General features: G+C 38.4%; 1 long non-coding RNA gene and 1 pseudogene across 2 annotated transcripts; both read left to right on the forward strand.

The window, feature by feature from the left end:
- The first annotated feature begins 15,319 nt into the window (after positions 1-15,319).
- Positions 15,320-15,851, forward strand: LOC148126050 (small ribosomal subunit protein uS8-like; annotated as a pseudogene).
- Positions 15,852-31,413: 15,562 nt separating this feature from the next.
- LOC148126051 (uncharacterized) lies at positions 31,414-45,582 on the forward strand. Of its 2 annotated transcripts, XR_015742555.1 has the most exons (6): positions 31,414-31,615; positions 40,025-40,106; positions 41,058-41,132; positions 42,143-42,244; positions 43,542-43,620; positions 45,023-45,582. It is a non-coding gene; the product is annotated as an uncharacterized LOC148126051 (long non-coding RNA). The 2 variants fall into 2 exon arrangements; XR_015742554.1 differs by lacking the exon at positions 41,058-41,132.
- Positions 45,583-72,089: the final 26,507 nt, after the last annotated feature.

The following is a 72,089-nucleotide window of genomic DNA, read 5'->3' on the forward strand; positions in this document are numbered from 1 at the left end:
CTTTTATGGTAATGGATATGATTTAACTCACATGTTGCCCAAAGTCGGGCAACCTTATAAACTTAATTGATAAAAAACTATAAATAATAGTCTGTGTCAACTGGTTTCCAAAGCATCAGGTACTGCTTCAAGACTTTGAAAAGGCCAGAGGCCTGAATCCGAGGACTCACGCTTTGCCACCAAGTTACTGACTTGCTTATTTCTGAACATAACTTGTTTTGGTTGGTGGTGTGTTTTTTAAAAAAAACATAATAAAATCAACACTCCAGGCAAGAAAAAAAACAAGATACATTAAAAGCTGATTCACACACACAGTGATGCAGGAGCACAACCAGCTGGCTGTGATGGAACTAAGTCCTCTACAGCTTTCAAACAATGTTCATGTCTGCCGTGCTACCAGTTTTTGTGAGAATGAGTCAATAATGCAGATCAATGTAACATCATATCTCCTTTTATGCAATGTTCTTTCTTTCATATGCCAAGAATTGGCTCTACATTTTTTTAAAGTCCTGTATTAAAAAAGCACCTGCTTTTAGGAGCAGAAACATTCCAAGGGAGATATACGAGTAATGTACATATGGCTTTCAAGTGGCTAACTTTCTGTTTAAGTTACATGCTATCCTAAGTCAAAAGTTGTTTATTTGGAGGTCAGGTTATAAAACGCAAGAGTATGGAATTTAACTTCAGCAGGCGCTGGATGTTTCAAAGAAGCAAGCTCTAATTTCTTATAAGCACCAGGTGCCAATACTTAATTTTGGGCAATACTGTATATAATGCTAGCTTTCATTTATTTTATTTTAATTTTGGAGCAAACCTTCCTCTGTAAAAAACAATAATGTCTTCTAGAAAGGTGGTTAGAAAAAATGAGTAGAGTATTGGATCCAGGAGTTAGACTCCTCTTTGAAGAAGCTGCACCATGTCAGGTTTTACTTTTCTGAAAATTCATATGTCATCAATGTATATAATTCAGTCAACAGAACAGAAACTAGGAACATAAGCATTGATAAAAATGGATAGCATGTTCAAGAGCCAAAGCAAGGAGGAAAGGAAGAAGTTGCAGGAGATTTTAGAAATCAAGAAATTTCACTAGAGCAAGTTCAATTTCCTGTCTCAGCAAGAAGAGGGTTTTCCCCCCAAAGTGAAACTTCATAATAAAGCAGACTTAATGAATGTTAGTCATGTAAATCCCATGGAATTGCATATTGAAAATCTGCATTCATATACAAGAAGCCCATCAAGATGGGTATTGTTAGCATGAATGCAAAAGAATTGTGAAAATGAATTGTTATGTTGTTATCAAATGCTACCAATTTTCTCCATCCTGCCACCTGTGCAATTTGGAAGATGTGGAAAAGCTGAAGCCTTAACTTGGAACATTAGAAATCATTAGATATCAGCATGCAACTTACTGCTTGTACACTTTGGAAAGCCCTATTAAAGGAGAGGATTTTATAACTTTTTTTTTCATTCATTCATTTATTTGTATAGCTGTCCAACTCACATATATGAGTGAGTTAGCTGTCCAACTCACTCACAAAATTATTTTGGGCAGTTTACAAGTTTAAAACAAAAACAATACCAAGAAACCAAAAATAATGTTAATGTCTCCCCACAACTTATCCAAAATGTTTAAATTTGTGTGATTCAAACTTCCAATTTATTTTTTTCTTAACATTATGATTTATGCTCCCATTTGATTTTACAATGTCATTTCAGGTATAAATTTTCTTACAATATCTGTGCCCCAGTTCTCTCTTTCCTGCAAAACTTTAAAACTATTCATATAATTCACAACATAGTTCATTTGAGCAGCAAGCTAGCTAATTTACAAAGGGATTTGTTACAGAACTTTCCATCTAAGAAAGTGAAGGCAAGCTGAACAGGTGGCAAAGATTTCAGACAATAGAGTCTGGTTCCATAAGATTTCCATAACACCATTGCCTGCCTGCTTGCCTGCCTGCCTTCCTTCCTTCCTTCCTTCCTTCCTTCCTTCCTTCCTTCCTTCCTTCCTTCCTTCCTTCCTTCCTTCCTTCCTAGAATTTTTCTGGCAGTGTGAACAATTAATCAGAGTTGTGGGTGCTCCGTCACTATAGGTTTTCAAAAATAGACAGGACAGAATGGACAATCATTTGACCAGGATAGTATAAGATGTTCTGCCTTGAACCTCTGAGTTCTCTTCCAGCCATATGTTCCATGTTCCATCTATTTTATTTTTTCTTTTCTCTTTCTTACACATACCACTCTATGTAGCTATTTTTGGTTATAATTGATATAACAATGCCATAATGGTCTTAATCCCAACAAACCCAGGTTGGGATTCATCAAGTATTAAATATAAACTAGTGTAACTTTATATTGTCATAATGTTTTATAAATTCTAGTATTATTTACAGTCTTTAATTGTATCTTCCCCTGTTATATTTAGTTTATTAATTGAAAATTTTTAATCTTGTAGGATTATTTTAATTTTAAAGTGTTTTAATACCTCTACTCTTTAATTTCACCTTAATAATTTTATCTTTACCTTATTTTATTTCTATCAATAGGACTTTTGATTTTCATATCTATTTTAGCATAATTTTGTGTAATTATTTCTATGCCAGTCTGTGACTGAATTAAAATGGATTGATTAAGTTCTTATGATTTGGTCCACAAACAGCAGAATTGTAAAAGAGCTACTGGTCATATGTTAAGTCTAAGAAACTTTAAAAACTTAATGTCTTAGCCTCCCAAAAGAAAAGGAATAGGAATTGTTGGTTTTCTGTCAGACTTATACATAAACTACAGTAAATGGCTTGCAAGCAGAGATTCAGATTTTGTTAAAGATGATTCTTTTACACATACCAGAAGAAAACCAGTAACTAACTATGGTAAGGTCTCTATGGTCTCTATGTGTTGTGCATGCATGTGCAGACATGTACACGCACATCATCTCAGTAATTATCTAGATACCAACTTCTCTAGATAGATTTAGACATCAGTACTTCAAATTCGGCATTAAAATGTTACATTTCTTTTCTCCATCCCCGCATCCTAATGAACTGAAGGTCACTTTTTTGGGGGGGAGGGCGGCAAGAAGGCTAGATAACTGGTTCACATCAATTCAGTATTATTGCAATGATCTTTGGTCCTTTGTTTCTTATCTTATCCAATATGGCCCCCACATTTGCGATTAGACAAGTTAGTATTTGATGACTGGACAGGTCCATGACAGCTAACTTGTCATTGTGCAAGGCCCCTATTCCAAATTGACTCCATCAATTCTCACCAAAACTTTTAAGTTCATTCTTTTTCTCTCTGTCTATCCCCAAAATGTGGTTGGCATGGTTGTTCAAAAATGGATTAACATGTCATAGGTGGCCATTATATTTCTTCCTCAGTCTCTTTCATCTCCTTTTTAGGCCTCTAATATCTGATTTAGCTCTTTAGCCTTTAGGATTACTACAGAATACTAAAGAAGCTATCTTCTATCTTGTTACAGTCTAACAAATTACTCACTTCATTCCAATCCAGAAAGCACTGCTGAGGGCCATATGCATGTATATTTATTAATTGAATAATAGTAGGATTGCTCTCCTCCCCCAAATCCTTTTTTTTTTTTTAAGAACTAAGGACATCCTGGAAAAGCAAATAGGCCCACTCACTCCAAGCAACAGTGAGATGAACCGTTACAGAACCAGCTTATATCCCATTATCTGCATGAGCACAAATGTCCAATGGAAAATAAAACCCATAACAATATGGCCTCAAGAGAACAGCTACTCCTCAACTCAAAGTAACTCGGGCTTCTGGAATCTGCTGCACAAAACTTTCCGGCTGTTGGAAAGGGCTTTATAATAGGCCTGATTTATTGTTGTCAGCATGGGACCTGATTCGAAAGCTCAATCACCGTGACTCCCCATGGTGGGGTTTGCATCCTGGAACAAGCCTTGGAATTGGAGGGGAATTTACCTCCTGCTGCAGAACATTACATAACAATCAACCGAAAACAAGCGGAGAGCAGTGGGTGGTCCTGTCATTAGCCCGCACAATCATGTTAATGGAAATGACATGCACACTCATCTATCTGTACTTAATATCAAGATTGCCAGCCTGAAAGATGCTGCAGAAACAAGAAGATGGTAGGCAGAGGAAACATACATTTCAATAGATTTCAAATTAAAGAATAACAGTTGGGAGTCCCTTAAAAGATTTCCAGGCTAGCTGGCAATTCCGGGAATTACAATCCCTAACATATGTGGAATGGGTCAATTGGACCAAGCTGCTCCATAACATATTTATGGGCTCCATAATGTATCTATTAATCTTCCCAGTGCCAAGTTCATCTCCAAATTATTTATCATCTTTTGAGATATACTTGACACATTCCTATCTAAAGATATATCCAGATCCTATACAATTTGTATTATATTTTCAGTTATCAAGAAAGTAAATGACATAACACATCAAAAATCACTTAAGTTTAATGGCCTCTATCTAGCAACAACTTTCTTCCTTTTTCTAAGAATCTCTTCTGGTTTCTATCTGCAAATAAAGTAGTTAATGGCTATGTCCTTGAAGTACATCTTGGTGGAACTCTCTGTATATGTCCTTGATGTGGGTTGATTTCCAACATATTGATCTGTAGAATAGGCATGTGCAAGTTATCTATTGACTGACCTAAAAATTAATTAAGCTTTCTGATCAGCATGGCTTTGTGGAGCTTATGAGATGACCATTTATCTTCTACTATAGCAGGAATTCTCAACTCTGTCCCCATCACCTGTTCCTATCACCTAGGCTATAGCTCACTTCAAGCCATGTACAAGCATCCTGTTGCATAAATTAGAACTCTTCTCACTATTTCCCAGTAGAGCTGCCACTACAGAATACATCCACTTGAGAAATGGCTGGCAAGTTCTCATTTTATCTTCACAAAGTCATAGCAACTTTTCAGTGCCACTGAAGAGTGGCAGTATGGCAGCCATGAAGGCCCTGGGGATTTTAGTGATTTTGTTTACAATTGTCCTTCTTTGCATGTATGTAATGGAAATGAGTGTCTGTTTTGTTATTTCAAAATCAAGTGGTAGCCAGGGAATGAAGCACTGATGGAATGACATTTTTTTGCATTTCTCTGTTGGTCAACTGATGGGAGCACTAATGGCCTCATCATGTTCTGTGCCTTTTAAGATTGGCAGAAGTGAAAGCAAACACAAGTTGATTTCAAATCATTTTCTTGGGTTTGGGAGAGGGAGCTCTTATGCAAAAATGGTGCAGCCATTTTCTCTTACAGGAACTAAAGCAAACATTTTCTACACCTGCAAGTGTGTGGAATGTTAAATGGGCCAAGACATTGAGATTGTGCAAGCTGATTTAATATGAATAAAGTTTACCCATTTCCTTTCGATCTAACATTACCTAGATCCATAGCATTTCTTTAATGGCCCCAATAACCATTTCTTTTAATGCTTTTTAATATTCTCTCTGTTGATTGCAAATTCATTGGCCCATTTCATATTATATTTCTTTTTAATCCTAATTAAAAGTGACAGTGTTAAACAATCATGATTTCATAATCAAACTGGCTGGCATATCATTAGTTTTTGGGCTGCTACTTGTGTTTGCTGATAAATGCTAGGGTTTTCCATTAGGAACAATGACTTTCTCTTGCACCCCATAAGTGACTAGCACATTAACCTAGCTCAAATGGACTATTTTTATCCCTGGGCAAGTGATTAATCAGAGAAAAACCTTGTTAGAAATTTCCTCCTTTGCCTATTCTAGATTCTCTTCATCTTAATTTCATGCACACCTTCCCCCAGGTGTCAAGAAATATTTGCAAACTAATGACTATTTCATACTGAAACTGTATATTTGACAATAAATGATTCTCCTGAACAAGGAACTGAAATATGGTCATTGCAAAGACATGACTAGTAAGAAAAGGTCAGCCAGTAAGTAACCTCCAAATCCTCCTTGTCAGATTTCTCCTCTATCAAAAATGTTTTCAGAGCTGATCATTGTTCAGACGTCATGATTCCGCTACAGTTTCAGAACAGATAATATATTTAAAGATTTAATTTTTAAATGTTTAAATAATATAGTTCTTTCATTTATAGTTCACCATCAAGGAGAAAAATTAAATTAAATTAAATTCCTGGCATTGGAAATTAAGGAACAAATGTAAAAATCCAGGATTTTGATATATATGTAACTTGGATGCAAGTATGAATGTCAAGTGCTCAATTATAAGAAAATGAAATTAGAGAAACCATTCACACCAAAAGTTATCATAAAGTGTACATATTTGTACACAAGGTTGTCTCATCCTTCCATCTTTCCAAGGAGGGTAAAATGAAGACCCAGATTGTTGGGGGCAATATGCTGATTCTGTAAACTGCTTACAGAAGGCTGTAAAAGCTCTGTGAAGCAGTATATAAGTCTAAGTGCTATTGCTATTTAAGTAAGCATATTTCCCATTGAGGTTAGTGAGATTTAGTCCTCATAAACATGCTAAGGGAAGTCAAACCACACTGATTTTTTTATTTAAAAAAATGTTCTTCAATTTGTCTTATTATCACATGGTGTTTTCAGCCTCTTAGCATTAGGATATAATTGCAAAAAAAGTATATCTTAGCACTTTTTCTGCCTCATCATTTGGTCAAATTTCAGAGTATTGTCTTGGATTCTGAGAGAGATTACTTCAATGTATTTGACAAAGCAGACCATAGCCTATTTCTTGGTAAGATAGAAAAATGTGGGATAGACAGAATCACCATCAGATGGATTCACAATTGACTGACCAATCACACTCAATGGGTAGCCTCAATGAAACTACACCTACAGGGAAGCATGAAGTGGGGAATCTCAAGGTTCTGTGTTAGGCCCAGTGCTCTTCAATATCTTCATAAAAGATTTAGACCAGGGGATTGAAGGGAAAGTCATCAAATATGTAGATGATACCAAGCTGCCAGGAATTTCCAACATTTTGGAAGATAGATTCAAGATTCAGAAAGATTTTCACAGACTTCAGCATTGGGCCCTATCCAACAAGATGCAGTTCAGTGGTAAGAAATGTAAGGTCCTACACCTAGATAGGAAAAATCAAATGCACAGGTAAAAAATATGGGATATCTGGACCAACAGTAGTAACTGTGAAGGGGGTCTAGTTATCCTAGTAGACCATCAATTAAGTATGAGCCAGTGGTGTGCTGCAGCTGTCAAAAAAAGGCAATGCAGTTCTAGGATGCATCCACACAGGCATAGCATCAAGATCATGAGAAGTGATAGTACTGATCTAGTGAAACTACACTTGGAATAATAGATTCAGTTCTGGCCAGCACAACACAAAAAAGATGCTGACACCCTAAAAAAAGTACAGAGAAAAACAAAAAAATGATAAGGAATCTGGAGGCTAAACCATATGAACAGTTAATGGAAATATGTATGTCTAGCCTATCACAAAAGTATTTTAGGAGTGATATGATAGCTATATTCCAGTATTTGAGGAGCTGGGTGAACTTATTCTCCAAAGCACTTGCAGACAGGACAAAAAGTAATAGATGAAAGATCATTAAAGAGAGATCCAACCTAGAATTAAGGAGAAATTTCCCTGACAATGAAAACAATCAATCAGTGGAATGGCTTGCCTCTAGAAGTTGTGGGTGCTCCAACACTAGAGATTTTCAAGAAGAGGTTGGACAACCATTTGTCTGGAATGGTATAGGGTCTCCTGCTCAAGCAGAGGTTGGACTAGAATACCTCCAAGGTCTCTTGCCACCATATGTTCCATGTTCTTACATGAAGCTGGATCATAAAGGGAATTATAATGGTTAATTTGGTTCAGCAAATCAGCCATTCTGTTATTACAATGATCTTACTCACAATGATACAATTGTAGGGATGTGCAAGCATTGAAAGAGATGCTCAGCAACTTGCACTAGATGAACAAAGTGTCCTGCTTCAAACATGAAAACAGCCTTGTCGTTTATAAGATTCATAAGTGATTTGAAAGTTGCTCCCATCTATTTCTACATACATGTGCAAATACAGTCATTCTTTTGCCAGCAGTTGTAGTGGAAATATTGTCTGTGCATGGAAATGCATACATAGAAAACCAGGAGAACTTTTGAAGTGAAAGATCCATGTACCTTAACAGCTCAAAGAGGAGTCTTTTGTTTTCAGACTAATGCATTTCACAATATCTTTCTTGAAGACTATATAGAGCCATATTACACATAATATGTTTTAAATTCCCTAATGATTACACATAGCTGCTAAGTAACCATTTGTGACAAGATGATATCCCAGACTACAGTTGCCAAGGACCCAAGTCTGCTTTTCCAAAGGCAATCTCTGAGCTAAGCTTGCAGATAGAAATAGAACTACAGAAGTGTTACATGTTCTAATCTATACCATATAGGTAGATTTCTGTGCCTTTTTTTTCTTTTCTGTACATAATTTCTTGTAGCAAAGGCAGAAAACTGACTGCCACACTAGTCTTACAGAGCTTTGAAGTTCTCCCAAGACAAAGCTTCATGCCAAACAAAATTGTCCTAGTAGCATTTTCATGCTGGGCGGTTATTTCCTACCTTCTTGATAGGCTATTCTTGCCTGTTCCGGTACATTGACTTGAAGGACAATAACCTCTAGCTTGTTTAACAACTTGCACAGCAGGGGCAATTACACTCCTTTTAATTGGCTTGTGGGGTTTAATCATCCCCTGGGATACTACTTCCAGCGTTTCTCATTAATTGTCAGCTTGCAGAGTTATTCTAAGGAAGATGAGATCTACTCAAGAATGACAAACTAAGGGCAGCTTGGAGTCTCAGGATTCAAAAATAATAATGATTCCTACCAGCATGATGATATATAATGCTCTTCAGCAAGTACCAGCCAAATAATTAACAATTGCCTTGTACGATTCCATTATTTCAACAATTCCCTGTTTCACATTAAAATGAACAATTTGTTAGAGAGAACTACGTATCAATCCTGGTCAACAGAACTTAAAGTAGATCCTTCTTTATAGCTGTTGGCAAACAAAATATCCATCAAGTTATAACTTGACAAATTTCATGTGTCTATTTGAGAAACCTTAGATTTCATCTATTTGCATGTTGCTAAGATTCTTTACTGCTTAGAATTGAACATTTGTAGATGTTTATCTAGCTATCTAGAAAATAAATCCTTGTTTTATTTATTAATACCAGAATACAATGCTCTTAATAGCTTATGAGTTTATCTTTGTAAATTATCAGCTGAATCATTATAAAGCATCCCAAAGCCACTTAACTGGGTTGCAGAGGCAAAGAAACAAGCAGTCCTCCAGAGCAGGACTCTCCAACCTTGGCAACTTTAAGACTTGTGGACTTCAACTCCCAGAATTCCTCAGCCAGTCTTAAAGTTGCCAAGGTTGTAGTACCCTATTCCATAGCATATTACAAGCCTAGATTTGGTTAGACAGGATAGAACCGATCAGTCTTAAAGGTCAGACCATTTGGAGGCAGCTAATAAGAGATAGCTCATGGGGAAAACTACAGAATAGACCATGAGAGATTGAAAGAACTGCCATTGGCAAGACAAACTCTAATCAGGGCTACGTTAAACTGAGTCAGTTGTTACAGCAGTCAATCTAATCCTATTGTGCCAAATGTACGGTATACAAGCCAGAGGCCAGGTCCATAAACACAGCCAGGAATTTCCTTCACGAACATTGCAATGACTTGTGCCGCAGATCTCTGTCTTCCAAAAATCACAATGGGCTATATATTTATTCCTCCTCATGTCATGTTCAATAAAACTACTCATCAGAAACAATTGGCACAATTCCTATGAAAATGAACAATATTTTAAGCATGTACAAAAAGACAAAGTTCAAAAGCATGCTAAATTATACAGGGAAGAATACAAAAGGAGAAAAAAATGTGTTCATGCTAACATTTTACAAGGTCATTTGGGGAATCGAAGGACAAAGGCTAGTCTGAGCTGAACAAACTAGCAAGGATGTGGTTTTGACCCTAAAGCTGTGGGGCCAGGGAATGGGGCCACAGTAACAAACTGGACTGTGCTTTAAGATATGAGGTTAGTTATAACATTGGAGATCTAGATTGTACTGTATCACACAGATCAGGTTCCTTATCTGAACCTTCTTTCCTTTATCTGAACTTTTCTTTCTTTCTTCTTAAGTTATATGTATAGAAAACCAATTTACATCAAAAACTGATATGAAACATAATGCAATGTTAGAGTTGTTAACCTAAAATGTACTCATTTTGTAAACAGTCCACACATAGGGTATAATAGGCCTAGGAATATGGCCCAAATTGAAAAAAAAGGGAATAATCTTTGTCTTCCAGCTTGTTTGTTTCTATCTCAAATCAAGCACAAGCGTATATACTCCTCAGTATAATGAGGACTATCTGGTAATGAAAATATTCCCATTTCAAGTTCTCTGCCATCAGCCACAGCACTGTATCTCTGAGGTTCACAATGCCAAACATATCAGTCATATTTATGAAGTCATTCTCTGCCTGGCCCAACTTCAACTTACCTTAAGAAGGGAGTACTTTGAAGTGGCCCATGAGCAGTTAACATTAGATAAATGTTTCTCAATATCAACAACTTTAAAATGTGTTGACTCACAGAATTCCACAGCTGAAATCTATAGACCTTAAAGTCATCCCATAGATGCTTTTTCAAGAGGCAACTGGACTTCCTGGTTTTTCTTTGAAGACATTTCACTTCTCATCCAAGAAGCTTCTTCAGCTCTACACAACTGAGGGAGCTTCTTGGATGAAAAGCAAAATATCTTTTAGAAACAACAACCAAAAAGTCCAGTTGCCTCTTGAAAAAGCGCCTTTGGAACAGCCATGACCTGGATGACTGAGAATCTCCATAGACATAGACTTTAGAGTCACTAAGATTGAGAAATACCACTTTAGATCATAGACTGAGAAGGATATAGACTTTACATCTTCTTCCTTGTTCTGATGATGTCTACTATATTTCTATTTGAAGACAGAGTTATTTCAAAATATCTGTCTAGGCATACAAATAAATACTGTATATGCAAATGGTTTGCAAAGTGATGTCCCTTGTTACTCATCCTTTTTGGTGGTGCATAAGAAGAATCCTAAATAGAGATGTACATTTTATGAGACAAGTTGAAAAAAGAAGAAAATCTCACGAAAGCTATGTCATTGCTGTTTATTGCAGGAGGTCCAGAGGGTCTTGAGAGCCAGGGAACTTTCTACCATCCTTTGGCTATACTCTGTAGGTTTGATTTTTCCACCAGGGCTCTTGTAGTTATTACCTCTTTTTATCACAGGGGGAAGCTGTGGGAAAGAGGATTTAGGAGCAAGAATCTGTCAATTTCCTATAGTGCTGGATGGCTTGCCAAAATCCTATTTTAAAAAATCAGATTTAGGAAAACTACCCTGAACATGTCAAGGCTGTTGGAACAAATGGCACAATAGAGGAATTTCTTCTTCTTTTTGTCCTGTTATAGGCAAGTTTTTTTTTTATTTATTTATATCAACACCTTTTCTTTTGCTGCAACACACTGTTTCCCCCAAAGAGCTACAAGGGTTCAAAGAGACTCAAAGGGCTGATAAATTATGGCTATATAAATGTCTGCTCATAAGGCTTGATGCTTATTTACCTAGAGCTTTTTCTGCCAATGTTCAGGCTGAATTCAAAAGACGGAGATTTATCTCCTAAGAGTTGCCCCCAATTCACAGAGCACACATCTCTCCAATTACATCACTTCAGATCCTTGAAGCCAAAATGGGAGCCACATTCCACCATTTGTTTGATAGTAGACCAGATACAATGCTTATTAATACTGCTGCTGTTACTAGTGCTGCTATTTCTTCTGTTGGTACTGGCACTTTAAAAACAGGATCAGATCAATTGCAGAAAGGGTAACAATGAAAATATGGCTGAATAACACCTTTTAAAAGGCCCTAAAACAATGAAAATATGGCTGAATAACACCTTTTAAAAGGCCCTAAAATCACTTTCAATTCACATTATCAATTCTTGCCATAGTTTGGTCTTCTTTTTAAAAAAATCCTGTATTTCAGATATAGTGAATCACTCAGAGCCTACTGAATACCAAATAAATAGATGATAAGGTGCTATCAAATTTTTAAAAGAAATTGCCATTTTTAAAAGGGGGGGAAAGGGCTCACATCACTATATATGTTTTGAATAATTAAATAGCCTATTTTCTAAAACAAAATATTAGTACCACCCAAATGGTCATTTATAAAGTTATGAGCATACCTAAGAGATACTACCATGCTCTTAGTAGTAAGCCAACTGAAGCATCATTCTTAATTTTTGTCCACAGCAGCATTTTAGACATAAGTAGCCATGGTACAAAACCAGGGGTGTCTACAGAGTATGGTAAAAAATGTCAAGATGTCCAGGAAAAGAACCTTTTCTGCTGTGTTTTCCAGTTTTTCATGCCCCTCATGTGATGTGTTTAAAAACACAGGTAGACCATGAACAACATTGCTGTGGCTCTCATCCTGTCTTTATTCACCAAACCCTGCAGACACCTGCAGAAACCCCTACTATATAAGGTAAGAAAAAAATGAGTAAAGTGATGCCCCTTCTGAAATGATCCCAAAGATCAATTTCAAATTGTATATATATATGGATCTTTGGTTGTTCGGGTTTTCTCCCGCGTAAGATTCGAAGTATCTAGGCAACGTTTCGATGAAGTCTCATTCATCATCTTCAGGCTTCTGTCTTCGGCTCTTGCTTCTCAGAGTGATGTGAGATTGCAGCTGCTTCTTCCTTTTAACTGCTAGTGGGGGTGGGACTTGATTGGGTGGGGGCTTGGCTGTGTTCTGATTGGGTGGGGGTGTGTGGCCACACGGGAAAGAAAAACTGAACAACTTCCTCACACACCTCAACAGCCTACACCCCAAAATACAATTCACCATGGAAACAGAAGCCAACAATCAACTTCCCTTCCTAGATGTCTTGGTATACAAAAGATCCAATGGCTCCCTAGGACACACCATCTACCAGAAGAAAACACATACAAACCGCTATCTACATGCACTCTCACACCACCACCCAGCACAGATCAATTCCGTAGCCAAGACACTCATCTCCAGAACAAAATGCTTAGCCGATGAACAACACCAAAAAACCGAACTACACACTCTCACCAACGTACTTACAGCCAATGGATTCCAAAGAAAGAAGATTACCCACCTAATCCAAAAAGAAACCCCAACCAAAATCCAAGACAGAGAACAAGAAAACGGCAAAGCCCTCCTCCCATATATAAAAGGCACTACAGACAAAATCAGCAAGATCCTCCAAAAACACAACATTAAAACAGCATTCTGCACAAACAGAAAAATATCCACCATCCTAAGAAACCCCAAAGACAAAATCGAATTAGAAAACCAAGGAGTATACGAAATCCCCTGCACTGCCTGCCCTACCACATACATTGGACAAACTAACAGAAGAATAAGTGCACGCATTGAAGAACATAAGAACTCAATCAAAAAAGAAGAAACGACCTCTTCCCTGGTCCAACACCTCAAAGCCACAGGACATGAAATTGACTTTAAAAATACCAGAACTATCGCCAAAACCGAACACTTCAACAGCAGAATAATCAGAGAAGCCATAGAGATAGAAAAACGCCCACACAGCATGAACAAACGAGTTGACACCTCCCGCCTTCCAGCCATTTGGAAACCCGCCCTCATGAACAGACGAGTACCTAACATGAAGAATGACACCAGACCTACACCCATGAGAGCCACACAAGATGCCACCACCACACTTCCATGTAGAAAACAGACTCACACCCACTCAGAAGATGAGACACGACCATGGACCAGAAGCCGCACTGCAGCTGCATCACTACCCACTTCAAACCCCTCTGAGCCATACATGAAGCAAACCGACACCCACTATGAAGATGCAACACGACCACGAACTCGAAGCCAAACAGCAAGATCACAGCTCACCAACTCGAATCCCCCAGCAACTAAGACTAACCTGAGCACAACCAAGCCCCCACCTGAACAGAACACGCCTCCAACCAATCAGAACACGGCCAACCCCCCCAACCAATCAGAACACAGCCAAACCCCCTACCAATGAGAACACACCCCCACCCAATCAGAACACAGCCAAGCCCCCACCCAATCAAGTCACACCCCCACTGGCAGTTAAAAGGAAGAAGCAGCTGCAATCTCACATCACTCTGAGAAGCAAGAGCCGAAGACAGAAGCCTGAAGATGATGAATGAGACTTCATCGAAACGTTGCCTAGATACTTGAATCTTACGCGGAGAAAACCCGAACAACCAAAGATCCACATACAAATACCCGAGAACCTCAGAAAAAATATATATATATATATATATATATATATATATATATATATATATATATATATATATATATATACATACATACATATACATGCATACATACATACATACATACACACACACACACACACACACACACACCCATATACCCATATATATATACATATTTTTTTCTTAAGTTTTCATGGGTACTTACATGTATGGTATTCAGCTTTGTTTGGGTATTTTCCCACGTCATTATAGTTGTCCTTTTAAAGTTGTAGCAACGTTTCAGCAGAATCTCATCTGCCATCATCAGGCTTCTGTATTGTGTTCATCTGTGAGTCAGACTTTTGTCTGTCTGACTCACAGATGAACACAATACAGTCAGCTTTGTTTGGGTATTTTCCCACGTCATTATAGTTGTGCTTTTAAAGTTGTAGCAATGTTTCGGCAGAATCTCATCTGCCATATATATATAAGTTTGTGTGCGTGTGTGCGTGTGTGCATGTGTGTGTGTGTGTTCCAGCATAACTGTGGAACGCCTTGAGCAATTTCAACCAAACTTGGTACACAGATGACTTACCCTCTGGAAACAAGTACTGTGGGGTAACACTCCCTGGGGAGGAGTGCGCCTTAAAATGGCTTCTACTGTACAGCACAGTGGACTTGCCATGGTAATGGCTTCACAGTATTCCACAAAGGAGCTTCCTCTCAGCCCTCCAAGGAAACGTCAGGTGATTGGCCAAATGAAATCAAACGCTACAAAAATGAAACACCAAGCATAGCCAAAAAAAAACTCCTGAAGAGAGAAATAGAAGACTTGCGACACTGCAAGACTTTGAGATAGTACAACAGCATGAGTCCTAACTACAGGATTTTCCTGTCTAATACAGGATTAGGATAAATAAATACCAGGGCAATTCCAGGTCATTGGCTCGTATTAAAATGAAGGGCCTATTTCCACCATCCTGTTGCGTTGGCATCATGGTGCTCATGGATGTGCTGACAGACATGCTCTTGGAAGCATCAGCAATGCAGAGAAGCATGTAAAGCATCAGCTGGGCTCCAGAATAATTGTCTGGTTCTTGACTATAGCAATGAAGCATGGTTACATAGGTGAATTTGAGATCACTGATGATCACAGATCGGGCAAAACTGTTGTTAATCTCACAGACAGGCTTAACAAGGATGGTGTGATCAGTCCTAGATTCAATGTCCATCCAAAAGGCTTAGAAAAGTGGTATAACAACTTGCTGCCTTCATATCAGTTTGTGATGATCCTATCCAGAGGTGGTATTCAGCAGGTTCTGATCAATTCTGGAGAACTGGTAGTGGAACTTTTGAGAACTGTCAAATACCACCTCTGACTGGAGATTTTACATTATCCTTCCTCTGCCATGCCCACAGAACTGGTAGTAAAAAAGATTTGAAACCCACCAGTGATCCTATCATCTGGATCATGAGGAAGCAAAAAAAAAAACACACAGAGGGAAAAATTCTGGGTTTATTTTTCTAAACTAGTAAAAAAAAACCTTGTTTGCCTGTTTCCCTTTAACACACCAAACTTCAGCATCTAATTTCATAAGAGCTTTCTGGGATTGCCCTTGTATTCTTTCTTCTTTCAAGTGAGCTATAGTTGACCTGAAGAAATATAAGAGCTAAGAATCTAAGAAATAAATAAACCACATAGAAGCATTTAAGTCATAATTAATACTAGGAATTCTGCTTCCAAATCAAACTAGTAAAACTAGAACAAGTAAAAGACTAAAACTATGTTTAGGAAGAAAGGAGACATAGAGCTGGCAAAAAATAGAGCACATTCAGTTTTTGCAATGCCCCTGGTGGAGACTGACCCTGAGGGAGAGGAGAAACAGCCGACAGGGAGTGGAAGTGTGGCTCCAGAGGTTGTGGAGGGGGTTGGGGAAGGGTAGAGGCCAGTTGAGCAGTCAGAGGAGGACCCAGGCCCATCCTCTATCCATCCTAGGGCACGCAGGGAGGAGAGGATGTGGTCTACTCTGGAGGAGAGGGCCTTGATCTTCTTCATGGGCTGCAGCTGTGACAACTGAATAAGAGTATGGACCTGCATACTGGCAAACACTGGAAACAAAGCATGTAAATATCTCTGAGTTTGGCATCCTTCCCAGTGTGTGTTATCTGTGGACATCTTCCAGCCCTTATCTTGCCTGGTTTGTGTTGCTTTTTTCCTTCTTCATGTAACTGTGTGGGAGTTTTTTTGTCTTCCGTCAAAGATATTCTGAGCTTGGAAGCAAAGTGAAGGAATAAAAGGATCTTCACCTGTTTTCTGTGACTGTGTTTGTTTTGTATCCCACCCCAGGTAATCACAGTTTTTCCGGTTTACAGACAAGGTCCCTGATCAGTCTACAATTGCACTGTTCACCAGGAAAAGAAAGAATTATTGATCAGATTCATCAATCATGTTAAGCTATAATGTGATGCATGTGGCTTTGGCTTTATGATGCTGTTATGCCTTATTCCACAAACTTTGATTAAGCAAAATATAGCTTAGTACAACGTGTGCACCCAGCATTACTGGGATAACATAATAAAATCAAGACAAACAACTCCTATAATGAGTTAGCATAGTGTTATGCATACAATATGAATCCCGTCCATATCTTTCAATTTTAAGTTTGTGTAGTGCAGTTGGGGGATAAACAAAATATTTAACTTTTAATTGGTTTGAGCCTGACATAGGCTGTTTCCTGATAGAATCTCTATACATTTATTCAAAATTTTATATATATATGATTTGTCCAAAGTAAAATTTTGAATAAATGTATCGAAATTATACCATGAAATACCTATGTCTGTTTTATATCTGTTTTATGCATGATTTCATCAGGAATGACTTATCCAATGTAAAATTTTGAATATATATATATATATTCCCACGTCATTGTAGTTGTGCTTTTAAAATTGTAGCACTGTAAAAGTCTGACTCACAAACCAACACAATACAGAAGCCTGATGATGCCAGATGAGATTCTGCCAAAATGTTGCTACAACTTTAAAAGCACAACTATAATGACATGGGAAAATACCCGAACAAAGCTGAATACCATACATGTAAGTACCCACGAAAACTTAAGAAAAAATATCTATCTATCTATCTATCTATCTATCTATCTATCTATCTATCTATCTATATCTATATCTATATCTATCTATCCATCCATCCATCCATCCCTATCTCTATCTCTATCTCTATCTCTATCTCTATCTCTATCTCTATCTCTATCTCTATCTCTATCTCTATCTCTATCTCTATCCATCCCATCCATCCATCTATCTATCTATCTATCTATCTATCTATCTATCTATCTATCTATCTATCTGTGTGTGTTTTCTGAGGTTTTCGCAGGTATTTGTATGTGGATCTTTGGTTATTCGGGTTTTCTCCCACGTAAAATTGGAAGTACTTCGAATTTTATGCAGGACAAAACCCAAATAACCAAAGATCCATATATAGATAGATAGATAGATAGATAGATAGATAGATAGATAGATAGATAGATAGATATAGATATAGATATAGATATAGATATAGATATAGATATAGATATAGATATAGATGATATAGATATAGATATAGATATAGATAGATATTCGTAGATTTTCACAGGTACAGGTATGTAGGTCTAGGTGTGTTCAGGTCTTTTCCCGTGTAAGATTAAGAGTATCTTGGTGATGTTTCGGCAAATTCCCATTCGCCATCCTCAGGCTGGTGCTTTCGGCTTCGTGCCAGTGCAAGATGTGTGTGATCGGAGCTGCCGTCTCTCTATAAATACTGGTGGGGGGGGGGCTGGTGTGCTGGGCTGGTTGGCTGTGCTGCTGCCTCTTGATTGGTTGATGGAGTTGATGTTGGTATAATGGGCTGTGTGATGGCCTTGGGAGTTTTGTTGTGGAGATATCCTGGATCTTGTGCTGTAATCTCCTGGGTCGTTTGTTTTGTAGTGATCTTTTTTTCATTAGCCTCTCGTGTTTTAGCAGCTTGGGTAATGGGTTGTGTGATGGGCTTGCGAGTCCTTTTGTTGTGGTATCCTGGGTCCTGCGTTGTAATCTCCTGGGTCATTTGTGTTTTGATCTCTTTTCCATTAGCCTCCTGTATAGTAACGGCTTGGGCAGTGGGTTGTGTAATGACCTTGTGAGATTTATTGCTGTGGTATCCTTGGTCTTGTGCTGTGATATCCTGGGTCATTTGCTGTGTTGCAACTCAAGAACTCAAGAAGTTGCACTCACTTGCCTTCTTCAGGCTGGTGCTTTCGGCTTTGTGCTTGTGCAAGCAAAGCATGGTTGGAGCTGCCGACTCCCTATATATATATATATACTGGTGGGGAGGTTGGCTGTGTTGTCATTTCTTGATTGGTTGATGGAGTTGATGTTTGCAGATTGGCTGGCTTTTTCGTAAGAACATGAGGTATTGGCTGTGTGTCTATCAGCCTCTTTTGTTGTAACGACACATGAAAATCTATGAAAACATATATATTATATGTGTGTGTGTGTGTGTGTGTGTGTGTGTGTGTTTTCGTAGATTTTCACGGGTACAGGAATGCAGGACTTGGCGTGTTCAGGTCTTTTCCCATGTAAGATTGAGATTATCTTGGCGACCTTTCGATAAGGTCCCACTCACCATCTTCAGGCTGGTGTTTTTGGCTTTGTGCTTGTGCGAGCAAAGCATGATCTGAGCTGCCGTCTCTCTGTAAATACCCCCAAACCAAGCAAACGGACACATGCCATGAACATATAGCCAGGCCTCAAACTCGGAGCCAAACCAAAACCTGGAAAGTCATATCACAGACAGGATATCACATCACAGAACTCAGGAGGTTACACCACAAAACCTCAGGATGTTACAACACAGCCAACGACCCAGGAGATTACAGCACAAGACCCAGGATGTCAAAACAATAGAACTCAGAAGGTCATCACACAGCCCATTACCCAGGTCGCTACAACACAGGAGGCTGATAGACACATAGCCAATACCTCAGCCACACATGTTCTTATGAAAAAGCCAGCCAATCTTCAAACATCAACTCCATCAACCAATCAAGAAATGACAACACAGCCAACCTCCACACCAGTATTTCTAGAGAGACAGCAGCTCAGATCACACTTTGCTTGCACAAGCATGAAGTCGAAAGCACCAGCCTGAAGATGGCAAGTAGGACCTCATTGAAATGTCGCCAAAATACGTAATCTTACATGGGAAAAGACCCGAACACGCCAAGACCTGCATATATATATTTGTTTTCTTATTAAATTAAAATTAAAATATGAGATAGAAAGGGAGAAATGGTGAAAATTCCCTTGCTATTTTGTGTTCCCCTCCAATCCCAGGAGCTTGGTTGTTTTCTTATAAACATTTCAAAGTAGGTAACATCGTCAGTGCTAGTAAGGAGTGAGGTTTTCTGTCATTTTATATTCTCGTGGCTTGCCCTGTCGGTGTTGTGGGAGGCATTGACTTAAAGTGTAAAAGGTAATAGCCTAGCCATTATATAACAATCCCACCAGCATTATTGTCTGATGTCAATTATGTTTAATTATCTCTGCACATCAGGATTTTAGTAGATGTGCCAAGCCTCACACCACATGCAAAATTAAGCAGGGATGGATTGTGGATTGGATCACTACCTAGTAAATTCTAACAAAATAGAGAAATCTGATGATCTCAGCAACAGCCATACTGCTGTATATGAACAAGACAAGAACAACTCTGGATTTTCTCTTCTGTGGTCTTGAGTTGCTGAAGACAGATGTGGTGATACGGCAAATACAGAATCCAACTCCTGAAGCTTTTTCCCCCTCTGAAACCAGATAAATAGTGCAAAAATAGAATATAGCTACATTATAAAAAGAACAAGCCATAGAAGAAGTGATAGGTTGAATATATATGCACATGGAGGAATAGTAAGCCTTGTAAATTGACATCACTTCATTTCCAGTGGCTGGAGAGATCTGTTCCACAGCAGTACCTCAATACAGAAAACTGAAGTGTTCCATCTCATTCACTCACTTAAGCAAGATGGGCTGCTTTATTCTGCTAGGCTTCAATGTTGCTTCAATATTATTTTTGTGCATGCAGAAAAAACTCCTGAACACCACTTTTATCACATAGCTGCTCAAAATATCACTGAACAGAGATGGATCAAAGGGAATCTTTATTACAAGTTCAATTAAAGCAAAGTACCTTTAGGATTTCCAGATAGCCCAGGGGATAGATTCTTTGTTATCTGTTGCCATTAAAATATTTTTATGTTTTTCTCTCACATCATTCATACCTGTTATTTTAAAAAAAACTTGGTATCTCTACTCATTTGACCTATATCATATGCAAAAAGAAATTCTGTTCTTATTTGCTCAGAAATGAATTCCTTTTGTTCCCTTATTCCCTGATAAGTGTGCAAAGCAATGCAGCCTCTGCTAGTCACTTACCTAAAATAGTCAAACATTATTCTACACAAAATGCCTGCTTTGTCTTTATCATTCCTGTTTCTTAGCTCTGGTCGTCCTGGTGCTGCTAACTGTTGTTTGAGGCTTATCTCATTCTGCAAAGGGCTATGTAAATGTATGACATACAGTAATTACTTTACACTCACGACTTGGCCTTGTGAGATTTTGTTCAGCTAGGCCAAGTCATTATGTGAGATGAATAAATAAAATATTATTTGAATTTCCATTACTACAATAGTAAAGGCAGATACTGGGCAAGCCAGATTTGAAGTTAGCCAAGTAAATGCGCGTAATCTGAAATTTCAGGATTCATAATATCATACTTCAGCATTAATCTGGATGAGAACTGGTAAAGGAGAAAATAAGTGAGAAAATCAAACAAAAGCAGGATGTTTTTATTAATAAAATTAAAGAAGAAATTGCTCCATTCTCTTGTGTTTTTAAGACAAGGAGAACAATACAAAGCATGTTTATATGGGAATAAGTATCTAATGTATAATTATCTGTGGGTGTGGGACATACACGTGTAGGTTCTAACCTATTTTCTGATCAATGACAGCGAAAATCTCTTTCTAGCAAAATGGACAAATATAATTGCCATGCACACAGAGAAATGTGTGTGATTGATACAAGCAAAATGAAAGCTGGAGAGGCTGGAATTATAATGAACCATAAAGATCTGGATGGAAGAAGGGGAAAAAGGCAGGAGATCATTTTTAATATGATTAATACTGCAGTAAAAAGGGGAAGAAAGAAAGGAAATGGAATTCTTTTCCCCGTCCATGTTACATATAACACTTTTCCCCCATGCAATTCTGCTTAGCAGGAAAAGCTTTCCAGCTGAGGGCTATGAAACAGTTATCACTGTTAGGTGATTAAGTTACTAATCCTTCAGGGAGAAGACATTTAGAGGCCCATATTAAAGGAGAGTGAGGCAAAATTACATTCCGTTTCAATTTAGTTTAGCAATTCTAGTGATTTAGTTAAATGAAAAGCAATTGTTCCAATTAATAGTATTGAATGTTATTCATCAAAAGTGTCAAAACAGCTGTGTTGGTGCATTAGTAACCTATTCTCTTGTCAGAGATATGGATAATTCCCCTGGACTGAAGCAGAGAAATGGCATCACATTTCAAAAAGGCTGCAGAACAACAGCAGAAAGAGATATTTGTTGCTCTTCAATTAAATTATTTGGCATAGTCTGAAAAGAATAAAAGACAAACCACTATTGCTAAGTGGAACATGCATTTTGTAGAGATATGTATCAACCTTCTTCAGCACAGTGCGCATCAGTTACAAAACCCATCATCTGCACTCAATAAATCCATGTCCCTATTTTTTCTGTAGTGATCAGTAAGTTTCCTTTTTAAAAAAATGAAGGTAATATCCCCTTCACATTAGAAGATATGTTAATCATTTTTAATCTTTAAGATGAAAGATAACTAAATGTATATAATATCTTTAAAAGGCTTCATTTATAGAAATCTTAATATGGAACTTCTATAATTGCTCCTATGGTTTATTTGCTCTTGCGCTGGGCAATAAAGTATGTATATGTGAATTCAAAATTCACAGTTATGCACTGTATAAAATATTTAAACTAGTCAATTTAAAGTTTCAGAGAATAAACTGATCTTGGCTCTGAAATGTGATATGCTGGACAATCTTATTCAACTTTTCTCAAAAATTATATTTTGTCCAATAGAGCTATTTAGAAATGCAATCACTCTGTTATTTCACTGATCTGAAAAGAGTAGCATTTTCCTTTTCCAGGGGAAAGCAAGTCCACATATTAACTTTCCTTATCAGAATTAATTCTCTCACTGCTAAAAGGAGAAAATGAGTGGTAACTATTCATTCTTGGTCCTCAGAATATTTAATCACCATCACAGAATGGAAAAACAGTAAAAATAAATTGTGTGATGTTACTTATCTTAAGAAGGCAACTGGCATTGCCAACTGGTATGATTTTGAAGGAAATAACGGGGGGGGGGGCGTAGAAAGTGGAAACTGTACAGTTAATCCAGATTCTGTTCTAACTACCTGGAAAAAAGTGAGGTGGCTGCAGTTCTGCATAATAAAATAAGCAAAGGCCAACTTACTTATGCAATTCTTTTTGTAATACCAGAACAGGAAACAGAAATTCAACAGATTTCTTAATCTGCAAATCTGAATGACTGTGTAAACCAACCACTTGACTAAATCAGTGCACTCATTGTCAACAATTATTACTTCTTTTACAAGAAATGAGACCTAGTTAGTTTCCTGACTTTGCAAAAAGTATACACAGGCTTGATAGACCAAACTTGGCAAGAAATTTCTTCCATGAAGATTCAGCTGGCAGTTATATGACTCTTGAGTTAATGCTTTGTGCCACATTCTTTTATATACAATGGACGCCTGACTCAAGTCAGATGTTTCAGGGGCTCTTCTCAGGGAATCAAACCATCAAAACGAGTAATTAAGGAGCAAAGAGGAAAAGTTCGGAAGTAACCTCTGAATACAATGGGGTAATAAAACACAATGGCGCTGATAGCCTGGGAATATGACACATTGGCACAAGATGGAGTCTTCTATTTTGGGAAACGGAGACTGGTCTGAACATGGCTGAGGGCATCCTGGAGCTCATTAATCTGTATGGGAATGACAGAGACAGGATGGAAGGTCTGAGAAGGCTTTCCTCCAGCCTTTTCCTTCCAGAACACTGGCCCTGCAGACACCACAGTTATCTCAACTCAATAAGGCTTTATTACATTTCCTCCCTGGCCTTATAATTGCTGTCTTTGTATGGGTGATACTATCATCACCTTCTTTTCCTTTCAAATTTCCATAGCCTTTAAATGAGAGCTACAAAGCCCCTGTCTGTTCTGAACTCCATTATTGTGGATTTCCCCCTGCCCCCTGAGTCAATCAACAATGCAAAAAAAAAAAGATTTGATGAATATGAAACACCCACAAGGTGAAGGACAGGAGATGGGCTTAGAATCCAGACCAAGATCTTTAGGAATCACTGGCCACTGCTTTTGACCATCCTGTAGATAAAAATATACAAGAGATTTGAAGAACAAAATTGTACTTTTCATGACTGCCCAAGCACCTTACTAAATAGCAATTCATAATCAGCAAGCTATGGTAAGATTATAAAAACCACAGAAGCTGCCTTATAGTGAGCAGGCTAACAATCCCACAGATCTGGTCTGGTTGCCATTGACTGGCAACAGCTGACTAAGATTTTTCCAGAAAAATAGCAAAGACTAGCTTGGGGTCTTTTATTTCCCTGATAAAATCTGTACTACTATGCTATGACATCTATTCCACATGAACACCATAATAATGAACAACAAATGTCTTGGGCAGAGGATTGGACTAGAAGAATTCCTAAATCCCTTCCAGCCCCAGGATTCTATGATCCAAAAGCAAACTGGATAAATTCGACATGTTCATCACACTGCAGGGGATTGACTATATGGAATGGCTGGGAGAATAAAATGGAAAGCAAGCAGCCATGTGACATCTAGAAAAGATAGTAAATGCATGTGAATGAAAAATGTGAATGGAAAGTAGGGCTGAAAGAAGGGTGGTTTACTCTGTTGTATGCTTCCTGGAGAACTGAATGGAAAGAAAAACATAAATAAATACCTCTTGCCCATTAGGATAGGTCATAGAGCTTCTGAATAGCACCTCTGTTAATTGCATCTATAAAATCCTGGAGCACAGTTTCACAGTCACTATGGCCCCATTTTACCTTCAATAACACAAATGTACAGTTGACCCCTCAATTTGGCAGAGCCTCAGGAAGCTGACTCTGCGTGCCACATAAGACAGGGAAAAAAGTCAACTATTTCATTTATTATTGAAGAAGGAAACACACTAGTAGAGTTTTTCAGGCTTAAGTGCCAAAATTAAATGAGCTGGCTTTGGGTACAATAATACTAAAATGGCAACACAGCGGGGGGTGGGGGGTGGGGGGAGAAAATGAATTTCCCTGAAAAAAGACTAAAGAAAGATTTGCTTAAAGCTTCCATATAGTAATTTATATATTTAAATATTTACCAGAATGGAACTAAAAAATACAATGCATCATACACAAGTGGGAAAGCGCATAATCAGGCGATCAGACTGTACTCCAGAGGCTAATTGCTGATGGGGGTGATTCAAATACACCTTCTCTCCTTTGTGTCCTTTTTTCTTTTACTAGTTCTTTTCCTTGAACTCACATTATGTATCTGATATTAACACAGTTGAGAAAGTCCAGAAATATTTCACAAGAAGAGTTCTCCACTCCTCTACTCGTTGCAGAATACCTTATGCCACCAGACTTGAAATTCTAGACCTAGAAAACCGAGAACTATGCCGCCTTTAGTCCGATCTAAGTATAGTATATAAAATCATACATTGCAATGTCCTACCTGTCAATGAATACTTCAGCTTCAACCATAACAACATAAGAGCAAACAATAGATACAAACTCAAAGTTAATTGGACCAAACTTGATTGCAGGAAAAACGACTTCAGCAACAGAGTGGTCAATGTCTGGAATACTCTACCTGACTCTGTGGTTTCTTCCCCAAACCCCCAAAACTTTAACCTTAGACTGTCTACTATTGACCTCACCCCTTTCCTAAGAGGTCTGTAGGGGGCGTGCATAAGCGCACCAACATGCCTACCATCCCTGTCCTATTGTTTCTTTTATTTTTTTAATTTTTCTTATATGTATCCATGTATTCATAACTAAGTTTTTCTTGTTTTCTTGTATTATATTGTAAGCAATTGACAAAAATAAATAAAAGAAAAAAGAAAAGAAAACTGACAGTTCTTCAACGCTCTGGTTTAATATAACTTTAACTAGAGGAGCATTTCTGTAAAATATGTCTGTCTCCTCCCCCTGAGCCTATGTGACTTGCTAGATTTTCAGAGCCCCTTTTCAGAGCTCATAATGGTAGTAGTTTAAGTACAGTGGCCCTACTGCAAAATTTCTGGGCAAACTGAGGCCTTTGCATTATTTACAATTGTTCTTTTAAGATTGTTTAAAATTCTGAAGTTTTGATGAGTTGTAGAGTATTGAGAATCATGTAGAACACATGTTATGTGGATTCTAATATTTTCTAGTTTCTATTTAAACATGGTAAGTGTTGTGACTCGGAGGTTTGAGCCTGCTCTGTCAGAAGACACAGGCTCGAGTGATGAGGAAGATTTGGCATTGAGGTCTGAGCCTGCTTTGCTGGGAGACACAGACGTGAGCCAGGAGGAAGAGGAGGATTTGGCTCTGAGGTTTGAGCCTGCTTTGCTGGAAGTTTCAGAATCATCTTCCTCCCCAGAATCTCCCTCCCTGGTTGTGCCTCAGGTGTTGGCAGATAATCAGGAGAGCGTGCCGGAGTCCTTGGCGGAGGATCAAACCGAGAAATGCTGGTCTGATGCAAGGCAAAGACGCAGGCAGTAACATGAAATACAACATAAAAGGAAATGTCAAATCGGGGACTGAGAAAAGAGACTGACACACCCCTCAAGGAATATAAGGGGGCGTGTTAGCTCTGAATCCCCGTTCGGGTCAACTTGTTTATTTGAGTTAGAAGTTTGAACAAATTATCTGTGCGACGTTTGCCTCTGATTTATGGTTCTGCTTGTTATCGGACTTGGCAGGCACCTCCTGGAAGACTGCCAAGGACTGCTTTAGCCAAAGGAAGTTAACTCTGTCGTTCCTGGCCCTGTCTGTTTATGTATTTTCCTTTGGAAACTTGGACTCTCACCTCGTGGCCACAGGTGAGACAGAACATTTTTGACCCGAACCTAAACACCATCTTCTGATCAAGATGGATAACCAACAGCAGCAGCAGCAGATTAATCAACTTCTGCATGATAACCAGGTTTTGCAGCAGCAAGTCACCCAGCTGGTTAACAAGCTTACATTGCTGCAAGCTCCTGCTGCTCCTCCTACCGCTCCCCATAGGAAATGCCCAGTAGCTGTGCCAGATAAATTCTCTGGACAGCCTGAAATGTTCCCAGCTTTCATGGGGCAGTGTCAATTATTTATGTCTCTGCGGCCAGAAGATTTCCCTGATGACCGGGCTCGGGTGGGGTTTGTTATCAGTCTTTTGTTGGGTTCGGCTGCTAGGTGGGCCACTCCTTTATTGGTGCAAAATAGTCCCTTACTAACTGACTATCAGGGCTTTTGGCACCATCTACGCTCGATGTATGAGGACCCCATAAAAGCTCAGACCACTGCCAGATGCTTAAAGGAACTTCGCCAGGGGAAACGCCCCTTGCAGGAGTTCATTTCAGAGTTTTGTCTGCTCTGCGTGGACTCTGTGTGGAATGAGGCAGCTCAAATGGACGCTTTCCAAGATGGTCTGGCAGAGGATATACAAGACGAGTTGGTGCACGTGGAGCTGGCCATGACCCTTGATGCTCTGGTGGTGCAATGTTTGTGCATTGACACCCGGCTTCAATGGCGCAAGACTAGATGTCCAGTTCTGGAGCAGCAATTCACTCCAAGACCGCAGCACCATAGGTGCTGTACAACCAGCACCACAGGTCTCCCACAGTGCTGTGGCCAGGGCCGAGGAGCCGATAGAGTTGGGTGCAGTCCAACCTCATTTGACAGCCCAAGAACATACTCGGAGACTTCAAGGAGGCTTATGCCTGTATTGTGGGGGGCCTGGGCATTTTGCGAATTCCTGTCCCAGTAAACAGCGGAGGGTGTGCAAGCCAGTGCCCAAATCTAACCTTGTACAGTCGGGAAACGGGGCAGGCCTGGCCTTGGGGAAACCCTAGGTCGGGCACGTCTTAACCAACTGCCCGAAGTAGCGGAGGTGAACTCTGGTCCCCCTTGACAATTACTTTTAGACACGCGGGTCTTCTTGCAGTCCTGGTTGGAGGGGATTCCTGCAATTGCATTGGTGGATTTGGGGGCTACAACCAATTTTATGGACCGGGCTTTTGCAACACATTTTGACATTCCCTTGGTTGCGGTGGAGCCTCCCATTAAGGTGGAAACGATTGATGGGCGGGAACTGGGGGCTGGGCCTATTCGTTTTGCTACTCAGCCATTATGCCTGGTCATTGGGGACCATGAGGAGGCGATTAGTTTTTACATCACATCGGACCTCCATCTCCCCTTGGTTCTCAGAATGGCCTGGCTACAGTTACACGATCCTTGGGTGGTGTGGGTGCAGAACGCCATTTCATTCCCGAGTCTCCAGTGTGTGGACCATCTAAGACACACCTGTGCTGGCCAGGACATCGCCGCCTCCACCGTCTCCATACCTCCTGAACTATATGACTTCTCCGATGTTTTTAGTGAGAAGGAGGTGGATCGGTTACCCCTGCATCGACCCTATGACTGTCCTGTGGACCTTCTGCCCAATGCCCCACTACCCAAGGGTCACCTGTATTCTATGTCTGAGCCCGAATTGGCCGCTCTTCATGATTTTTTGGAAAAGAACTTGGCCCGGGGGTTTATCCGGCCGTCGTTGTCTCCTCTTTCCATTCCCATCCTTTTTGTTAAAAAGAAGACAGGAGATTTGCATTTGTGTTGTGGCTACCGCCGGTTGAATGCCATTACGGTGAAGAATAGTTATCCCTTGCCACTCATTCCAGAGTTGATGGAGCGGTTGTGGGAGGCCACTATTTTCACCAAGCTCGATCTTCGAGGGGCCTACAACCTGGTGCGGATGCTCAAGGGGGACGAATGGAAGACGGCGTTTTGTACCGGATACGGCCACTTTGAATACGCCATGATGCCATTTGGGTTAACCAACACCCCCTCAGTCTTCCAGCATTTGATGAACGATATATTACGGGACATACTTGATTGGTTCGTGGTGGTGTACCTGGGTGACATTTTGATTTATTCTAGGTCCAGGGACAGCCACCTTCACCAAGTTCGCCAGGTATTACAATGTCTTCGGGAGCATAAACTCTATGCGAAGCTGGAGAAATGCCTCTTCTTCCAGACTTCAATAGAATTCTTGGGGCATATCATCTCTCCCGAAGGCATTGCCATGGACCCGCGGAAAGTAGAGGCTTTGTGTAGTTGGGAACCCCCTCACAGAGTGAAAGACATGCAACGTCTCTTGGGGTTCGCTAATTATTACAGGTCCTTCATCCCAGACTTTGCCAAGCTAATGGATCCCATCACCCAGCTCCTTCGCAAGAAGGTCCCGTTCCAGTGGGGGCCCCCGCAGCAACAGGCCTTTGAGGCCATCAAGAAGGCCTTCATTGCAGAACTGATCTTGAGGCATCCTGATCCCCATCGTCCATTTGTGGTAGAGACTGATGCATCCAACGTGGCTATTGGGGCGGTGTTGTTACAAGCCCCAGTGGATGGCACACCTCTTTTTCCATGCACATACCATTCACGGAAACTTACTACTTCCGAGCGCAACTATACAATCTGGGAAAAAGAGTTGCTGGCCATCAAGGCTGCGTTTGAGACCTGGCGACATCACCTTGAGGGGGCTCGGCACAAGGTGGAGGTTCGGACGGATCATCGTAATCTGGAGCACTTGACCACTGCTAGGAAGTTGAACCAACGACAGATCCATTGGTCGTTGTTCTTTGCCAGGTTCAACTTTTCAGTCACTTACATTCCCAGTGATCAAAATCAGAGAGCGGATGCCCTGTCCTGTAAACCTGAGTACCTTTGTCCCGAGGACCCTCTTCCTCCACGTACAGTGCTGCCACCGGAATCTTTGGCCGTTATCCAGGAACCGGTGTATTTGAGGGCTCGGGTATGAGAGGCACAGCGCTTAGACGCTTGGTCGCAGCAGAGAATGGGGGAAATTGGACCTGACTCCCCATGGACTCTGGAGGAGGGTTTACTACGACATCGGGGCCGGTTGTATGTGCCCACCAGGACACTTAGAGCCCTCATCATGACTCAATGTCATGAAAACCCAGCCGTTGGCCATTTGGGGTCCTTTAAAACCCTTCATCTGGTCACACTGACTTTTTGGTGGCCTCGAGTCCAGCATGACATCTTCACCTATGTTGCCTCCTGCGTACCGTGCCGTCAAGCAAAAGCTGTGTCGGGTGCACCTCCTGGTCTCCTCCAACCACTGCTGACTCCAGACTGACCATGGGGGGCAATCTCCATGGACTTTTTAACACACTTGCCCTCTTCATTGGGTTATACGACGGTACTTGTGGTGGTTGATATGCTAACCAAGATGGCCCACTTTATCCCCTGTCGGAAGTTACCATCAGCTAGTACTACTGCCCAGTTATTTCTGCAACATGTATTCCATTTACATGGCCTGCCAGACAGAGTAGTTTCGGATCGCGGTGTCCAGTTTACTGCTCAATTCTGGAAGAGCCTAATGACTGCATTACGCGTGCAGGTGTGCTTGGTGTTGGCGCACCATCCAGAGACCGATGGCAGGACTGAGAAAGTAATTGGCATCCTCGCCCAATATCTAAGATGTTTTGTCAACCATCAACGGAACAATTGGGTGACCTACCTCCCTTTGGCAGAGTTTGCCTTTAACAATTCCCAGCACACCTCCACTCACATGATGCCTTTTTATGCAAATGTGGGCTACCATCCAAGGTTTTTTCCCTTGTCGATCTTGGATTCCCCTGTTCCAGAAACACGAGACTTTTTATCTGAACTACATTCGGTGCACCAATTGATTTCACAACAATTGGAACAGGCTAAGGCGGACTACAAAAGATTCGCGGATCATTCACATCGGGTGACACCTCCGCTGGCTGTGGGAGAAAGGGTGTGGTTGTCCACGAAGCATCTCCGGGTCAATCGTCCAATTAAGAAATTGGACCATTGCTTCATCGATCCCTTCCCTATCGAGGAGGTCATCAATCCCGTTGCTTATCGGCTCACCCTACTGCACTCCATGAGCATTTATCCTGTCTTCCACCTTCTGGCTCCTGACGCCCCATCATGTATTCTCCATTCTCCCGCTGGTACGATTTCTCCTTCTGTACCCAGCAATGATGCCGATGCTGACGACATGGTGGTCAGCATTCGGGATTCTCGCTGGCTGAAAGGACAATTTCAGTACTTCGTCAAGAGGCTAGAGGATGGATCAGAGGCTCTTTCCTGGGTGGATGCTTCCACGGTTCATGCCCCAGACCTTATCCGGAGATTCCATGAACGGTTTCCATTAAAACCGCATCTGGATCGTCAGACTCAGGGGAAGGGCCCTGCGTTGAGGGATAGTATTGTGACTTGGAGGTTTGAGCCTGCTCTGTCAGAAGACACAGGCTCGAGTGATGAGGAAGATTTGGCACTGAGGTTTGAGCCTGCTTTGTTGGGAGACACAGACGTGAGCCAGGAGGAAGAGGAAGATTTGGCTCTGAGGTTTGAGCCTGCTTTGCTGGAAGTTTCAGAATCATCTTCCTCCCCAGAATCTCCCTCCCTGGTTGTGCCTCAGGTGTTGGCAGATAATCAGGAGAGCGTGCCGGAGTCCTTGGCGGAGGATCAAACTGAGAAATGCTGGTCTGATGCAAGGCAAAGACGCAGGTAGAAACGTGAAATATAACGTAAAAGGAAATGTCAAATCAGGGACTGAGAAAAGAGACTGACACACCCTCAGGGAATATAAGGGGGCGTGTTAGCTCTGAATCCCTGTTCAGGTCAACTTGTTTATTTGAGTTAGCAGTTTGGACAAATTATCTGTGCGACGTTTGCCTCTGATTTATGGTTCTGCTCGTTATCGGACTTGGCAGGCAGCTCCTGGAAGACTGCCAAGGACTGCTTTAGCCAAAGAAAGTTAACTCTGTCGTTCCTGACCCTGTCTGTTTGTGTATTTTCCTTTGGAAATTTGGACTCTCACCTCGTGGCCACAGGTGAGAAAGAACAGTAAACCAGTAATTCCTGCATATACTGCCTTGTGGGGTTTTTGAAATCTGTCAAACATAGCTTCTGTACCTACAAATATATTTTTATTAAGCGTAACATCATAGCTTCCTATGGAAGTGGAGCTTGCTAGCTGTTTATTTGTGCTAGTTTGTCGCATTAGTTTCAGTTGGGGTATAATTTATTCACAAATGAACATGAATGTACATGCTTCTGGGATTGAGATATTGTCTCCTTTTTATCATTTTTGTTTACCTGGTATGTTTAGTGAGGAAAGGTCATTAGGTATGTTTGCCTCTTTCCTTGATCAGTGGTTGCTTCTTGTCCTGAATAGTTTGTATGTGGAGCTCAATTCAATGTGTGATGGAGTATCATGCCTCTAGGAAGAATAGAATAGAATAGAATAGAATAGAATAGAATAGAATAGAATAGAATAGAATAGAATAGAATAGAATAGAATAGAATAGAATAGAATAGAATACTTTATTGGCCAAGTGTGAATGGACACACAAGAAATTTATCATTGGTACATAAGCTCTCAGTGTACATAAAAGATACAAGTGATAAATCAATAACTTGCAGTTTTGATTGGCATGGTCTACGATGTCTGTAGTTTCCCAGTTGAAACTGTGACTCAGCTTGCCAATCTGATTTGAGATTAAATCATTCTCATTGTGTCTTCTGATGTTTACATTTATAGATGCATTCTCTCAGTTTTCTGCCTTTTGCTATATATACTGGTTTTCACTATCCTTGTGGTATATGCTGTAGATAATTTCTATTCTGTCTTCTTTGGCCATTAGGTTTTTTTGGTTTGATTAGAATGTTTGGGGTAGGTTATCTTGTTTTATGGACTACCATAATGACTTACGGGTACATGCAGACCATGTATTTCCATTGTACTCTTCATCAAAATGAGAAATGGGTATTTTGGCATTGCTTATGAATCTAGAATTCTGGTTGTTGGTTCTAGTCAGAATTTGAAATCTAGCAATGTTGATTTAGTTGGAAGAAATAAACCAGGACCTAAGACTGGTCAAAACATTAAACTACACAGTGTAAAGAGTTTGCTAAGCAACATTTCATATTCCCACCAGAAATTTGTATTACTTTCAGATTGCTGCAAGGAGACATAATTGATGCAAATTGGTGCATTTAGTGAGTAGAACTAGCCCATTTGCGCACAACATCCTTTCCAAAAATTCAGAGGAATGCTTTGTGAAAGGTGATACTTCAACCTCCTTTCAAGTAAATGAAAATATCTGGAAGTAGATGAAGGCAACATGTCTGGTGATAAAGGGTCAAATTAGAGCAATGGAAAAGCTAACCTTCATATTATAAGCAGTGTTGCTGCATTATGAATAAGGTGACAAGATGCATTATTTATATGTTTAATATATTGGGCTTCTTCATAAGTTATGTTTTCTTTCTCTCTTTTCAGTAGTAATGGGAAAAAAGACCAAACAACTGATTAAAGTTATATACAAATGATTGGAAACTTGGAAAGTATCTTTTGGAAAGGGAAATTAGAACAACATTAAATGATGCACTGTTTTGGAATTTGTAACCAAAGATTTTGATCCTTAGCAATAATCCATTTTTACTAGGATTCATAAATTTTGGTTGGTTATAGTGCATCCATCTTCCAAACTGTGTGACTCTTTGACAAAGGGAAAATATTTTTTTGAATATCACAATCTGGAAGGTCTTTTGACTCTTAAGCATGTCTTAATAACTTAGATCGCATAAATTTTATTTTAATAATTAATGCATGTTCAAGTTCATCCAAATGCTTTTTAAAAATAGGATACACAATCACCTAGGTTTGTGCAGTCTTCAAATCAGAATAAGACCCATTTGATTTAATCAGTTTCAAAACAATAATAATAATAACCAAAAGCAATCCACCACTCCCAAATAGTTATTAGATTCATTTTCCCTACTTTGTATGGAGTCGGTATATAGTGAAATAATTCTCCCAATAAATCAGTAAATAATTTTCATGATTCGTTATTAGACAAATGGGGATATTTTGTTTTTATGTCCATATAGTGTATGAATATAGTGTGCTGGCTGGAGAATTCTGGGAGTTGGTGGTCACACATCTTAAAGTTGCCAAGTTTGAAAGATAAAATTGACCTGGAAAACCAAGGCATATATGAAGTCCCCTGTGCATCATGCCCGGCCACATACATTGGACAGACCAATAGAAGAATAAGTACCCACCTGGATGAACACAAAAATGCAGTAAAAAAGCTGGAACACACTTCCTCACTAGTCCAACACATGAAAGCCACAGGTCATAGCATCGACTTCAATGGCACCAAAACCCTAGCCACTATAGAAAACCCCAGCCACAGAATTATCAGAGAAGCCATAGAGATTGAAAAAATACCTGAAAGCATGAATAGAAGAGATGATTCCACCAGACTGTCAATTATTTGGTAGCCTGCACTCACAAACAAACAAATCTCCACACCACAAGCCAGGAAAACTCCCGGGCACAAACAGATCCCCCCTGATACCTCCAGCTCAAACACACCCCAAACAGGCACCCAGATGAAACCTAGCTTCCTAACAAATGATAGACATCCATTTACTCAGAGCCAAGCTGCACTAAAAGCCTCCAATACAAGAACACAATGTTGCCAGCTAATCAAGACAAAAAAAAAGCCACAAAACAGATAGAAGATATTAGAAACACCAATCAAGCAGAACACAGCAAACTCCAAGACCAATAAACACAGACCAAGACTCCCAACCAATCAGGATGAAGAAAAAACCATTCTGGCACAGCAGTAGGCTAGCCCCAAATTTAAAACTGAAACAACTGTAAAAGTCTGACTCACAGAGGAGCACAATACAGAAGCCTGATGATGGCAGATGAGATTCTGCTGAAACATTGCTACAACTTTAAAAGCACAACTATAATGACGTGGGAAAAGACCCGAACAAAGCTGAATACCATATATATATGTTATGTCTCACCTTTCCAGTGAGGATGAAAAGTACCACACACACTGCTTGCCAAGTCCGACAAGATAACAGAATCATAAATCACGAAGGCCCCCAATAAACAGAATATACCGAAGCTCCACAGAAAAAACTCACACTTTGTCCCGTACAGAGCTCTCAGAGAAAAACACACGCACTTTTATCCCCTGTGGGGTGTGTCAGTCACTCAGCTCAGTCTCTGATTCATCCCCGCTTCCTGCATTGCAGCTCACACTTTTTCCTGCAACATTGTCTAGCATCAAGCCAGCATTCGTCTACTTGATTCTCTGTCAGAGGCTGCTCCAACATGCCCTCCTCCTTCTCCTGATTAGCCTCAGGCTTTCCCCCTCGGTTATCTGCTGACACCTGAGGCACAATCAGGGAGGAAGGCATTGCCGAAGAGGAAGGTCCTGGAGAGGAAGGCATTCCCAATTCCTCCTCTTCCCCATCATCTGTGTCCTCTTCCTCCAACAATGCAGGCTCAAGCCTCAGAGCCACAACATATATATATATATATATATATATATATATATATATATATATATATATATATATATATATATATATATAGATATATATATATATATATATAGATAGATAGATAGATAGATAGATAGATAGATAGATAGATAGATAGATAGATAGATAGATAGATAGATAGATAGATAGAAGAAACAACCAAAGAAACTGGAAGTATATTCTACATTTTTCTTGCAAATATTGCTTGCTTCCCAGTAAACCTTGACTTTGATTTATCTCACAATCATGATAAAGGGGAACATATATACCCATAAAAGAATCAAATGCCATTTCTTTTTTTAAACTCCTTTAAAATTACAGGATTATAATGTGTACTTGAAGAAGATCAAATCCTACAAATATGCAGTTGTCTGCAAATAGGAATAAACAACAGTTAGTTAATAACAAATATAAACATTTCTTTTATAGGAGCAGTAATCTAACAAACACTTTCATAATCACCAACAAAACTCTGACATAAGTATTTCTGAGTCCCAAGTACCAGTAATGGACAATAGGAATAACCTTGAGAAACAGTAGGAAAAGCCACAATCAGGTAAAAGAAAGTTGATTCAATTTTTTTTAAAAAAAAAAATCTCAGCCTTAATCCTCCCTAGTTCTCAGAAAACTAAATCAAAGGAGTGTAGCATATTCACCAGAATTCAGATTTCAAGATTCTGTTATTGTAATTTTATAGAGTTACCTTCAGATGAGATGGGTGACATATAAGTTGAATAATAAATAAATAAATAATGTAGCATTCATAACCTTGATTTTTATAACCTTGATATATATTGAATTATAGCATAATTAGCATTCATAACCTTGATTTTTTAGTCGAAAGTCTAACAATGTCAGAAGTTACATTCTATATCTGATTTTTATCTCAGGCACTTGTGGTGGAATCTGGCATTGGAGGATATTAGCATTATATATTGCCATAGTCATATAATTTTCTGGGTGTCCTCCAATTTGCTGGTATCACCCATACCCATGGGAAAATAGATCCTTGCTCTGCCCTAAGCCTTTGATCTGGACCCAATTGAGTTCCAAAGGGAACCTGCAATTTCCCCTGATGAGACAGCCATTCTCCCTGTGAGACAACCCAGGATTCATCTTCATTCTCTGAGGAGCTCTGTGAAATGAAATAGAAAAAGAGATGTCTAGAGGAAGAGTTCTCAGTCAGTGGCCATATGGATTCATTGGGTTCCTAATATAGTTCAAGGGGTCCACAAGTGAAAAACTTGTAACAGGACCATGGCACATGCCAAGTGAGGGGACAGAAAAGCAAAGGATATTATATTACAATTACTGCCTTACAGAAGAAAATGCACCAGTGACCAGTCCCATGTCTGTACTCAGTAACAAGACCTGCTTGGGATGGGAGAAACAGGAGAAAATTGGGCTGAGTAGATATTTTACAAGTCTCTTCAATTAAAACTCATCTTGCAGGATTGAGGAAGCATTTTTTTTTACTTTATTTGGTTTGTCAATTGCTTACAAGATAATAGGTATAAGTAAAAACATAGTTATGAATACATGGATAAATATAAGAAAAATAAAAGAAACAATAGGACAGGGATGGTAGGCAGGTTGGTGCACTTATGTACGCCCCCTACAAACCTCTTAGGAAAGGTATGAGGTCAATAGCAGAAAGTCTAAAGTTAAAGTTTTGGGGGTTTGGGGAAGAAACCACAGAGTCAGTATTCCAGACATTGACCACTCTGTTGCTGAAGTCGTATTTCCTGCAATCAAGTTTGGTGCGATTAACTTTGAGTTTGTATCTATTGTTTGCTCTTGTATTGTTATGGTTGAAGCTGAAGTACTCATTGACAGGTAGGACATTGCAATGTATGATTTTATATACCATACTTAGATTGGACCAAAGGTGGTGTAGTTCTCGGTTTTCTAGGTCTATAATTTCAAGTCTGGTGGCATAAGGTATTCTGCAATAAGTAGAGGAGTGGAGAACTCTTCTTATGAAATATTTCTGGACTTTCTCAACTGTGTTAATATCAGATATGTAATGTGGGTTCCAGACTAATGAGCTGTATTCAAGTATTGGTCTAGCAAATGTTTTGTATGCTCTAGTTAGTAGTGTAATATTACCAGAGAAAAAGCTATGTAAGATTAGGTTAACAACTCTTAATGCCTTTTTGGCTATGTAGGTACAGTGGGCTCTAGCACTTAGATCATTTGAGATGAGTACTCCAAGGTCCTTTACAGAGCTTGGATCATCAACAAGGTCTTGACTATTCAGCCTGTATTTTATTTTCTGTTGTTGTTTTTTTGCCAATATGTAAGACAGAACATTTATTTGTTGAGATTTGAAGTTGCCATTTGTTTGACCATTCTGATACATAGTCGAGGTCTTTTTGAAGGGTAGCACTATTTTCTGTGGTGTTGAATAGATTTACATCATCAGCGAAGAAAACACAGTTGCTCTTAATATGATCACAGAGGTCATTTATGTAAAGTATGAAGAGAGTTGGTCCTAGAACACTGCCTTGGGAGACACCACTGTTGACAGGTACAGAATTTGATAGGATGCTCCCATTTTTGACCATTTGTTGTCTAATTGACAGGAATGCTTCTATCCAGTTATGCAGGTGTCCAGAGATACCATAAGATTTTAGTTTTGGGAGTAGTTTGTCATGTACCACTGAATCAAAGGCTTTACAGAAGTCTATGTAGATTGTGTCTGTTGCTTTGCCCTGATCGAGTTGTGTAGTCCATATGTTTTTGCAATGTAAGAGTTGCAAATTGCAGGATAGTTTTTTTCTGAAACCAAATTGTTTATTAGAGAGTAGATTGTTTGTCTCTAAGTGGAGGATAATGGATTGGTTAATAATTGATTCCATGACTTTACAGGTGATGCAGCATAAAGAGATTGGTCTGTCATTTTCAACTAGGCTGGGGTCTCCCTTTTTGAAGATGGGAATGACCATGGCTTGTGACCAGAGTTTGGCAAGAAGCTGATCCTGAAAGATTTTTCGAAGATTATGCTTAGAGGATCGGCTATGGCAGTGGATAGCTTTTTAAGAAGTAGGCACATATTCTGTCCGGTCCAATAGATAGATATGGTTTTAGATTGCGTAGTGCTTTTTCAACATTGTCTTCTGTAAAAATGGATATGTATTAGACCATTTTAGTTGTCTGTGCTTCGACTAGGAAATACTGGGCATGATTCATTGCTGTTTACAAATATTGAGCCAAAGAACGTGTTAGAGAGGTTGGGTTTAATAGTGTCATCATTGCAGTCTTTACCATTAAGTCCTTTCAGGGGTGGGATGGACCTTGACTCTTTTAGTTTGTTATTTAAAAAATTGTAGAAAGCACGGATGGAATTGGTGCATAGAAGGTTTTCCTCTTGTTTAATGTGATAATTGGTGCATTCAGGCTTTTTTCTGGTGGCATAAATTTTTGTATCAGCTTTTGAAGTTGGCAACGTGACCAGATTTGTTTTTCCGCCAAAGTGATCTCTTTTTGAATTGAAGCTTCCTTATTGGTATGGGTAATCTGTTTTTTTTTGGGGGAGTTGTTGTTGGTACATATAGTTTGATGACTCTTTTGACTTCAAGTAAAAATATGTTGTAATGGTCTTCAACAGTATGGCATCCTGTGAATAGAAGTTGCCAATCAAGGGATGAGAGATCATTGTCTAAAAGATCATAGTTGCCTTTTTTGAAGTTATAATTGGGAATCACATCATCCACACATCGATTTTTGTGTGGACGTATGTTGAGACAAAAGTCAATTGGTCAAGGGTTCTTTAATTTGTATTCTGTAAATTGAATTCAAACTATTGCAGAAGATGAGATTGAGGCAGTTGTTAAGTCTAGTATTGTTGGTAACTAGTTGTTCCAGTCCCAGGTTTGTTACAGCATTGTAGAAGGTTGCATGTATGGGTTCAGTTTTACATTCGTTTAGGGTCCAGTTAATGTGAAGTAGATTGAAGTCATCCCTTCTCTGTCATGATTCCTGCCTTCTCGAGCAGCATTTGCTCCCAGCCTTCAAATGCTCTGGAAGTCTCTTAAGACCTGGCTTTCTTCCCAGGTCTGAGACTAGAGTGCTTGTGGAGCCCCTGGCATTTTTTTTATCTCGGAAGTGATTTATGTGATTTTATCCAGGTTGTTATGTTCCTTTTAAATTATGTATTCTTTTCGATATTTTAAGCTGCCTAGACTCAGATGACCTCAAAATCCAATAAATAAATAGAAAAAATAACAAACCTAAACAAAGGCAGTGCTGTATTTGAGATTATACTGTTAAACAGTATTCAAAATACCTTATAATAGATTAGTTCCAAATATAATCGTACTTCAAACAGACTCAATGAAACTGCAACTTAGTTGCCTGCAGCTGAATCGGTAATTTTAACATCAGAAAATTGTATAGCAATAAACATTAACATCAGAAATAACAAATTGTTAATTATTAAGAATGTGAAGATCAGTACAGTTTCTTTTTGCCTAAATGGACTAGCCTTACAATTCTGGAAATCCCATGAATGAACCAAGCACATTTCACAATAGCACAGCTATATATAATAGGTTTCTTTCCTGAAGACTTCTACCGTAAGACAATGTCACAAAAGGTCAAATCACACACTATATAGATAAAAGCTACAAAAAGGTAATTATCAGTGGTATACCTAGTGCCTAGATCATTATTTAAGATCCACTTTGTCATTATTGAAGTGCTGCCAAACAGTTGTTTAACACATCAGCAGCAGAGACTGAACTCTGCACCCATTGCCAACCCTCTCACAGTTCAGTCCAATGTACACCCCACATTGCCTCTACCCAAGGCAGATTATTCCCACCTCCCTGGCCTTGATATGCCACAAAGAAGTTAAGTAACTTGGTTTCCTTTCTCTCCCTCAGATATGGAAGTTTCTTGGAGGGGAAATGGCACACATGACTGATTTTCTTCCTGAGGTGGAATAGAAAATGACTCTCTTTCCAGGTATTTCTGGTCTCCCCTACATAATGTTCAGTGGTGGGGTTCAAATTTTTTTACTACCGGTTCTGTGGCTGTAGTTTGGGGAGGCATGGCAGAGGAAGAATAATGTAAAATCTCCATAACCTCCCCACTCTTGGGGGAAGGTTACTGCAAAATCCCATTCCCTCCCCACCCCACTAACCGGCTTTCCAGCTCTGTTCTCCTGTGCAGGGCAACAAAAGAAGGCCCAGCTGATCAGATGAGACTTGGGAGGCAGACAATACATCGGGGTGGGGCCAGTCAGAGGTGGTATTTGCCAGTTCTCCAAATTACTCAAAATTTTCACTACCGTTTCTCCAGAACTGGTCAGATCCTGCTGAATACCACCTCTGATAATGTGTCATCCAGAGGCATGGGACGACATATCATCCACCCAGTGGCCTGATTCATGATTAATAGAAAATCCTGGATTAGCATTATATTTAGATGCTTCCATTCCTCCTCTTTCTTTATTTCTAAGGAAAATGTGAGAATATCTGCAGAGGGAAGAAATAATCACACAAGTCCATTAGACCCTCCACATTTTGTTGGCTTGAAAGAATAAACCTGTTCAGGCTTTCAGAAATCTCAACAGTACACTCTATCCCTGCCAACATGGCTGAGATGATGATGATTTCTATAAACACTTGAATTGCTAATGTTGCCAGCAAAATTGTTCACACAGAAGCCAACATGCATACCATAAGAAATGAAAAGTCTTCTCTCTTCCAGACACTTACACTCAACACACAAATGTGCACAGGAAGTGATATCATGTAAGTGACATCAGTTGGGGGCAGAGGCATCACGGGTGCACTTATGTTATAAATAGTCCACATTTCATAATGCTTGAATGGGCCTATTAACCTGGTGTTCTGGAATGCTGCATGTTTGCTAGCTTGAGTAAAATAAAAACATATTTCTATTCCATTGCAGAATAAATAATTGGATCACAAACATCTGGTCGTTCATAAAAAATATTATTTTAAAGTACCGGTACAACTGTAGCTAGTGAGTATCTATTGGCATTCTACTCTGCAAACACAGAGAGAGCTTTGAAGCGCGAAGGGATGAAAATCCCTCTCTGTAAAAGGTTGTTAAATATTGCTATTTGGGATGGAAAAAATAAATTTCAAAGTGCTAGAACAGGTCTCAGAACCCCATTAATAGAAATTAGAGAGAAATCTAATAGGAAAAGACAGAAAGAGAACATTCTTGCCATTGGTCCCTGGGGAAATGTGTAGACTGAAGGATGACACTTTATTTCTCTGAATCCCCATGAGTCCAATAGTCGCAGCACTCACCCTGCAAATAATAATAATAATAAATACAGTCTGAAGTGATTCTGGCTATTCCAGGCTTAACAAATGGGCTGGAATAGCGGCAAATTCTGATCCATGAAACATCTTTTCAATAAAAATAGATAGGGTTGTTAATAATGTTAATGGAGTATCATACAGTTGAGAGGATTATACAGCTTATCATGCAGTTTTATTATTTTTAATAAGTATTCTCCTGTGTTCCTTCAGCTCCACTCACATCTAATGCCCTGCAGGAATACTTTATGCCAATATTTCTCTTTAGGGTTGAGGGTAGTAAATACTTAGCTGACCCTGGAGACTTTGTGCTTTTTGTTGAACTATGGCTCCAGGCAGTTCATAAGCATAAGAGTAACCCTGAAAAAGAAAGCAAGAAGCTTTTTAGGCCAGCAATAATCAGCAGAAAGACTCCAATTAGAAGGGGAAAACAAAGTGCCTTTCCTGTTTGCTCAACCCATTCTTCTGGGCTCATGATACATGGTTCTAAAATATGGAGGGTCTATTTAAGTAATCCCCAAAGAAAATTTTTATTTTCAGTAAATTTGTCTAATAATTCTTTTGATAAGCTCAAGTAGATCATGAGTTTACTTCCCAAGAAAAATTGGGCTACCTGGAAATAAAAATACTGATCTGCAAAGAGGCATAAGAGCTGCTCAAGCTCCTTAGATATTTAGTTGGTCAACACATGCATGAATTTTCTAGGAGAGCATTGAAGGAACAGGGAGAACAGAAAACTAGAAAAGAACATTGGAAGGATGGAAAGACAAGAAGGAATTATCCTTCACAAGCCCATGGCAACTTACAGTAAGTAGCTTTCCCTCATTAACAAAATGTCAGGAGAAGCTAAGGTGAAAAAAGCCACTTTTAAGAAAGTTTAATAGTAAAACTACAGGAGCATTTGTTTGCTAAATGTGCCTAGAACATGGGTGACAAACTCGCGGCATCATGTTGCTGTTATGTGATGTTTCACAATGTTTTTTCCCCCTTTATGGAACTGGGGTAGGTGTGCATGATGCATCTGGCCCATGGGCTGCCAGTTTAACACCCCTGGCCTAAAAAGATCTTTGGCAGAGATCTGGTTGAAAATACATGTGGTCCTCAACTTACAACCATTCATTCAGTGACCCTTTTAAAATTACGATGAATGGTAACAAGAACCGGGCCTGGTTAGTCTAGTGAAGAGAAGGACCAGGGGACACATGATAGCAGTCTTCCAATATTTGAGGCACTGCCACAGAGTGGAGAGGGTTAAGCTATTTCCCGCAGCACCTAAAAACCAGACAAAGAATAATGGATGGAAACTGAACTAGGAAAGATTCAACCTGGAAATAAGGAGAAATTTTCTGACAGTAAGAACAATCCACCAATGGAACAGCTTGCCCTCAGAAGTTGTGGGAGCTTCTTCACTGGAAACTTTCAAGACACTTGACTGACATTAGTCAAAAATGGTATAGGCTCTGCTTGGGCAGGGCGTTGGACTAGATGACCTACAAGGTCCCTTTCAACTCTGTTAATAATGGCATGAAAAAGTGACTTATGACCCTCATAGCATTCCCACTTCCAGAAATGTTGTCTGCTGCTTATAAACTCCTCTTCCTTCGTTTTCATAATATTGTGTTAGCAAACTAATTGAAATCTCCCTGTATGGCTCCCATTCAGTGGTTGTTTTAGGGGTCCCTCCCAGTTATCAAGATACTGAGATGCCCAAGATAACTGAAGACAGATGGCCCCTACTCTCACTTTTTTGGTCTTTCCCCCCTCCTTTTCAACTTTGGTTTACCTAAGATGCACTTGGTTAGCAAAGTGGGGAGGTAACCTTGTTTCTCAGTCTTGAGTATAGATGCAAGAAAGAAATAATCAAAAGCCCAACTGCTTTATATCACTGTGTTTAATTTGCAGAAGTTGGTGGGAGGGGAAAGAGAGGAGAAAGAAAATTATAGAGTAGCACAGAAATGAAATGTTTGAACAGAAAATAATTTCCCTAACTTGTAGCCTGCAGGCATAACCTGTCATAACTATGCATAAATTGAACAGTCAGGGAGTTCAAGTTTTCGGCAGCTTACCATAAACTATGTTTCATCACTTCATCTCTGGGTGACAGGCCTTTCCATGTGTTAGGAGACACACAAGACTGCAAAGGAAAAGATGCCTTCTGATGGAGAACCATTGCATATATTAAGGTAAGGTCCAAAAGAAGCTATTAAATTCCATTAAATCATTCTTGTTTTATCAAGGCCAACTTCCAATGAGAATTATATTCCCATAGTTTTCAGGCATCAGGTTTGAGAAAACTGAATTGTCTCAAGGTCCAGACTTAAGGAGATCCTGATCAAAAGAGATCGCAGTCTCTTTGGGGGATTAAAGATACTACAGAAAGAGGAACTGGAGCATAGCATACAGCTCACATTTTTTTTCAAGAGAACTATTTTAACAAGCTTAGAAAAATACTAAACAGGATTCCCTGGACAGAAATCCTGATGTCAAAGAGAGTGATGCAAGTTGGGAACTTCACAATAAGATGAGGTACTTGAAGTATAATTGTGCAATATTTTAAAGAGGAAAAAATGTGAGAAATTTTGTAAATATTGTTGATACATCCTTAAGGAGCATTCAGTAAAATACCCCATGAAATGAAGAAGACAGAAAAATGTCTCGCTACCATTAGGTAGATACAGAGCTGACTCCACAATCATACCCAATGACCAATTTCACAATAGGCTGGAAATAAATGTCAAGTGTTCCATTCAGTTCTGTATTTTCAATATATTTATAAAGGAGGTATTAGAAAATACGATTTTCAGATTTGCATATGACATACCACAAAATTATCACAGTCAGTTGTGAAAATCAGGTTTTAGGAAGACAATTTTAAAAACTGTCCAGAGGCATCAACCAAAATAATAAGGTCTCTGAAAGGAAAAATTATAACTAATAGTTTGAGATGCTAAGTATGCATGGGGAATAGAAAATAGTGGAAAGGCCTATTCATTCTCTTAAAGTAATTGAAAGGCTATGGGGCAGAACTGTTCAGAGTTTTTTTCCAGAGGACAGGACAAGAAACAAAGTGTTTATATTACAAAGAGATGGATTTGGGGTGAATATCCAAAAATAAATCCTAACTAAATAACACTCAACAAACTTCTTCAAGAAGTAATAGAGACTCCTTGACTAGAGGTGTTTAATAGAGCCTGAATGACCAAGAATAAGGATACCATACTTGTGAAATCCTGCTGTGGTCTTTTATTATAACTCTTTAATTGCTTACTCCATGGGGAGTAAGACTCATTCCTTTGGCCCAGATGCCTGATAGATCTATTCAATTTTAGAGGGAATATGAGGTTGTATCTGGTTGGTGATATTGGGGTACTGATCAGTGTTTGGAAAGAGAGAATGACAATAGTTTTAGATAATGGATTCCTGGGAACCTAGTTGTCAGATAGCAACTAGAGAAAGAGATGCCTGGATTAATTCTGGAGAAAGATGAAACTGAATGAAACATAGGTAAGAGCCTTTATTAAGGATTATCTTGTGGTATAAGAATGGCTAATGTTAACTTTTCTCCCATTCTTCTCATATCTACAGATTGCCAACTGTCAACCCCATTTCAGCTGATCAAGCCCACCCTGAGGAGAGAGGGGCCTGAGAAACATCTTCAAGGCTATTATGAGGACTATTTGAAGCATTTGATAGATAAAGTTATTCTGATTGTCAGCTACAAACTCTTCATGGCACCCAGCTCTTTAACTGAAGTTATTTCTGCCCATTTCACAAAATCCAACAAGGCAGGCATGTTCCCATCATTAAACAGTGTCATTTGATGGGACCTCAGAGATGTGCCACCTCTGTCATTCCATCTGCCTGAAACACATGACCTTGACACTACCAGTCTTCTGTTAAGATGTTGTTTTTCACTTAGGCATTGGGTCGTGGTATACATTTAAGTGATCTGTTTGATATGGATGTATAAGATGGCTCAGGTGCAATGTATTTTAATTTTGGTTTTGATTATTTTGCTGTGATCTTAATTAGATAATAGCTGCCCAGAGTCACATGGTAAGTAGCTAACTAGCCAAAATGAACAAATAAATAAGTAAATTCCTGCAATGGAAATTACCTTAGATGATCTCAAGCTTGTTTTCAATCCTATATGCTAAAATTTGTGATTAGCAATTTAATCATATCCATGTTCACTCAGAGCAAAGTTGTAGTTCCTCTAATGGATTTACTTCCACATATTTCTACAACTTCAGCCATTACTAGATAAATTAATTTTTCTTCTTGTTTGACTAACTAAATACATTTATCAAAATGCTGAGTTTCCCTTTTTTTTTTCTAAGTAAAAGGTATATACCACTAATCAAAGTGAGATCTATGTTTTTCTCAAGAAAAGATAGAGTAGGCAATCCAGGATGTCACATTTCAAACCTCCCTGGACCTGTAAAGAGATTGCCACTGAGACCTCTCAATGCTCTTCAGCATCCTTCGATCACAAGAGTTTGGAAATGCTGGAAACCCAAGACAGCAAAAGGTCTTGTTAGACTGATGTGCATCAACAGCTCAAGGTAGCTGCTCAAATTTATGTGCTGTCCATAACAAAATATCAGGTTGATATCCTAGTGTTATAAATAGCTGTCAAGTCCAATGGACTTCTAGCATCTGAGTTTGATTTGAGATGTAGTACTTTTGCCTCAATGCGCCTCACTGAGAATCCATAGGTGTATAGCCAAATTTATACCTCTGAGATTCAGAAAATCATAAAATAAGGGGGATAATTACTTGATTTGCCAGGAGATTTTTGGGAATGAAAAATAATAATAATCCCCTTGAGCAGTATTTGCCTGATTTCTTAAATGAGTGACAGTTGAAAAGGGTGGTGAGAATTTATACCAAAGGCTGGCATTTTGATTTTACTAAAGCTGAAAGTAGATAACCAATGCCAAAATTAGAAGAGACCACTATTTTATCTATGATAGTACCCTTTTATCCATATTCTCTTTTGGGAACAACTAGCTGCAGAGAACATTCTTAGAAGAATTTTATCTTTAATTTCCAAGGGCCAATTTTGACCTACTCCGGGCCCTAAATTTGTCCATATCTATCGGGCAATGGGATTCTCTTGGTTCACAGGACAGATGTTCTCATTCTATGCCTCATTCTCTTACTGTGTCCCACAAAGAAAGATTTACTTCATTTAAACTAAACTGCCTCCTTTCATCAAGACATCCATTCTTTGTCATCTGTGAAGAGGAATCAGTATTTCCAAAGAAGAATGTCTTGCTGCAAGGCAAGTGTTAACCCTAGCACCTTTTTTTAGAAATGTATCACTGCTTGTGACTAATACAAATTAAGCAATTTGCACTGATCTGTTTTTTATCACATGCAATGTTCTGCATTTAGAAGTCCAGCTATCTAAGCCAGCCCTAATTTAGAAAAAGGGACAGACAGAGCAACATACGCCGAAGCCAGTTCTATAAGCTTGCTGTTTTTACTATTGATTCATTTCTAAAGCAGCCCCTCTTAGGCTAGGAAATTACAATAACATGTGGTGTATGCTTCTTGAATCCTTCACATCAATGTCCAGCTTCCTTTCTTTGTCCCAAATGCACCAAAAAAACGCCCGGGATGTGACCTGTTCAACGATGGTGGCTTTCCCCCAAAGCACTCCATCTGACCTCAGCATAATGAAGAGAATTAATATGGCAAAGCCACTAACACGGCACCACTTCCCAGCAGCACAGCTACAGCCTCTAATTGATTAGTCCATAAAAAACCTGTGCACTAAATTGAAAGGAGCTGCACTAATTCTCTTTTATGTTAAATTTCTGTCTCTCCCGTTTATCGAATTCTTTGTCCAATGCCCCCTTTTTGCAGCCTATTGTGGGCTTGCTGTGGGCCTGTTTTCCTCTTGGCCAGATTAAGTACCTAATCAAAATCTTGTCTCCTTTAATGGCATAAAATTGAAAGATAGATATTGCACTTTACACAGCTGATTAAACACTGGAATGTGGCTAAATGCTTTACAGGGCTTGTTACATTAACTAACTCTGTCATCTGCCAGCTATCTTATAATTGCATATGCTCATGTTCTTCCTGGTAAAGGCAAGGTAAGGATGCTATTTTTCCCCTGCTTCCTTTTTTTTTTATTCTTCTCCCTTCCCCATGATCACCAAGGAAGTAAGGTGTCAAAGAGTACCTAAAATCTCCCGCATTTAGATTGGATGTTGTTGGTTGCAAAAGACCACCTGCCTGCAGTTTTTAAAACTGCAGAAACCTACCTCTTAATTCTGGCCAAGAAAATAATTAAGTACCTAAATGATTCAAATGATTAAAAAAAATAAGACCTGTTATAACTGTGGCTAAACTGTTAGGATATAACCAAGAGATTTGTGCTTTGGGAGGAACCTTTCAAACTGCAGATGGGATCCCTTTCTTGAATGTTCAGAAAATTAAAAGTAAGCTTACCAGCCAGTCAAAACTGACATAGTACAGGAACATTTTCCCCCAGTGTCACATTTTTGAATTTCTTTTTTGTGTTCAGAATTTAAGAACAAATGACTGTTTCAAAAGTGTACTGTCTAAAATGGTGCAGCGCTATCATCTCAGACTACCCTCAAGTAGATCTGTTTAAATGTGTACATCATTTTTTGCACTCCTCTGATGAAATGGCAAGTAAAATACCTGCTATTTTTCTCACCCATGGTCTTTTTATCTGACTCCTCCCCTTGCCTTATGATCCAGATACAGAGCATGGATTCCTATTAATTTTCATGTGCACGCACGCACACACACACACACACACACTTCTATGTTTTAAAAGACTAAGAACAGGTTAGTGGCTTAGAAAAGATAGACCGTCTCCTGCAGTGTATCTCCAAGCATTTCAATCCAATCTGCTATCCATGCTTTCAATAAAGGTATCTATGTCCGTGCCCTACTTACAATATATAGGCATTCTAGAGAGAGGTACAGCAGCAGCAATAGCACTTAGACATATTACTGCATCACAGCCCTCTCTAAGGAATTTACAGAATGAGCATATTGCCCCCAACAATCTGGGCCTTCATTTTACCAACTTCAGAAGGATGGAAAGCTGAGTCAACTTTGAGCCGCTGGGAATCAAACTACTGGCAGTCAACAGAATTAGTCTGCAATACTGCTGTCAGCCTTCAAGATCTTCTACTATTGCTTTGCATCTTTTGGCTGCCATAAGTAACGGGGGGGAGGAGGGGGGACAAGTTGGGAAGCAAGCTGGAAGTGGTATAAACTAGCATTGTATAAAATGAGGAGGGGGGAGAGTGCATTCCTGCTTAGGTTTCTATTCCTTGCTTAGCTATCTCTTCTCTGTGCAGCTGCAAATCTTTATCAAAGTATGCCAAGGTCAATGGACAGAAACTTCATCACCACCTGAAGATGTCCACATGATGTTCTTCACAACTTTTAATTGGAAGAATCATTTGAACTATTGGGGGTGGGAACGTTTCCATCACTTTGTATATGTGATTTACGCGCCTATTCCCTCAGATTCAGAATTCTGTTGTTGCTACCACTTCATTTTCAGTAAAAGATATCTTTTCTCTAATTAAAAGAGTCTAAGTATTTCTTTCTTGGATTTTGAATGGAGCACTGCCTGACAACTGCATTCTAACCACTGTGCCACCATGGCTCATGATAGAGCTCAGTTATATATTGGCCAGTCGTATGCCTTGTTGTGAATCCGGTCTCTGCCTGGTGGCTCTTCATCTAACATTGAATCCATTAAGTTATGTCAACAAATGTTGGTCCTTTACTTTGCTGATAAGGAGCTGGGAATGGAAGATATCTTAGCTTCTTGTAGATCATAGGAGAAGGATAAGCTATAAAATATATTTGTACTTATAACTGCTGTAAAAAATATTGGAAGTCATTTCTTTATATCTTTCTTTTTTCTTTTCTATTTTTCTTCAATTTTTTTCTTTTCTTGCTCCTTTTGTATTTTCTTTTATTTATTTCTTCTTTTTTTCCCTTACTTTGTATTCTTTTGATAAATGGAAGATAAAAACTGTGTTTGTTTTCATCTTCTTGTTTAAAGGATTAAGTAAAACAATGGGCAAAATAAAAAGAAGGATGAGCCAAATGTGGACTGGGTAGAGAAGGCTTATAAACTCCTAACATTAGGTGGCAAGATCAAAGAGAATTCTCAAGGGAAGAAGTTCAGTAATGGGAATTTGGGCTGACATCTAAAACTGGTTTACAATGGTTTAGATAGCTCTAGTTGCTTGCTGCTGAAGAATGCACTGTTGGTGTGGTGTATTCTACTCAGAGTAACATGGGCTAGTAAACATAAAAATAGGCTGAGCATTTGACACTAATTAAGATTTATGGAATGGTGCCTGAGACTGGGTCAAGGCTCACCCCAGCATTTCAGAGCAGTATTGTCAGACACATCGTTAAAATGACCCTACTGTTCATTTAAGGTTCATTTAAGATAGACGAAAAATTTATCTGCCAAAGAATAACATGCATCAACCTACTAACTCTTCAGTCTGAAAGTGGATGTTCTAGTGCAGATGGATTTTAAACTTTTTTCTTAGATCTAGAGTAGTAAATAGGAATATATCTAGTATTTAGGAACTGGGGAGATATACAACTGTTAGAGCATACATTTGTGAGGCTTATATCATACAGTGTTAAGATTTGCTTGTTTAAAAAGTATTCCAATATTTGAGGGGCTGCCACAAAGAAGAGAGGGGTCAACCTATTTTCCAAAGGACTAGAAGGCAAGGCAAGAAACAGCAGATGGAAATTATTAAAGGAGAGGACCAATCTAGAGCTAAGGAGAAATGTCCTAAGAGTGAGAACAATTAACCAGTGAAACAGCCTACCTTTAAAAGTTGTGGGTACTCGATCACTGGAGGCTTTTAAGTCTGCACAACCACTTGTCTGGAATGGTATAGGATCTCCTGCTTGAGTAGGGGATTGGACTAAAGGTCTTCGTAGCCTCTTCCAAATCTGTTATTCTGTTAAAATGCTTTTCAAAACAAATACACATCTTGAGAATGAAAACATATGAAGTGCATAAAAGTACAGTATATTATTCCATACTTGGCTAACAAAAATAGAATGCAAATAAATCACTCACAAAAGAATGCAAAATAGTTTAGTAAGTCTTGCAACCTGCAATGTAAAATGTCTGTTGTGATAAGGTCTACCTTATGTCCAAACTCTATTTTTAAATAAAAAAGAAATAAAACTGGAATCTTGGTGGTCTTGGCTACCCAATCAGATCCACTACATTCAGGCAACTTTGGATCATGGGAAATGTCTATTGTATGCTACAACAAAAGCGGGTTAGTTCACATGTTTCCACAACTGCTTCCTATTACCATTCTATTTCAACATCTATCTGTGCAAAAGGAGGTTAATGAAAAAGGTAAACAAAAGAATTGTCAGAGGGCTATTTAACTAGAGGAAACCAAAGCTGATTCATTTCCTGCTTCATCCATGGGTCTAAAAGAAAAGAGCAATACTTCAGGTCCAATTTAGTAATCCTACCTGGGATACAGTAGTTACATCCTTACTATTATCTGATAATGAACATGTTAATTCAGTATCTGTTCAAGCTTTTGCATTCTCCATTTAAGCAATGTAGAAAGGAAATAGAGACAAACAGGTACAACCAAATTTTCCATGAGTCAAAGAACAACCTTCTGCTTCAATTTACAACTTTATAAAAATCATGCTTCTAATCTTTGCATAATACTTACAGAAGTAGAATAGGCATCCATGGTTGACAATCATCTTCTACTTTGTGAAAAGTAACAATGTGTAGTTTTCCTCTATGCAATATTCATTCAAGGCAAAACAAAATAGCTTTTTAATAACCCCAGTGATATGGCATGGATGAAAAAGCTTTGCCTCCTTTGGAAGAGGTGCATATTCAAATTATCTGCATTTTCCGAAAATGGACAATGTGTTTGTTGCTCTGGGGCCAAACTGTACAGCAGGAATTGGATAGAAAATAGCTTACATTGTAGATAAAGTACTCTTTGCCGTATTTCTTTAAATTGTTGAAAGAAACCAATTTGCTGAGTAATGTTGAATAACCTTTCAGTGAATTAGTCTGTCAAACAACATTCCAACTCTGTTTTCAAAGCACCACATTTTTAAAAAGCAAGTAAACATTTTCCAAACCACAGGCAGATTATTTCAAAACTATGTAGCTGAGTTCCAACTCATTTTATTCCCATACTGAAAGACTTCCAAAATGTAAAGAAAAAATATTCCCCAAAGAAATGTAAAACTGCCCTCCATGGACCTGTATTCATTGCCATTAATGAAAGTACTACGTGTCCTAGGATTCAAACAGACCCAGAGGCCTACTATATTCCCACAGGATGCCTGGCTATTGAATGAAATACATGTATTTTTTCCTTTACATTTAAGTGGTGCTGAATCAGACTCAGCTTTCTGTACCAAAGGCAATTAATAATCCATCCATCATTTGTTTTTATATCAAAAGGATTCTTCTATCCAAATCGATTTCACACTCCACATGAAATCTATGGATGAGTTCATCAAACAGCTTAAAATGCAAGCTTGATAAGTCTACTATGCAGACTTTACTAACCTCTTATTAAAGATTCATAAAGGCATAATATATATTTTAATAAATCAGATTTTCAGACATAAAATTCAAGCCTGAATTAAATGTTTCCTACTAAGGTAACTGAAACAAAAGGAAATATTTCACTCACAGCTGTATTCAGGGTGAATTAGTAGGTATTTTCTGAGTAAAAGATGGTGTGAACTAACAGCACACAAGGCTGCATCACAACATAAGTATTTCAATAAACAGATGTCCACATCTGTTGTTCCCTTTCTATAAGAATGTATATCTCCTCACTCTCAATGCCCCGTGAAGATAAGGGAATGAGAAAATAAACAGATACAAGAAAAGAAGAGGCCAGGACTCCTGAATTAAAAGTATGTTCCCAGAAAGTTGTGTAGAACAGTTTCTGTAGAAATTCAACAATATTAACTTTTGATAACTCACAAGAGTTATCTTAACATCATTTTATCAGAACTACTTGATCTCATTGATGTTAACAAGGTAAAACACAACCTTAATGTGGCCCTCAATGAAATTGAGTTTGACAGACCTGGTCTATATGATTAGTGGGAATTGAGATTTTTACAGTAGTGTCAGTTGAGTTTCTTTTTTGCTTTAAATATCATTTATTTTCAGATTATTTATACAGATGAGCAGCCATATGAATTGGATAGGTGATAGATAGATAGATAGATAGATAGATAGATAGATAGATAGATAGATAGATAGATAGATAGATAGATAGACAGACAGACAGACAGACAGACAGACAGATCTCCAGAAATGCAGAGGTTATTTTTCTTCTTTTCCTCTTATCAACATTAAGATGTCTTTGTTACTCTTAGGAATATTTTTTTGAAAAAATAATAAAGTCTATATTGTCTATATTTAAATCTTTATTTAAATAAAATCTATCTATATTCTCTACATCGTACATTTTCAATTTCTGAGACAATTAGAAATTGTCTATTGACTCTCATCCAAGAAAAATAAATTAAAGTTTGAGTGCCTTTGTGGAATTCACATATTTGCAATTACACTAAACTGCAGAAGAAAACTGTACAATAAATTCTGCCACCAATCTCATAGTTGGATTGAAAGCAGGATTGTCTTTCGTTGTAGGTACAGTATTTCAATACAAGGCATTCTGTTTGGCAATAGCAGCCCTCTGCTGGGAATATGGACCGTTCATCTATTTCATCTCTAAAATGCATAGTACTTTATCTGCTTTCTTGGTTGGGTTTTACTGTTATTTTGCTGTATTTTTATTTCAAACCAAATCTTCATAGAAAATGCTAAACTACAAAGTGATTTGTTTGTGGCTGAGCATGTGACACAAACCTAGCCACTGTTGCTAGTAAATCAGTTTAGAGTTTAATAAGTGTTCTGCAAATCTGGCTAACAACCATAGTTTATTCAATAATTGTCAAAGCAGTCTAATGCAGTATTTTCTTCTTAATTTCCCTTCAGTGTCAATGCCCAACAAGCACTGGTAAAACTAATTGCAGAATAATAAAAACAACTTGATTGTATCCCTGCTGGAATATCAAACATTTAAAATTCCATTTTCACAATCTCACAATAACAGATACTTTGGATAATAGTTCTATCAGTTTGATTAACAATTCTGTCAGATGGATCATTAATTAATTATTAATAATAATGGAATTAGCTGGAATATTTGAAGAAATGGCATGCAAAACCTATCTATTTCTTTTCTCACCATAATAAAGTTGATTGATTCACATTCTTTTTTTTAAAAAAAAGATATATATAAATTTATTTCTTGAATACTGCATCATTGGCTTTGTAGTTTTATATTGCAGAGAGACATTCTTAGTACTGCTTTCTTGTTCCTTGACATCTAATAGAATGGTCATTCTCTAGAATTCAAGTTGCATTATATTTATCCAAAATAAGCTACTTCTATGATGATCATAAAATTAACACTAATAACAAAGTGATGCAAATCTCAAATTTCAACACAAATTCTAATTCAATCAGAATTTGTTTATAATTCTAATTTGCAGTACTAAATTTGATGATTATTTCTTTCCTGTTGCAACAAGAAAAAAATGTGCTTACAAAAGCAGTTTGGATCGCGCTTGAAATGCAGAGAATAGGAAAATAGGTGAATGTGTATGAATTATTTAAGACTACATGAAAATCATCTCCCCCCCCTCCAAATCTTCTAACTTAAACCTACTTTATTGTTGCACGCTCTGGAGATGAGTGACATTTAACACAACTCTGTCATGCTCCCATACACACTTTCCTGTCTGACAGCCAGAGGGGGGGAAATGTATGGATAACAGGCAAGCATATGCAGATTTTAAGTGTTTCAGCCTATTTGATCTACCCTTCCTCTCAGCTTCTCCTGAACCAAACTCCATGCAACACAGCAACAATCGAAAGGAGAAATATTGCCATCTGGCAAAATGTCAAAATAATATCACTTCATTTGTTGCATGATTAAGAAACACTTCCCATCCGATAAATAAGAGATACTGAGAATTAATGTGCAGAACCAGTGCTTAACTGACCCACATTATCTGTAGCTCTTCCTGCTTGGTTGTACTAGCTTTTTTAAGTTTGAAGAAGTGGAGTTGTATGCATGTATATGTTAGAGGCAGAAGATGATCTAAAATGTCACAATGAATAGAAAGTGAAAATATTTACACTACTAGTTGTAATCTCGCAAAACCAAATTATCGATCAGTTTTCAAGATGTTGCATCTATCTGAAGAGACTGCACTAATACTTTGGATTAACTTATATATGATCTAAAGAAGAAGGTGGATTTTGCCTATAGAATAATAGAGAAGATGTTGTTCATATATTTCACTCATCTCTTGGTCTGCAGGGTGTAGTAAAAAGAATGGTGGCCATAATGGTGTGATCAAAGCTCTACCTTTTAATTTGTTTCATACGCATGACAAATAAAAACAAGAAGAGTTATATTGAACCATCATGGCTGCCATATTGTTGTGCTTTGTTTTTACTGTAGTTTGCAGAGATGTCTGGGAAATTTGATCTCTCCCAGTTCCCAGCTTCACATGTTACTGCCTAAAATTCAGAAGAATGTAAATGAGTGAGGCTGTTGTATTCTTAAATCTCCCACACTCACAGCACCATTTTACTGAGAACAGGTCCAGATAAAGGTCCCAATATAACACAACAGGAAGTCATCACACGAATGTTATCTTTTTTCTGGTTGCACACAAATACATATAGGACATTCAAGTACATACAGGACACAGTTATGATCTCATAATTCTCATTCCGGAAACTGTCCCCTTTGACCTTCAATAGGTTTATTTGTACTATTTGGAAGGTTAGGTGAAACCTTTCTAGGGGACTAGAAAAATGGTAAAAAAATAAAGGCCTTAGACTTTTTTAAAAAAGATGATGACAATGCCATCTGGATACTCCAGAAAAAATAGTAACATTAAAAAAAATGTTCTGCGGGTTTTGAATTGGCAACATTAATTCAGGTCAGCAAAACATTCAGCCATTGCCTTATCGCTGGCAAGGAGAGGCCTAGAGAGTATCAGCTCAGTAGATACTTTTCCTCTGCAAAGTAGCTTCTGAACTATTGCAGTTAGCCTGCAGCAAACTGAAGCCCTCTGTCCCCAACAGACAGGAATACTCAAACTGACGTAGGGAGGAAAAGGGCAGTTTTAGTGGAGCTGAGAAATGCAAATGGAAGTTGCTTTTGGGCTGAGTGGCAGATCGATAGAGGGTGACATCCATTTCTGCTCTCCAGAAATGTTTGCTGGTCACTTCTGATGACAGGGCAAGAAATACATAAATCCAGAAGTGATCTCAGTGAGATTGTTCTGAAGGAACAGCTGTATGGATTTATCCTCTGTTGGACAAGCAATGGCCCAGGGATATTTATAAGGGGCAAGTGACTTGCACTTCTTATAGCCTATGGACTTATTTCATAGGATCATTGACTGACTGATTTATTAACTTAATCATTTTCTAAAGCCACCCACTAGTGTCTCTTCTATTTCAATTTCTTACAGAAGAGATCATTTCAAATTTCTAGTAAGAACTATTCAATCCTTCTTTGCAGCTTGCAACCTAGGAAAGAAGGGTTAGAATAAGCACTAGAAATAAAACCGCTGTTCCCTCTATTTTCACTTTCCATAACACAGTATTCTCTTTATATATATTGAGAGCACAACTTCCTAAATTCTAAGCCATAATGGTTTTCTGATTGGAAATTATCCCAATATATATTGATGCTAACAAAACAGCATTATAATCTCTACCTTTCAAATCTCTAATGAGTTAGAATCCAGAAAGACTTTACTACAAGTAAAATTCCACCTAGCAAATTCAAGACATCCATAGTGAAGTTCATTCTCACACCTATGCACCATTTTAATCAGATGTTAGAATGCAAGTTGATACTATGGCTAATGTTTACACTCATATGCAGAACCAATCAAACATTTGTTCTATGCTTTTCCTGCTACATTCACAATGACTTGGCCATTTCCCCCAAATTAGTCTTTCTAGGTATTAGAATAAAATGAAATCTAGGATTGGCTTTCTACTGTTGGGAACTATTCATCCTTTGTCCTGAATTCTATTACACCCCCTTGTAAAGATTAAGGATCTTCCAGAGAAGTTTTGAACATGTTCTAGGGATGCAGAGAGAAAAAAGAGAAGATTAAATTGTATGATCTAAAGCTGATAACTTAATATTGCTCCAGGTTACCCATTGTAGTACAAGCTATAATTAACAACGTTAAATCCTAAACAAGCCTTATTCTCTTAATTTGCAGGTTGGGAATACATCAGAAAACTTTATTTAACTGCCTTTTCCAAAGAAAGGATAAGGAGGAAGGGGGAAAAAAGAGTGGGATATAAGAAAAAAAAAGTTGATATACAGAATTCCAAACAGATTTTATTAAGTCGGCTTACTAAATCTGTCAGAGTCCACTTAATCTAAAACTGGGGTCTTCTCATTAACTCACTATTTTAGCTACTGTAAAATAGGTTCCCAATTGTGCAACTTCCTCAGGATGCTGTGGACATGTCATATCATCCTCCTAAATGTTAGATATAACTCACAAAAACCAAATGCTCCATGAAATAAATTCTATGTGTATGCTTTCTGCAGCAGGTTTAGATAAAGTGTTTGGCAGCGTCTTTTTTTACAGAAATCTCATTTAAAATACAGTTGAGTGCTCTGAGCTATTTCTTTTGATTGGGAAAGCAAATAGTACATGACACAAAGGAAATGATAGATTCTTGATGTGTGACTGGGTAAAATAACACAGCTGTAAGCACATAACTGCTCTCTGCTCAACCAGGTGAACTACATTTTTCTGTGTGTACTACATGCTTCAGTAGGCAACCATATGGGACTGCAGAAATCTAGGCCATCACTGGAAAATGTTATTCCACACATTTGCTATCATATAGTGGCCATCCAGATTTTTACACGTTCAATATAGTAGCCATATACAGTACTAAAGTGTACATATTTGTATTTTCTTCCATGCCTGAATTCATTGTCAGCATCCTTTTATCATTATATCTTTGCCTTTACACTAAATACTGTTTTTAAAATCTGAAACTAATAACCTCCTATTAAGAATATCTGCAAGCAGCTTTAATAGGAATCAGTTTGCTGATTCTTCCATTTCAGCACTTTGTGTTCTCATGGGCAGCTGCTCTTTAGAAGTTCTAAACCTCTAAATATAAGTAAGGTGAAAATTTTTAGAAAACTCCAGAGATGATGTTGGAGAAATAATGAAACAACAATTATTTTTCTCATTTTAATATGGTGGGCTTTTCAGGATTTAGAATTGGAGGTAGCCATAAAATGGAATTGCATATTTGTTAGAAATCAGGCATAATATTTTATTATGGTTGATCTGTCACACAGTCAGCCAGATGTCTAGATTGGAATTGGCATTTTTATCCAGCTATCAAGTCCTTCCCAAGAATCTGGTATAGGCAGATGTTGTTTGATAGTGGTAAAGATATACTGTCTCAGAATCAGTGGTGAAATTCAAATTTTTTTACTACTGGTTCTGTGGGCGTGACTTGGTGGGCATGGCAGAGTAAGGATACTGTAAAATCTCCAGTCAGAGGTGGTATTTGCTGGTTCTCCAAACTACACAAAATTTCCTCTACCGGTTCTCCAGAACTGGTCAGATCCTGCTAAATACCATCTCTGCTGAGAATGTGAGCTGTTTCAAGTAAAGCTGCCTTTTGTAATTGATTGATGGTGATTTTGTCAATGCCGATGGTATTCAAATAGTATTCTAGCCATTTTGGAATTGCACCCAAGGTGCCTATTACTATTGGTATTATTTTTGCTTTCTTTTGCTACAGTTGTTGTACTTGTGCCTTTATTTCCAGATCTTTGTATTTTGTTATTTTCTCCAGCTTTTTCTCTTCTCTTCTGCTATCTCCAGATACTACAATGGTCACTTTGGGTCTTTCTTATCAACTGGCATTGGTAGATATCTGCTGACTCCTTGACACATCTCCCTCTCTTAAATTGGCAGGGTAGGGATGGTGCTGAAATCCAAGATGGCAGAGTCCTTCATTTGTAAGGCGGCCATAGAGAATTAGGTTCTCCAAGCCCCAGAGTTCTCAAGAAAATTACACTCTCTGTACAAATTGCCTGTACTTACAATTACACTCTTTCCAGTGACAAAACTGGCAAACCAGTTACATTACAATGTTGTGCATGAATATTAATGACTTGGAGTAGGAAATTGAAAGTTCCACTGGCTCTGATTTTCCATCAAGTATCCATTAACTAATTGTATGTGCATCACAACAGAAGCCATTAGCACTCTCGGTATTGTCTTCCTTGAAAATGTTAAAGTTCACTTTGAACAGGAAGAAACAAGTTCACTTATAGTGTTACCAGGTAATAACCACTCTCCCTCTTTAAACTGCTATCCTTGTGACTGAAAGCCAGTGTGAATGAAATTAGTTTGCTTACATTTACCTAAAGGCTGCAGGAAGCAAGAATTTAATTTGATCTGAAAACCTCCCACAGCCTTTACATTTCAAAGACCCAGTCACAAAGCCAATCAATAAGGATCATTCAGATATTTGCTGTCAAGAGCTAAAAAGAAAATAGATACCAGGAAAGCCATAAGTGTGATAAATTTTGGTGTCGCTTCCCTCTGACTAATGTAGGCACTAAAACACTGCATGAATATCCTACTTTGAAAGATGTCATATTTCTGAGAGGCCAATCAATCTCAGGTCCTCTGTGGGCCACATTAAAATGCATTTGTCACTGTACATTTATGAAATATTGATGGTGTTTTTAGGGGGGAAAGTGTTAGAAGGTGGAGAGGTAGATCAAAAAGGGGAGAGGGAACAGCTTCAATGAATTATCTTTAGGCTACAAGAAGAAGAAATGGATTCAGGACTTTATTGTGGGTGAGTGTGAAAAAGTCATAAGTGGTATTGCATGTCTGAAGCAAGCATATGAGCAGCAGGCAACACCTCACAATTGAAAGAGTGCCCTAAATTCATCAATTTGAATGATTTTGAAATTTCCTTCCATGGACAGGGAATCTACATTGCTAAGCAAAGTACATTTTAAGAATGCCTACATGAGTGAGTGTGTCTTTGTGTGCGAGAATGAACTTGGGAGACAGGAGGAAGAACTGCAGGCTAGACAACCATCATGAAAAAAATATCTCACCCCACAGAAGGAGAAAATCCTGTAGTTTGTTTGTTTCATTAAAACAACCATAGAAAGCAACCAGGATACTGTTGATCTCAAGCACATTCCATCCATCTATTTATTTATTTATTTATTTATTTATTTATTTATTTATTTATTTATTTATTTATTTATTTATTTATTTATTTATTTTTATGCCATCCATCTCCCCTATAAGATGATTTTAGGCAGCTTACAAGTTAGAAAAATAATTAAAACATTAAAACATTAAAACTACGCAGATTAAGATTAATGTGCATGCCACTCAGGACTCCAGACCAATTGGCAAAGCCATGTTTTAATACCCTTTTAGAGTCCCAAAGTGTGAGATCAGTTTTCATTTCCAGTGGTAGAGTTTTCCACAGGGATGGGGTCACGGCAGAAAAGGCTCTTCCCCTTGAACCTGTATTCCTTGGCAGAAGGCGTAGCAGGCCATTCTGCCGGTACAAATGGGAAGCGCTAGACCCATGGGGAGAGACACCTCCTCAGATAACCTGGATCCCTGCCATGTAGGGCTTTTTTGGCTGTTTTCCAAAATTAGAAAAAAAATTGCAATTGGATAAAGCAAAGGCCATTTCCTCTGACACTCCTTTTTCTTCTTGTAGAAGCCTGAGTTTAAAAAGGCTTTACAATTGAATGTAACTTATTTGCTTTCTGGAAGAGAATACATGCTTATTCAGATGGTCTTCCTTGCTACATGATGGATGGATGGATGGATGGATAGATTAGATCAGATTAGATTAGATTAGATCCCCATCTAAAAGAGAGAGATTGAGATTGACAGACAAATATGGCTTCCTGTAAGTTGCCCAAGGAATTTTTCTGAGCTATTTTTCTGTATAGGGTATAGAAAGTTTCACAAAACTTTCTGATAAGTAGTTTTAGGTAATAAAGGAAAAAAATTCCCCAAAGTTTGAAAGCACTGCTTGGGCTTTCTAGGTGCTCTCTACCATCTCAACTTCTCTTTTTTTTTTCTTGGTGGATGATAGTTTCAGTCAAAGCACTGGTCTCCACTCCTATGGTTTTTATGCTTTAAGAATGCCTCCAGGATATATTTATAGAGCAATGCTGTGGTCGCGCAGTTGTTAGAATGCAGTACTGCAGGTAACTTCTGCTGACTGCTGGCTGACTGCAATTTGGCAATTCGAATCTCACCAGGCTCAAGGTTGACTCAGCCTTCCATCCTTCTAAGGTCAGTAAAATGAGGACCCAGATTATTGGGGCAATAAAACAACAACTGAATGAGAAACTGCTGGTGATTTTCTACTGCTGCACCATAGAGAGCATTTTAACTTACTGCACCTCTGTATGGTTTGCCAATTGCACAGTGGCAGATAGGAAAGCACTCCAGAGGGTTAATATCATTGCCCAGCAGATCATTGGTTGCCCTCTCCGCTCTTTGGAAGAGCTTTATAGCTCCCGCTGCCTTAAGAAAATTCAAAACATTCTCAAAGATCCATCTCATCCTGGGAATCTTTTTTTAAAAAACTATTACCATCTGGCAGACAGTACAGAATAATAAAAACAAGGACAAATAGGCTGACAAAACAGCTTCTATCCTAGGGCAGTAGCATTTTTGAATTCTGCTGTACAGTGCAGTGTTGGTGTGGTGTCAGGGGTTTCCATTTCAATTTATGAAGGGTGAAGGATGTGTGTTTGTGTTTATTTTCATAGTCATGGTCATGATGTGCACTGAAGATGGTGTTTGATTTCGTTGTACGAGGTAAAATGACAATAAACTAAACTAAACTAAACTAAACAATATGCTGTAAACCACTGTATCTGTAAACCACTTAGAGAGGGCTATAAAACACTGTGAAGTGGGATATAAGCACTTAGCTATTGCTATTGCTATTTTGCCTTGCAGCATATTAGCATCTTGGTTGTATTTTTAAAAATTGTAAATCAAATCGGGTGAGAAGATTCCAAGGCATAAGTCCATGGATACTTGGCAGACTACAGGCTCCATGTTGAAAACCCATAACCCTATTTTGATTGCCCATAAAATTGACCAGGTCTATGATGGTTCCAGATTACAGCCGGTGAGTAATTCTAACACTATATTGAAAGGATTTCTCTTTATCAGAGAAACCACTTGGTATTCAGCCAAACACAGTGTGAGAATGTGCCAATTCCAAATATAAATGTTACAGCCAGAACCTCATTTTTATTCCTTTCCTCCTACTTTATGTATTCATTTATCTATCACAGTGATAAAGATAAAAATAGAACTAACACAAGGCAGTAAAATCAGTTGCCAAATTCACTGTGCACAGGGAGTTCATTATACCATCTATGATAATGTTTTATAGTCAGCATTTCCCAAAGACCCTGTATTTACATTCCTAAGCACTTTGCAAATAGCTACTCTATGCACAGAAAGGATTGGCAGCTTAGGTATCAGCAAAAGGTCTTCACAATTTTGGAATGTGTTCTGACTGGAGTATAGCCAGAACAAGGTTTGGCAATATTCACAGCAGAACATTATGCATTTTCGGCTCAGTCAATTGTTTGATTTAACTTATTCATCTCGAGTAATGGCAACAATAGCAGTGGTGCACTTTAGAGCTTAAAGCAAAATGAAGACTCTTATTGGAACAATTGAATACACAAGTAATTGGAAAGATATGAAGAGCAACAAAGCCAAGAAAAGAGTTTGTTGCCCTCCTACTCTTCTAGATTACCAGACTGAAAATTAGAGTGTAACAGTGTAATTCTATGCAATTGGTAATGAAGTGATTGATTTGTAGCAAACTTAGAGCTACAGTTTAGAAGAGGTATATCAAGAGAGATTCCCCTTCCTATCCCCCTGCCTTCACTGCACATCAATAGAATTGGGGAAGAGGAGCATATTCTCACTGATAATTAAAATTACCAATTAAGAAAGTATTAGAGTTAATTGCAGCAAAGTCCACACTAAATGATGAAGATATTGTACTAACAACATGCATACCATGGCATCATCATGTAAAGGCTGCCACTACATGTTTGAGTCTCAACATCTCACACAAAGGCATAGATCACATCATATGCATGATACAGATTTTATCATTTGAGATTCTCCTACTCATCCAAATCCTCCCAGTCAATTCCCATGTTTGATCTACCTGAAAAAGAGATGGTGATAGACTTTAAGACTGTCCTTAGCCCTTATCCATATATATCTCATAAATACATATTTTATTTTATTTATTTATTTATTTGATTTGTCAATCACTTACAAGATAATAGGTATAAGTATAAACATGAGTAATAATACAGGAAATAGCTACAAATAAATGGGGACAATAGGACAGGGACGGTAGGCATAATGGTGCACTTATGTATGCCCCTTACAGTCCTCTTAGGAATGGGGTAAGGTCAATAGCGGATAGTTTGAGGTTAAAGGAGTGGGGTTTAGAGGATGTAACAACAGAGTCAGGTAGTGCATTCCAGGCATTGACCACTCTGTTGCTAAAGTTGTACTTTTTGCAATTGAGTTTGAAGAGGTTTACATTGAGTTTGTATCTGTTGTGTGCTCTTGTATTGTTGTGGTTAAAGCTGAAGTAGTCATTGACTTCTAGGACATTGTAGCAGATAATTTTGTGTGCTACACTCAAGTCTAACCATAGGCGGCATAGTTCAAAGTTGTCCAAGCCCAAAATCTCAAGCCTGGTGATATAGGGTGATATTCTGTTGCAAGCAGAGGAGTGTAGTACTCTTCTCGTGAAATACTTCTGGACTCGCTCAGTGTATTAATGTCCGATATGCAGTGCAAATTCCAGATTGATGAGCTGTATTTGAGTATTGGTCTAGCAAAGGTTTTGTATGCCCTAGTTAGCAATTCAATATTTCTGGAGGAGAAGCTTTGTAAGATTAGATTTACAACTCTTAATGCCTTTTTGGCAATGCTGTTACAGTGAGCTCTGGCACTTAGGTCATTTGATATGAGAACTCCAAGGTCCTTGACAGAGTGAGGATCATCAACAAGGTCATATCCACCTAGTTTGTATTTGGTGTACTGATTTCTTTTACCAATGTGTAGGACAGAGCATTTGTTGGTCGAGATTTGGAATTGCCAGATGTTTGACCATTCAGACTGTTATGATATGCACAGAATAACTCTTGAGTAACAAGGATATGCACATGGAAATGTTTATGAGAGTAAAGAATAATTATTCAGCCACACACAGATACACTAAACTGAGTTAAAGTTTACTTTAAGAAATAGCACAGTCCAATAAATGGTCCAGGTCATATACATTTTACAGTCCAAAGAATATCCAATTACAAAGTCTTCTTACCAGTTGCCTTTGTCATTTACAGTAAACAAAAATATCTAAGTATAAGCACAGCATAAATGCAACAGAGAACCTTAGATAGCAACAGAATGTCAGAGAGAGCAAGCTATGATCTCTAGCTCCCTCTTATGGTAATTTGCAATATAATCAACCAACTGGAATATAGTATAAATCAGTACAGTGATTTTGTCTTAAAGCTACAAACATACATTGTTGGTTTATATATTGCCAACCCAACTAATTGGTGGATAGATTCCTAACACAGACACATAATCAAGGTTGCTTTGAAGGATAGTAGCATTATTGGTGGTGTTGAATAGTTTTATGTTATCCACAAAGATTCCACAGTTGCTTATAAAGTGATCACAAAGGTCATTTATATAGAGTATAAAGAGGGTGGGTCCTAGAACGCTGCCTTGGGGGACATTGCTGTTAACTGGAGCAGGGTTTGATATAGCTCTCCCTATTTTTACTATTTGTTGCCTGTTTGACAGGAATGCAGTAATCCACTTATGAAGGGATCTGGAAATGCCATAAGAGTTTAATTTTAACAGTAGTTTGTCATGAATCAAAGGCTTTGCAGAAGTCTATGTAAATTGTGTCTATAGCTTTACCCTGGTCAAGTAGAGTAGTCCATATGTTTTTGCAATGTAAGAGTTGAAGATTGCAGGACAATTTTTTCCTGAAACCAAATTGTTTTTTGGAGAGTAGGTTGTTTGACTCTAAGTGGAGAGTTATGTATTGGTTAATGATTGATTCCATGACTTTGCACGTGACACAACACAGTGATATTGGTCTGTAGTTTTCAACCAGGCTGGGTTCACCTTTTTGAAGATAGGGATGACTGTAGCTAAGAACCATAGATTTGGTAAGGAGCTGGTTCTGAATGATATTTCATATATAATGCTTAGGAGTTCTGCTATGGCAGAGGAAAGCTTTTTTAAGAAGTATGCACATAATCCATCAGGGCCAATAGATAGGGATGGTTTTAGGTTACATAGTGCCTTTTCTACATTATCTTCTGTAAAGTCAATATGTAGTAGGTCATTACAGTTAGTTGTGGTACACCTAGGAAATGTGGGGCATGAACCATTGCTGTTTACAAAGACTGAACTGATGAATGTGTTGAAGAGATTGGCCTTAACAGCTTCATCATTGCAGTCTTTCCCATTTGGTCCTTTTTAGGGGTGGGATGGTTCTTGAATCTTTAAGTTTGGTGTTAACAAAATTGTAGAAGGTGTGGGTGGATTTTGTATGTAGGAGGTTTTCCTCTTGCTTGCAATGGTAATTTGTGCATTCTGCCTATATCTGTTGGCATAGGGTGTTGTATTGGTTTTTAAAGTTTGCTACGTAACTAGCTTTGTTTTTACAATCTCTTTTTTTATTGAAGTTTCCTTATTGTTATGGGTAATTTGTTTTTGGTTTTTTTTAGATCCTTTTGAAAGAATCTTGGCTTTAGAGTTTTTGTTTGTTTATTTGGCTGAAAGCAGATCCTATTCTCAATCCATACATTTCACAAATAGACCTTATCTCAACTCTCTGGATAGGTTGCATGGTTCTAATTTTGCAGACATCTCCCACAATAATATATACTCGGCCTTACTTAAGTATCTTGAAATAAAGAACAAGTGGAAGCTAATTACATGAAACTAATTGTTTATTGAGGACTTCTTAAATATAGTGAGATGGACCTCATACTCTTCCCAGACCTTTGGTCTATTGTTCCTCGCAACTGGAACCTTGATTTAGTATAGATAATTGGAAGAATTATGGATGATCCACCAGAGGAAAGAACAGGTGTTAAATTTATGGATGTCTTATGTTTTACTGTAACAGGTGTAAGGTAATCAAATGTTCTCTGACTTTTCCACTCTGAACCTTCCAAAATGAAGTAAGTAACAAATAACGTGAGGGCTGGACCAAATCAGGAACCAATCAAATAACAGCAGAATACCTTGCTCTATTCTCTGTATTCTGCAGCAAATATTGATAAGGAAAGCAAAAGAAAGAAATGTGTTCTTCCAAACTCTTACTGGCAGAAATTACCTGGAAAGTAATTTGTTCATAAATATAGATGAAGTCATTGCAAGCTGCTGTGGAAAAATTTGTAAAAAGCAAAAGAAAAGGACTGAAAAAATAAAAATAATAGTCTCCAACTTTTCCATTACCAAGGATTTGTAGATACGACATTTCCTTCATTACAAAGTCTTTTTAAAAATGTTAAAACATGTTAAGGTCAGGCAACAGTGGTAGTTAATTTGCATGTATTAACATAATTCTCTCTTAATTCATAATATTCCTCATAGCATAATAATAGCCTCATAAAAGCTCAATAAATATGCACCTAATATTAGTTTTCTTGTTTGTCAATTCAATAATAAAGTATCTCTGGGAAGATCAGAGGAAGAAAACCCCACAGATAGTAAAATGCAACAACAATCAGGATAAGAAATATAAAATGTATGAAAATAGACATTTTAACCAAAGGCATTAAAATTTGCTGTAAATCTAGGATTGAAATCCCTGAGAGGGCATTCCATAGATGGAGTTGCTGATAAGACCTTCTTTCTTGTAGCTATCTGCCTAATTTCATTTGTCAGGACCCCCAGAGAAGAACTTCTGAAGATGACTTAAGGGTCCCGGCAACTACATATGGATTCAGTGGCTCCAAGCCATTTAAATTTTAAAGGTCAACATCAACATTTTGAACAGTCTGGAAATGGATTGGGAGTCACTGTACCTTACCTAGGAGAGCCATTACTGACCTTACCATTACCAGTTAATAATCTACTGGCTTTGTTTCAGAGAAACATAATTTTCCAAATCATTTTCAAAGGTAGGTCTGTATAAAATATATTGCAATTAATCCAACTGGAAAATTACTGAGGAATGTGTAATTGAGACCTGGTTTTAGAGTCATGTCTAGCATATCAGTTTAAACTGATAAAAGGTACTCCCATTGATGTCAGAACTGAAATGTTTGGGGAAGGCAACTAGTAGCATTATAAAATAACAGAATTGTGACTGTCTTCACTTCAGAAGATGTGTTAGAATTACTGTTTTTCAGGGATTCTGAATTAAAGTCAGTCATGATGTCAAGAGATGAAATTTAAGATCTTATTGGCAAACAAAACATAAAAATAAAAAGTATATATACCTATATGAGAAACTTTTACAATTCAAAATGTAAAAACATATCTAACATAATTACACAACGCATTCCTTTATAAATGCTTCTCTGCCACAGGACTACAAGATGAGCAGTTTTCAAAATGAGATCAGGGAAAAGCCAAGAGTTACAAGGTAACTGGCTTAATATCTATTCTGAGTAAATTGGTGGAAAATATTAATAAAAGATAAAATTATCAAATGTATAGAAAGAGAAATCTTACCACAGGAGAATCAGCATGTTTTCTCTTATCCACCAAATAGAACTGTTTAAAGTTCTTTCAACATGTTAGCAAACAGGAAATTTGGAGTGATACAGAACCTATAAAGTGTTTGACAAAATCTATTGCCTGTAGAGAATTAAGTGTCAAGAGAAAAAAAAAAGAAATGAAGGGATATAAACACTAAATTCCCCAAAAACCTATAATGAATGCTTTCTGTTTTCATAAATGATCTACAGTTGAAATAAGACAATTAAATAACTGTTCATGGCTGACACCAAATTATTTTGATTGCTTAAAATTGGAAGAAACAGTGAAATGGTCAATAAATGACTATTAAATTAGCAAATGTGCTTTAACAAGCAAATTAAAATTATGCTCATGCAACTGAAAGTCCGAATTTCATGATGAAGTCTGATAACTATCTAAAGAAAGATGCTTGTGTTGGATAATTTAATGGGTAACTCATTGAAAAGACTGATTTGCATCAAATGATCTAAAGAGTTAAATTCCATATCGACATCAGAAGAAGAAAAAATAAAACTGCAAACATCATACTATTGTCATGATTTATGATACATGATTTGACAACACTTACAATACTATGAACACTATATTCTCCCCAACACCACCCAAGAACACTCAGAATGTTGATAAAGCTATTAGACTAGAGGAGTTAGAGGAACATTCAGTGAGGAAGACTCAAGTATCAGAAAAAAGTACCTATACAGGAATGGAGAGTAAGTCCATTCTAGAAGATATAGAGCACGGATGTCAAACTCGCCGTGTCATTTTGGTGTCATATAATGTTTTGCAATGAGTTTTCCCTTCATGGAGCTAGGATGGGCATGGCTGCTCATGATGCATCTGGCCCACAGGCTGTCAGTTTGACATCCCTGATATAGGATATTAATGGCTACCAGTTAGGATGGTTGTGCATATTAGGAAGATCGCCTTGAAATCAAGTTGGATCCAATCAATGAAATTACACAGTGAATAACCAATGGCTCTGCTTACTGCCCAGAAGGACACAGATTGGCTGAGATCTCATTCACTGGCCAGGAAAGGTAAATGCTTGCTTCTCTGAGTATGTATGCACATCAAAAATTAAAAGGTCTTTTCTCTTTGTATCATTATTTCTATAGAATTAGTCAATACTACTTCACTTAAATTGTAAAATTAGATATCTTAAGATATGGAAAACCTGATAGATTGGCAGTACCCTCAGAGCATCAAGCTTTTCATTAACTATGAATCAGGTGCAAGTTCTGCCAGATGTATGTAGATGGCTCTATTAATAATTAGTATATTACATATAGTGTGTTCTCTGTGTGATGACCCAGGGCACAGCACAGAGATAGCAAAAGCAACCCCCACATTTCTGGCAAGTCCCAGAGCAAAGTGATCACACACACACACACACACACACACACACACACACACATCTCAAGCAGCCTCTGGCTGCAAATAGTCCAGGCCAATGCTGTGAACACCATGGCTGCACAGCAAGAAATCCAGCAGGGCAAGTTGAAGAGTCCAGGAAGCAAGGGAGCATGGCAATAATCCAGAAATCCAAAAAGAATGCAAATAATCCAGGAAAGTTCAAACATCGGCACTCAACACTCCAGGAATTCAGCTTTTGTTCCTGACAAATGCCCCTCCTCACAGCATCTTCTTAAGTCTCAGTCCCCAGGTGTGCTTTGTGAAGAGGAGCAGGGCAAGTAGCTGGCTCAGTCTACACTCTTCTTGCCTTCTCTCCACTCTCCATGCTCGAGGATCAGGAGTGGGTGGTCCTTGCTCATCACCTGAGCTCTCTCTCTCATGTTCACTGCTTAGCCTCTCTTGGTCATCCTGGCCCCATTCCTCCCTGCATACAAGCCATCTTAATCCTGAAAGACCCTGACCTGGCTGGTCCTTTTCCTCCCCATTTTCTTCCGAAGCCAACAAAGCCACCCCCTTGACCTCTGTCGGCTCCAGTTCCAGATCACAGATTCAGGCTCTGATAGGAACATGACACTCTTCTACTAGTGATAAGAGGGCCTAAATTTAGCATTTTCAAAAAGTCCTTAAAATAGCTATTTATTTCATTCTAATCCTCTAGCTCCAACTTCAAGGTTCCATCGTTTCAGGAAAACAAAGACATTCCCATAAAAAGTCCTAACCTTCAAGCTGTCTATCAACCATTTGAGCCCTAAACGTAAAGCTCTAAATCAAGCTGAATCTCTTTCCTATTCTGAAAAGAAAGTCTTCAATATTGTCTTCAAAGATAGAAGGAAACAACAGACGAGGCTCGAGGAAGCGAAGGGGAAGACCCAAAGGAAAAGAAGGGGCCAAAGAGGGGGGGGGGTGAGGCGCGTAAGGCACCTGTCACTTTCCTCAGCTTCTGCCCACCTAGCCATTCAAAAGCATGTTCTTTGCAAGTAGATAAATAGGTATCACTTTTGTGGGGAGACAAGCTGGTGCTTTGTGCAAGTGGCCCAATTCCTGCTAGCTTTGAACCTTCTCAGTTGCAATGTCCATTTGTGAGGTGGCTCCAGTGGAGGATGGGCCTTGAATGACACTACAGGAAGAGCTGCTCTTCTATCTGGTGCAAAGCTAGCTCGACCTCCTGTGGTGCATCTTGGGAAGTGAGTGAGTATGTACCACAACAGAACTAGTAAACTGGCAGCCAAATTACTACTCTACATTAGCATTGTAGTCTCCTGGCTAATGTAATAATGCTATATGATGATGATGATAATAATGATGATGATTATGATTATAATAATAGTAGTAGTAGTAATAGTAATAACAATAGTAATAATATTATTTCTGAGCTTGGTCCCACAATTTCCATCTGTTTGTAAGGGACTCCAAAAACATCAATTTCAGCCACCTACTCACACACAAAAATAGGTGTGTGGAGAGCCTATGTATGATCTCAAGGTTTCTCCTTTCTCAGGATTGAGTTTTCAGCACCTTATATCCAGCATTCAACAGTTTTCAGCCATAACGTCTCATGTTGTCCATGAGACATCAATTTGCCATTCCTCACCAAAAGGTTTGGTCAGAGAGACTTTATGACTGTAATTAGATAAATACCTAGCTCCTTATCCAATTCATGGTAAGATAGGCAGATCAAAGGAATCTGTTCATTGTGGAATGAAATTATGGAGGTAGGGAGATTAGAAACATATGAGCTTAGAGTATATACTAACGAAGAGTTTTCCTTTTATTCAGAGAATTACTTATTATCCAATTCTCTGAGTATAACCTTTGGAGTCTGGAAAAATTAGATAAATCTCTTGAACATCAGGGGATATACTATATATTAAGTCTAGCGGCTGTTTGGAATATAGCTGAAATGCAAAAGGAATTGTTTAGGTGACATCTAGAGCAACAGAGCAGAAAAAAAGGTCATTTGTAGAACAATTAGAAGTAATGTTTCAGCTTGGGGGTCTTCCTCAGGCCATTGAGAAACTAGGACATAGCCAAATTCAATGGAATCCTGTTTTTTCTGTTGCCTGAGGAAAGCCCTAGAACCAAAATGCCATCTTTTATTTGATTCTCTTGTTTGACAGATCAAACATTTCTCTATTATTCTGTGCTCTTGGAACTTGGAGAGTGTCAGTGGTGTTAGTTTATTCCGAGTCTTGCACCGCAACATGAGTTATTTGTAGGATTCTATGTTATATTGTTCTTTATTGTACTGTTGAAAAAAATCACGTAGCAGCTTACAAAAGTAAAAACAATCATATGGTGAAGTATTGTATCATTGCATGGACACATATGCTTTCTCAAATTTGGGGGTCTCAAATTTGCAGCCTATGAGATACATGCAGCTTATGTTGTCTAGCTCGTATTTCATCACTCATACAGCAGAGGAACATCAGCTGGAGATACCTTGCACAGACATTATAGCTTCCCATAGCTAAGAAGAAGATACAAGTCAAAAACATCTTAGAAGATGACAGTAGCAAACCCTGTCTATATTGTTACCAAAATAACATATCCAGGTAGTCACTAGAAGTAGAACTCAATTTCAAAGAAATGTTCCTTTTATGAAGAATGCTTATTAACAGCTATAAACTATGAAAAATGATTTCATTTGCAGATCTTCCTTGCAGATCTTCCTTCCTTCCTTCCTTCCTTCCTTCCTTCCTTCCTTCCTTCCTTCCTTCCTTCCTTCTTTTTCAATAGCATTTAAGGAGACACTAGAAAACAGTACAGAAGATCAAATGAACTTTTATTCCAGTGAAGGCACTATTTGAAACATTTTGAAATGCAAAAGATGAGGGGGATTGAGGTGAGGAGAAGGTCTCAAGGTTGAGTATATGATAGTCCCAAAAAGCAGAGCAGATTGCATCAGAGCAATCCCTTTCAGTGGACTGGTGTTCAAAGCACAAGTGTTGCAATATCATGACACATCAGTAGGAAGTCACGTACACAGAAAACCCAATACACATACAATAAACATATAGGGCGACACTATGGAACAGCAACGTGTAAAACGTGAATTGGCTATAGCATAAGGTGTAGCCATATATGGCAATATTCCCTATTCCTGTCTAACTTCCTCATGTGTAACATAACCCCCCCCCCCCCGCTTGCTGCACAATAAAAGAGAGGTGCGTAGTACTATCTGGGCTTCCTCTCACCAAAAGAAACCTTTGTGTCGCTGTCATCTTTGCCG

Source organism: Pseudonaja textilis, chromosome 3 (assembly GCF_049901715.1).
Source record: "Pseudonaja textilis isolate UNSWEBS1 chromosome 3, rPseTex1.2, whole genome shotgun sequence".
NCBI classification, from domain to species: domain Eukaryota; kingdom Metazoa; phylum Chordata; class Lepidosauria; order Squamata; family Elapidae; genus Pseudonaja; species Pseudonaja textilis.